The sequence below is a fragment of the Anopheles cruzii genome, chromosome 3, assembly GCF_943734635.1.
Source record: "Anopheles cruzii chromosome 3, idAnoCruzAS_RS32_06, whole genome shotgun sequence".
Lineage (NCBI taxonomy): Eukaryota > Metazoa > Arthropoda > Insecta > Diptera > Culicidae > Anopheles > Anopheles cruzii.
The window spans coordinates 22,514,438-22,583,708 of record NC_069145.1 but is presented as its reverse complement, the minus strand read 5'-3'; the positions used below and the strand labels follow the sequence as shown (position 1 = coordinate 22,583,708).

The 69,271-nt window shown below is 45.8% G+C and overlaps 7 protein-coding genes across 9 annotated transcripts in view; 4 read left to right on the top strand and 3 right to left on the bottom strand.

Annotated features, from left to right (window-relative positions):
* Positions 1 to 16,248, bottom strand: part of LOC128269672 (inhibitory POU protein) — a 26,101-nt gene extending 9,853 nt beyond the window's left edge. Inside the window, exons 1-3 of the mRNA XM_053007055.1 lie at positions 16,120 to 16,248; positions 12,629 to 12,685; positions 5,933 to 6,100 (exon numbers count right to left, since the gene is read on the bottom strand). Coding sequence (XP_052863015.1) covers positions 5,933 to 6,100; positions 12,629 to 12,685; positions 16,120 to 16,248 — 354 coding nt within the window. The remainder of the gene's footprint in view (positions 1 to 5,932; positions 6,101 to 12,628; positions 12,686 to 16,119) is intronic.
* A 19,026-nt stretch (positions 16,249 to 35,274) lies between these two features.
* Positions 35,275 to 38,100, bottom strand: LOC128272205 (nucleolar protein 58). 2 transcript variants are annotated; one of them, XM_053009967.1, is made up of 7 exons: positions 37,964 to 38,100; positions 37,777 to 37,853; positions 37,081 to 37,518; positions 36,838 to 37,007; positions 36,537 to 36,767; positions 35,944 to 36,465; positions 35,275 to 35,863 (listed from the first exon to the last, which is right to left on the bottom strand). In XM_053009967.1, exons 1-7 carry the CDS (start codon positions 38,006 to 38,008, stop codon positions 35,679 to 35,681), a joined length of 1,668 nt encoding a protein of 555 aa, XP_052865927.1. In that variant the 5' UTR covers positions 38,009 to 38,100; the 3' UTR covers positions 35,275 to 35,678. The 2 variants fall into 2 exon arrangements, with proteins under 2 accessions (XP_052865927.1, XP_052865926.1); XM_053009966.1 differs by having other exon boundaries at positions 35,275 to 35,879; positions 35,948 to 36,465.
* A 308-nt stretch (positions 38,101 to 38,408) lies between these two features.
* Positions 38,409 to 39,617, top strand: LOC128274061 (NADH dehydrogenase [ubiquinone] flavoprotein 2, mitochondrial). The gene is made up of 5 exons (XM_053012146.1): positions 38,409 to 38,551; positions 38,652 to 38,777; positions 38,841 to 39,116; positions 39,185 to 39,304; positions 39,377 to 39,617. The coding sequence occupies exons 1-5, from the start codon at positions 38,525 to 38,527 to the stop codon at positions 39,545 to 39,547; spliced, it is 720 nt and encodes a 239-aa protein (XP_052868106.1). The 5' UTR covers positions 38,409 to 38,524; the 3' UTR covers positions 39,548 to 39,617.
* A 225-nt stretch (positions 39,618 to 39,842) lies between these two features.
* LOC128274062 (ubiquitin-conjugating enzyme E2 G2) lies at positions 39,843 to 41,290 on the top strand. Its single transcript, XM_053012147.1, has 6 exons — positions 39,843 to 39,993; positions 40,162 to 40,243; positions 40,319 to 40,437; positions 40,507 to 40,566; positions 40,630 to 40,710; positions 40,880 to 41,290. The coding sequence occupies exons 1-6, from the start codon at positions 39,951 to 39,953 to the stop codon at positions 40,996 to 40,998; spliced, it is 504 nt and encodes a 167-aa protein (XP_052868107.1). The 5' UTR covers positions 39,843 to 39,950; the 3' UTR covers positions 40,999 to 41,290.
* A 2,850-nt stretch (positions 41,291 to 44,140) lies between these two features.
* Positions 44,141 to 45,347, top strand: LOC128273972 (uncharacterized). Its single transcript, XM_053012046.1, has 4 exons — positions 44,141 to 44,219; positions 44,301 to 44,732; positions 44,796 to 45,101; positions 45,178 to 45,347. The coding sequence occupies exons 1-4, from the start codon at positions 44,141 to 44,143 to the stop codon at positions 45,345 to 45,347; spliced, it is 987 nt and encodes a 328-aa protein (XP_052868006.1).
* Positions 45,348 to 45,672: 325 nt separating this feature from the next.
* Positions 45,673 to 47,303, bottom strand: LOC128273007 (LSM12 homolog A-like). The gene is made up of 5 exons (XM_053010909.1): positions 47,092 to 47,303; positions 46,668 to 46,801; positions 46,424 to 46,543; positions 46,195 to 46,320; positions 45,673 to 46,110 (listed from the first exon to the last, which is right to left on the bottom strand). Exons 1-5 carry the CDS (start codon positions 47,213 to 47,215, stop codon positions 46,042 to 46,044), a joined length of 573 nt encoding a protein of 190 aa, XP_052866869.1. The 5' UTR covers positions 47,216 to 47,303; the 3' UTR covers positions 45,673 to 46,041.
* Positions 47,304 to 47,809: 506 nt separating this feature from the next.
* Positions 47,810 to 51,528, top strand: LOC128272161 (KH domain-containing protein akap-1). Of its 2 annotated transcripts, XM_053009918.1 has the most exons (6): positions 47,810 to 47,936; positions 48,087 to 49,307; positions 49,373 to 49,760; positions 49,854 to 49,996; positions 50,771 to 50,878; positions 50,955 to 51,528. In XM_053009918.1, the coding sequence occupies exons 2-5, from the start codon at positions 48,123 to 48,125 to the stop codon at positions 50,828 to 50,830; spliced, it is 1,776 nt and encodes a 591-aa protein (XP_052865878.1). In that variant the 5' UTR covers positions 47,810 to 47,936; positions 48,087 to 48,122; the 3' UTR covers positions 50,831 to 50,878; positions 50,955 to 51,528. The 2 variants fall into 2 exon arrangements, with proteins under 2 accessions (XP_052865878.1, XP_052865876.1); XM_053009916.1 differs by having other exon boundaries at positions 50,771 to 51,528.
* The last annotated feature ends 17,743 nt before the right edge of the window (positions 51,529 to 69,271 follow it).

Genomic DNA, 69,271 nt, shown 5'->3' with positions numbered 1-69,271 from the left:
TCCGTGCGCGCCGGGAACCGATATCGATTTATTTAGACGCACCCGACCGAGCACTGTGCAACTGTGATTGTTGCTGAAAGGGCGGCCCGTAGCTGCATCCTTCTCCGAAAGGGGCCCACAAACCACGGGACTCCCGATTGGTTCGAATGAATATTCCAACGGAACACGCTACGCGGTAACCTCTCTTAATCTCTCTCATCAGTGTCCTTTCCAGGTGCCCTCCTTCACGGCGCAACAGCTTCAAGGAAAAAGGACGCACTACGCGTCGCGGACCCGGATTCGGGTGGTTCATCTTTGAGATTTATTCCTTCTCCAAAAGCCGAGTGGCTATCGATTTTGTGCCCAACTCGGCGTTGGCGTGACGTCGTTGCGTGTTTCATTACTTATTTATGAAGGCTTATGCTTTTCGATAACTGAGGTTACGGCGTCGCGGGGCGGTGAAGGACGCGTTAGTCAGTCAGTTAGCCAGCCAACCAACCAGCCTTTCAATCCGAGGCCGGTAGCTAGTCGCTTTCCGGTGCGTCTTAAAGGTAACGCTTGGTAGTGGTCTCAAGAAGGCGAGATTCCGTTTTTTCCGTTCGCCATTGTGAGATGCAAACAATGCGGGTGTATATTAACTTTCTGTTAACCAAACAAAGAGCAGGACTCGTGTATTGAAGGGTAAATTGCTTACTATTGACATTTGCTTCGAAAGGGTCACCTTTGGTTTGGTTTCCGGTGCATTGCGGATGCGGACAAATGTGTCCAACTTCGCCATTCTAATTCGCCAGTAAAAATAATGTTGTTAATCACATTTAATTGAGCTACTCCGGTTGTGCAATCAATTATTTATGACCCCAGAACCGAACGGAAACGGATCCATTTAAACGTCGCGCAAACAGATGGCAATCGCAACACCGTTTTGTACCAACAACGGTTGCCGATTTGTTCACCGAAGAAGCGAAAAACAACCAACACTAACGTCGAATACCACAAACGATCGTGGCCGGAGCTGAGCGAAAGAAAAAAACTGTCCACCGCCCCGAGCTGGGGTGAAAAGAAATAAAAACAACTATAAAACAATTTCCACCCGGTGGCCCGGTGGCCAAAGTTGTGCCGCGTCTGCACGTTCGCTGCACCTCGAACCGAGCCGGGCCGAGTTTGTTTCTCATTACAGTAATTGATTTCGTTTGTGATCAATTACAAGCAGGACCCGGCCCCGAGTGCACTCTCTTGGATATGCGCAATCATAAATATCAATTGAGGAAACATATCTTTACATAACGGTAACGTGCGTCCGGGGGAACGCTTCCTGCTACGAGGTGTTCGACCGAAACGGACGGACCGGGCGCGGGGATGCGTCACGTGCCGTGTCACGTGGCGGCCGTGCAGAGCACGCGAGCGAATTGAGATGTCGCAAAACACTAGCGAATGACGGCCACTTGAGCGACAAGTGGCACAATTGTTGCCCAAAAACCGGTGCTGCCGGAATCGGACACCGAATTGGTGTTCGGACCGAGGGCGTCGGTTGGCCCAGGGGTCGGTTGGGGGGGGGGCTGTCTATGTGCTGTGCGCCGCTCCGCGTATGCTTATGATAAGCGGGCGCACATTTGAGCATCTTTTATCAACCGGCTTCATTGTTGAACTGTATTATGCATTGAATGGCCCCGGTGGGGAAAGACTGGCCGCCCCCATGGCTACCGACCCACCTCCGCGAACTCCCCGAAGGTAATAATGGGTAAGTTTGGCACGAGATTTCATACAGGCTGGGGCCGTTCGGGGAAATCGGGAAAACAATTCGCGTGCCCAACGGGACCTAGAGCATCTCCTGGGCGATGAGTTTTCTTTCTCCGCTTTCTTATTGTTTGAACCCAACGGTTGCGAACTAGCAAAGGCCGGGCGGGAACTCCGCTCCGGAACGGGGGAGCGAGCAAAAGTGATAAAAAATTACAGGCCAAAATAAAGCAAAATGAAACCATTACGTCGCTCCGGTGGCATTCTTGCTCTTCTATATTTATTGAACGGCAAGAATGGCAGGGCGACGCCCGGTGGAGGGAAGCAGCGGGTGTCCGTAAGGTGTTGGACGTCTTCTTCATGCGAGCTTTAAGGTTTTAAAGAGCTGCGTGGAGCGGAGCATTTTTGTTTCAGCTGATGCCTTCAGGCAGTCGACAAGGTCTTTCCCGCTGATGCGGCATAAACGGAAAAAGTAGCCTCAAAGAGATCCAGAGTCCTGCTTCACTGAATTTCTAATGCCTTAACGCCTTTGCATGCGAACAACATTTGTTATTCACCGAGAAGACAAAGTTGTTTGTTCTCAATTGTTTGCTACTTTGAGACACCAAATGAAGCTTTTAGAATACCCAGTGTCTTAACAATTAGATAAAAATAGAAGCCTTTACAGTATTGCATGTAACGTAAAAATTTACATATTTTCGTGTCAGCTATTTAATATGAAAATGTTGGGAAATTGGTGAAAATAAGAGGAAGGAATGGAAATGTGGACAAATTAACAGGGTGGCTGTCCTGATTCGGCATATTTCCTACAATCAACCTAAAAATATTGCTTGCAATGTGTCCAGCACATTTAGTCTGCTAAATCTTTCAAATATATTTAAGTTTCCGGTAATGAACGATCCATTGGTTTCGATATAAGAAGATTTTGTGAAGAAATAGGGACCAGACATTCCTTCCGATGGCGTTACCAGTTCTGAGGTATGAAACCGCTAGTCAATGGCTCTAGGCGTCAATTTAATCCTCATTATAAAATCGAAATCTCAATCAGGAAAATCCCAATGCTTTGAGTGTGAAAAAATGTGAAGATCAGTTCTTCAATTCCTTCATAAATGTGGCCAAAAGGCTTGAAGAAACAAATCAGAACCGATACACTACCTAACATGTTCTAACACAACGTATTAATATTCCGAATGAATAACGTCTTTGTAAAGGATAATACTTTTTCGAAACAAATGATGTTTGCTTTTATAAAAACGACACAACGATTGGCAGCTCGGAGAGGAACCACTTCCCATTCAACCTCCCTTTAAGTACTTCTAGGTCGCACTTCTTATGCGCAACAACTGTTCCACTTTAAATGGGTTTTCCATCGACGTGCGACTCATTTGGATACCGCAAGCGGCCGCAGGAAAAACCAATAGACGACACGGCACCGGCACCACCAGCACCGTCCACACCGTGCGCTCATCGGCGCTTGCGTCGTCGATTGCCGGCCCTCGGCCTCAACCGCACCACGCACGTGCCGCTGGCAACCGCGCCAAATTAGAATGGGAAAACACACACCACGTTTTCCACGCCGTCGCCGCCGCCGCCGCCACGAAGCCAGGGGCCAAAAATCACATTTGTTACACCATCCGTTCCGGTGGTTGCCGTTGGCTAAACGGTGCAAAGACAAGCTCCTCGCCTTTTGTCGGACCGTCACGGTCGCCGCGTGCGAGGATGCTGGAGGGCGAACGGGCGTGCCGCAGTGTGTGTGTGTGTGTCGGAAGGAGGGTGCAAATCGCTCGGAGGAAATTGAAAATTATTTTAATCCACCCGACAAAAACACGGTACAATAATAAGGGCCAGCGTCGGCTCCGGAGGAACACGATTAGGTTTGATTGTTTAAAATCCAACCTCCGCCCAGCGGCGGCAGTAGCAGCACCAGCTGCAGAGCGGGGATGCCGACGTTGGCCCGGGGACGTTGGCGTAATGGGATAATTGTGAGACGGGGTGCCACGGTGTGCGGTGTTCGGAACGGAATTTCGAGTTTCTAACGACTTTTCAATGATTACGATCGAGCGCCGGCGATCAGAAGCTCTTAATCGCTAGTAATTATTGCAAAAGATTAACGTTAATCTGCACTAAGCCTTATGGAAAATTGTGACCTATGCGCGTCTCTTTTCGCTGCCCGAGCTACTTTGGCTACCATGATAGATGTTCCACGGAGCTCGGTAATCCGATTAATTTGGTGCTATTAAATAGCGCAAAGAACTTTGCGAAACAACTACAAAGTTCAAACCTAGCACAGTGTTTCATGAAGTCAGTGCAAACGGCACGTAACGGGCACCAATCAATCATACAGAGCTTGGCGATCTTCTCAATGCTCTAAATGAGTTTTAAGGAATAGTTTTAAAGTATTAGGTTTCACTATTTAATGAAGCACAATTAGCTTCATGAAAAACATTTTATTATAGTTACTTACAAATTCAAAATAGGTAGAACCTGTTAAATTATGCCTATTATTGGATGTTTTATGGTTTGCACATTATTAAATTAAAATAATTGTAATTCATAAGTGAAGACCAAGGCTGACGACAAGTCAATGGAGACGCCTGGTGTCTCACGGAGATTCGATTCGCATCTCTTTTGACGGAACTTTTCTATTCAATTGTTTACTTTATTACTTAATCAACGTCACAAGCACCGAACGGTCTTGGACTGTAATAGGCTGTGAGATGGTTTGTCTCGCCATCTCAAAGGGGTCCACCACGGTCCCTCTGTCCCTCTCTAAGAAGACTTTGCCGTCGTCTGTCATTCTAATGACATGATTGGCTCACCGAAGCCTGGCGAGGCGTACACGCTACAAGATAGCGACGTCGTCGTACTGTGCGTTGAGCTCACTGTTGCTCGATCCCTATGTAATCCTGAACTACATCGGAGAGCCTCCGACCTATAATGTCTATGTCATCTGGCTGGACTTGAAGCAGAAGGGCCCTGAGATCCCGGATGGCCCGCTCCAGGCGCAATCCCTTGGTGGTAGCGACGTGATTTGAGGGCTTGCCATCCACCTTCACCTGGCTTGTGACGTTGGTCATGGTCATTCTAACAAGTCTGGATAAGTTTGAAGTATTTACATTGCTCGGAAATTTTATTTAAAAAACAAAGTGTACGAGGTTTGTTCAAAAAGTATCGCGACTTTTCAATTTCCGCGGGCTACGTATATCCGATTTTCAAAGTTTTTGTGGCGTTAGGTTGCTACACGTGTCAGTGACTTATGGTAAAAATTTCGGCCATTTTGAGTAATCAGTAAATTTTGGACAGCTGTTTTGCTTGGGCGTGTTTTGACTCATCGTCGACTTTTGTGTACGCCAAAACTCTAATTGACCACGAAGCGGTAATTTAAGTTTTGGAAACAGAAAAAAACAGAAAAAGTCACAGGGGGCCAGATCTGGGGAATAAAGTGGCTTTGGCATCACTAGAGAGTTGTTTTGGCCAAAAATTCGCGCAGAAACAACGATGTGTTAGCAGTGTCGCAAAAGCCAATTTTTGTTTTTCCACAAATCCAGACGTTTGTGGTGGATTGCTTCGCGCAAATTGCACATAATTTTTAGGTAATATTCCTTATTGACCGTTCTACCCTTTGGCAACAACTCGTGATGAAACACGACCCTGCAATCGAAGAAAACTGCAAGCAAAACTGTTCGCAATCGATCAAAGTAGGCTTTTCGACGTTCACATCTTCTCGGCCTACTGAGAAAAATTTGAAACACCGATAAGCAATGCTTTTGGTCTTAAAAGCTTCACCATAAGCCACAATCAACATTTCGATTGCGTCCGAGCACTTAATTTCGTTTTTCATACAAAATTTGATAAAAATTCTTTGCCATCCATTTTTTGGAAGAGACAAAAATCGACGATGGGCCAAGACACGTGCACACTAAAAAAATTGTCAAAAATTGACTGATTTTTAAAAAATTTTCAACTTTTCACCAAAAAATCACTGACATGTGTAGCAATCCAACGCCACAAAAACATCGGAAATCGGATATACGTAGCCCGCGAAAATTGAAAAGTCGCGATACTTTTTGAACAAACCTCGTACATTCCTTATACGTTTGTTGCTGCCGACATAAGTCCCCAGGCAAACAAAATGTAAACAAATCAACGAAAACTGAAAGCTATTTGAAAAGGAATAATGAAATAATAAAGTCATCATTAAGAGGGGCTTGAACCGTACCTGTAGAGGCCTCTGCGGCGGCCCGCCCATCCCGTGATGGTACATGACGTCGTGCTTCAGTTGCGTGGCCATCTGCGGGTGGTTGTTCTGGTGCTTGCCAATATCGACGGCCGCCAGCGCTTCTGCCCTGCTCAAAATTCCATCGCTCATGCCAGAAAATATGTCGCCCTGAAAGTGTAAACGAAACGTGAAACATCAGACCAACGGAAGAAGTGCCAGACGAAAGAGAAAACCACCCAGCCCAGTGCTGTGGATGGCCACAGGGTGGTGCGCAAGTGTTGGGACCCTTTGCATAATGTATGCTCCCTTCCATCGTCCTCGGAACGGGTTACTATCGGTCTTTTCGAGTCTTTTTCGATCTCAGTCAAACGCACACGGAGCTTGGTCCCGGAGCTAAATGAGGAACAAAACGATATTTTCTACGCAATTAAAAATCCACATCCATCCTCATAACAAGGACGATAAATTTCCTCCCAACCGGCAGGCCGGCCGGCCGGCTAACGCTCCAGAATCCCTTGAAACGTTGGTCGCTCTGTCGCTCCGCGGAGCCACACTGGCTTTGACCAGCAACTTTTGCGGCCTCTCTAACGCCTTTCTAATTAACGTCAACATTCCCAGAGGAAACATTTTTGAGTAGCAAAATCAAAGGGTTAATTGTCACTTTCGGTTGATGATGCTGATGGCAATGGATGGTGTGCTGCCGGCCCTGGTGCGGTGGTTCTCCGGGACGGTCGTAAACCTCCGGCCGGCCGGCCGGCCCCTAGCGCATGATGCACGGCTGTGAAGGTAAGCTTATTAGTTGTCTTGTAATAATTTGGTCCCCGGTCCCATACTGCCAGATGTCTCTCGGGCGTGCCCACGGGTACCTGTCACTCTTTCGATTTTACAATCATCGCAAGGGACTGGCTGGCTGGCTGGCCGGTGGTGCCGTGAACCGTGAAGGGTTCGGTTGCGTTGCGATTTGGTTGCGTAATCGAAATGTTCCGCAAACCCCGAAACTCCGGCCGACCGGCAACGGGGCTCGAAATTGAGGGATGAAAACGGGTTCCGGCCAGCACTTGCAACCCAAAGCGGGATTATTGGACAACCGTGATAATGGTTGTAAAATTTTAATGATTTTAAACGATCCCATAATATTGACAGATTGTGGTTTGTAATGCGATCGTTAATGTAAAGTGTTATGGCCTTCGTGGGTTCTTCAATCATAACAGGACAGGCGAGAACAGTTGTCTAACGTGATTGGTTTCAAAAAGAACAGGTCGTACGTCATCCAATGTTGTTAGGATGTTAAGTAACATTACGAAGGGTTCTCTTCAAACAACCCTAGCTTGTGATTACACAAGAATTTACATAATATTATTCGATGCGGAAATGGTTCAGCTGCATATTCAACATAACTTCTCTATCGTCATCATGTCTGACGAGACATATTTTTCGTTAAATGGAGGCGTAAATAAACAAAACGGTCGGCTTTAGGCTACCGAAAACCCTCAATTATTCCAACAGCAACTTCTTTACGACCAAAAAACTACTGTTTGTTGTGGTATTTTCGAGGATACGATCATCGGGCCGTATTTTTCTGAAGACAATGATGGACCTATGCTAACCGTCAATGGTAAGCGGGTTTTGTGATATCAATTGTTCCTCAAAACGACATAGACGATTGCTAGTTCCAACAGCTCAACATACAATCATTATATTGCAATTGGACAACTGATATAAAAAATGACGACTTTAACTGGCTATCGAGATCGCCAGATTTGAAGCCACTAGACATTTATCTGTGGAGTTATTTGAAATCCAAGGTATACGCCAGCAACCCTAGGACTCTAACTGCCTCGAAGACATTATTTGCCAAGAAATTGCCGCCAGCGTTTGAAGCTACAACAAATCGCCTTGGAGCAACATGAAAGAGTTTTCATATGAACAACAACAAAATTAATTGTTTAGTATATTTTTTAAGGAAACAAATGCTTCCACTTCCAATCATATAACTATTCTTCTGTTTACGGTTCCGTAAAATAATAAATAATGATTCAAATGGGTGAAAGACCACCAAAAGCATTCTATGCGCGTCTCCTGACTTTCTAATCAGCAAGAAAATCAACCAAAGCATCCAAAAGGGTCTTCAAGTAAGTCGTCTTCATCCACCCCAGAAATCCGATCCCTAAAGTTTGACGTTCGTGCGTTTGCCTAATAAAATGAGCGACTGCTACAGCGAGAGCCACAATCATTTTCGGGGATCATCCAATTGCTGAGCCAATTTGTCATTCCCGCACCCAACCGGTGCGGTAACCCCAAAAATCCCCCAATTGAGGCATTGATGCCAAGTCGGGGTCCGGGCCGGGAGTCCCATGAACCCGCAGCCGCAAACGCAAGCCAATCACAAATCGTGTATCGAAGCATCGGAAACGGCGTAATCCGAATTTAACGTAAACTTATCCCGAAACACGCTGCACACGCCCTGAAGGCGGTTTGCGGAATCACTTGATCCAATTTGTGAAACGGTGCAGCGAAGAACAAGAAGAAGAAGAAGCAGAAGGTAGTTCCAGTTCTAATTTCCTGGATAACGCTCAGCATGTTTCTGGCGTTTGGCGTTGGTGTTGTGTGTTCGATGGGAACTGGCCACCGATAAACACGTTTTCTTGCGCACACCATATGGTTCGATTTTTGATGAATGATGATGATGACGCGGACGCCGGCGGTGGGGCAAGAAGGAGCGGGAAAAATGCCGCAGTTCGTTAATGCCAACCTGTCGAATCGATCGCGATGGCAGGCTCCGGGGTTGAAGCACGTGACCGGATGTTATTTGTGGCTGTTGGCCCCTTGCGCACCCGAAACGGGCAAACAAGTTGAGTGAACCACACACAGGGAAAGGCGGACCGCAGAAAAATAAAATTAACCCACGGAACATAGAGGGTCCTCGGACGGTCGAACGCGCACCTGTAAGGTCCTGCCTACGAAAAGGGTGGTTGGTAAAAAAAAAGCAACAACACGTTGGTGCTTCATTTGAGTGGGACCACTTTAACGGAGTGGCGCTGGTGTGCGTGATTTTCTTTTCTGGAGTCCCTCCGATCCGGAAGCGTTTATACACCAAGATCGATATCGCAACGGAAGGCGTTGAGTGCGGCAGCTTACCACGCTTGTTGGTTGTCGAATGGTCGATGGGAAATGGGAAGCTTCCGGCCTTGATTTGCTGCACTTCCGGTGGCTGTTGCGCACTACAATCAGTCGTTTCAACATTCTTCAAAAGTAAGGCCTTCCACCAAGAACGGATAATGGTTTTCGCTTCCCATAAACCCTTCATCAAAATCCGTAGTAAGGTCACCGTAAATGCAGGTAACAAGGCAGACCGGGCCACGGTGACCACATCAAGCGCAACAGTGGCGCGCACATCTATCGTGCGAAGTGCTACATAAATTTGTTAATTATCATCCCAAAGCCCCAGGATGGCAATAGCCGCGTCGCACCTCGTTCGCCGCGAAGATGCCTGACGATGCCTTTCCTTAGCACTTCGGTTTAATTTATCGGCACCGGCTCTCCTCAGGACCTCCGTAGGCTCGGGAGATGGCACGGGGAAAGTACAACATAAAACAGCGGAAAGACAAAAGGGGAACGGAAAAGCGAGAAATCATCATCTAGAGGGACAGCCGAGCGCCGAGAATTAAACTCCCCTTCGAGTGGCACGGTGCCATTGATGATGAACCCTCGATAGCCCGATGCGGGACCACCCTTCCATTTCCCGGGATCGCCTCAAAAGAGGGTCCTTACCGTTAACAGCTTCGGACCGGGCCCCGTCCACCAGGCCCCGTGGGCCCTACGCCCTATATCATGGTTTATTTTCCGCCGAGTGAGTTTATTTTATTTTTATTGGAGGACTTCCCAACTGTAACAGGTGTATTTATAGGCTTAGACGGAACAAGCGGCCGAGGGTTTGGTGGGGGAGAACAATTTTTATTTACACTTGCTACCGTTCACATTGGCCCGCTGTGTGGCCTGTGGCGGCTTTGGTACCCCTCATTATTTGAGTACCTTGATTTACTCGGACTCGGACCGCGGTTCGCCGTTTTCTCAAAATTTCTGTCAAAATTGTGTGCGTCATTCACGCGAACGCAAACGCAACGAGCGAACGCAAAAGTGCATCGAAGTGGGCGAGCGTATAATTTGGATAATTGAAACATGTGCCAGCCGTCGGACCCCTGCCAGCCGGCGGCTGAAGTCCTTTTGCGCGTGTCACCCCTTTTTCCGGGTGTTTGCTCGCGGGGTCCTTCGGTGGTGTCTCGCTTTTTCGTGTGCTATCCACGGCCCAACGTCCCCCAAAATACCCGGCGACCTTCTCCATATGGTCCGCGCTCACGCGTTCCGACGGCCCGTGGCGTTTTCCCTTTCCCGAGCCGGAAATAAAAGCAAACGGAAACACGGACACGGAGAAAACACACGTCATAATGTGTGTCCGGTTTATAAATGTCCAGTCCCTGGCCCACTCGTCCACTTTTCCGTGCTGCGGTTGCGGTCAGGCCGAGTAATGGCCGAGCCGAGTGACAGTTATTGTTTCTCTTGTTTTTTCACCACCTGTCCACCTGGAAAACGGGTCCGGCCGAGCAAGATGAGTAATTATATTTACGACATTTATCACGACCGCGTCACACACGGCCCCCCCAACGGCCCGACGTAGTTGCGTCTTTTTTTTCTTTTACTTCTGGACAAATACCGTCATATATCAAATGTTACTTGTAGCACACACACGGCGTGCACTCTTTCAGCACTCAAGTGCCAAAAACAACATAACAACGTTAAGCCACGTCAATGGCCTTTTATTGCCACGTGTCACCGTTGCTGCTGGTCAATCTCGTGAAGGCTCGAAAGTCCGAAATGACCACCGCCACGCTGCCGTGAGTCACGAGCCCGTTGACAGGTGGTGTGTGGCTTGTGCCTGTGGCGGCCGCGGAAACAAAGTTTACTCTTGCCCCTCTGGCCACGGCCACGATAGCATCGAATCAATCTGTCAACTCATGGTTACTTTTTCCGATTTTTTGCTCCATCTGTCAGCAGCCCGAGGCCTACGCGCTGGTGATTGTCACTAAATTTTCTACAATTGGTCTCATTTATTTCACCAACAGTTCGGCGAACGGCGCCCAGTGCTATTGACGTGGCGACAACGTCGATTTTAGTCCATCAGACAGCAAGAACGAGGTACGGAATCCGACCTTATTCATCATCACGGATTCACGATCATTAATGGCGCATTAAAGACGGATTTCGTGGAATGTCTTCAATCGGCAAACACTCACTGGATGTCAATGAATGAAAGGGCCCCTATTGAAATGGGTTTAGTTTTCCGCCGAATAATCGAACTCTGCAAACTGCACCGACAAATTGATTCATTCAGACGTTCATTGAAACAAACAACCGCGTTTTTTGAATCGACCGACTGCTTCTTATTTCATCAATATTTATTTAGTAGTTTAGTATTTAGCATTTTGCTTTAATCAAGTATTGATTTCAAGTTAGCATTGCGTTCTCCTTGTGAATTTGGTGACGTTTGATGTCCACAGCATAACCGGATACCGTTACACACCGACCACCGACGGAAAAGGGCGTAGGATGTTTATGGCCCACGTGACGTCGGTGTCCCGGACCCGGAAGACACAGGAACGAACTTAGCATTTGCCCGACCCGACCATCCACGTAAAATGTCAACTCTCAGCCCCTCGGCCGGGAGCGACGGCCGTACAATCAACCGGCACTTAAAACGTTACAGCAATCAATAAAAAAGCCCACCAATGAAGCGCAAGAAGAAGAAAACCCACACAAAAAAGGAACAAAATAAAACTTCCGACCGACGGATCAATCCGCTGGCGGAGAGAAATAAAACAGGACATCAAGCGCCGTCAGGACGAGACGCGATGATAAAATCGAGCAAAAAAGAACACACACGAACGGCGAACAGCGATGGTTGCTATGACGAGAGCATCACAGCAAACCTTTCCCGTACGTATACGTAGCAGTGTGTAGCTGGGAGAGTGTGAGTGTGTGTGAGTGTGTGTTTGAGGGCATGTACGCCGAGAGTACGATCGATATTCTAGCCAGCGTGTGGAATGTAAACACCGAGGGCCTACGAGAGGCCCGTGAGGACATCCAAAGTTTGCCTTCGCGAGCGCAAAGAGCAAGGCAACGCCGCCCGCGTGGTGAATGGGGCACGGCAGAGAAACGGAAAACGGGGACATTGAAAGCACAGGATAAAGTTGCTGAGTAAATTTAGGCGCACGAGTTTCTCGGCCCGGACCGGCCCGGTACACGGTCCGAACTTTGGTCCCCGGGTCCCGAGCTTCAAAACAAAACCGCAACATTTTCAAGGACTGTTACATCCACACACCGGCGGCTCTCGGAAGGGCGGCGCTTGTTGCCCAAACCGCAACACGCACCTTTAGTCTCGCAAAAAGAAAAACACAGGCCCGAACCAAGCAAGGGCCTTGAGGAAGTGGATCTCCAGCGAGTCGGTTTCGGAGCGTAGTGCCGACGGCGGCAACCGCAGTAAAGTTTTTATATCCCCCTTTAACTTCACTAACTACATTTTTATGTAGTTTTATTCATTTAATTTCCCAACCATTTCCGGTCTCCGATTCCGCCGCTACGCACGGCAAATGTCCGTTTCTGCAAATGCAGACGCTAGAAGCTGTTGAAATTGGTACTCACATTGTGCCTCGGTGACCAGGAATTGCACATCAGGGATGCGTCCTCCAGAAATCGACTCTGAAAGTAGAGGAAGAGAGTGGAAACATGCAAGCGGTTAGTGGCGTTTGTGTTTGCTAACGGAGGCAGTGGTTCCGATTTTCAATTTCGTTTGATGTCCATTCTGGATACGATGTTCTAGGTTGTTCAAACTAGGGCACTAAGTACGAAATTCCAAAAGTTCTGTCAAGTGCCGCCATTTTTGGGTAAGCTCAAGATATGAAGTACATTTTGCATACAACAACTTCAAAATTTGCAGCTCTTCAAGTATCAACTGAAAAATGTACGCGTGCCCTATTAGACAGTTCCTGGAGTATTAAAGTTCTTGGACAATCGATCAAAAGTTATCAAAGTTCTTTAACAAAATAAGAATTGTTACTGTGTAGAGTTACTGTCTGGAGCATGTAATGGATGAACAGCTGTACTTTTCCTTATTTCTCTTATTCCGGTAAAAAAAGGATGTTGGAACTCGGCACCGAATGAACTCTCCGAATGTTTGGATTGGTCTATGTCACAATAGAAATCGCCGTTAGAAGCCGTGCAAATTTATTACTTCAGCAGCCAGTGGATTGGTGAGTTATTACCGATTATTAGCTATGAGACAAATAAGGAAAACAAATGGTCTAAGTAACAATGATTATTAGCAATGGCCCTTATCATCAAAAATCATAAAAAACTGCTAAGGATTGATGTCGGAAAATCTTCAAACATGCTGGTTGATGTGCGTGTTTTGCGGCAATTCTACACAACAACATGTAGCAGAACTCTACACAAAATTACAGGTCTCAAAATCACGAACCATCATAGTAGTCTCTGTATAAAATGTGAAAATTGCACGGTTCACAAAAAGCATGATAGATTGTATTGATACCTCGCAGACATGTGGAGATTATTTTATTTAGAAGAATATAGATTTACATAGACACAAATTTAGAAGAATAAAGAAAGAGTTGTCGAGTCATTCGAAGTCGAATTCCCGATATGTTTTAACCTCAGTAGTAGGTTTACGAATTACTACTACTTATTTCAGCTCATGTAAGTATGGCCGATTTTCAAAATAAAGTCAATTAGGATGGCACACGATTCAATTCGTCAACCATTCTCCAGCTTTCGATAAATCATAATGCGAGAACTGCAATAAAATTCCAAATTATTGTTGATTTTTCATATATTTATTCCTTTTCCTGTTCTTAAATATGTGTTTTTAGAAAAAATGGTGTCTTTCCCCGAATGTTACCAAGAAAAGAGAAGCAAACTTGTACAAACAACACATAATTGAATAACAAACCTTAAAATTAAGAATTATTCCTCAAGCACGAACCATTGGGGACCGGGTAAAATATGGCCCATTCTCAGAAAGCGGGCTCCAGCCTTACGTAGCGACAATCGGTTTAACGATTTGCATGTCCCGCTATCAATGTTACGGTTCGCCACACCAATCACGTCCGCTGACCATTCTGCCCGCGCTGCAGCACCGGACTACTAGCAACGGCCCATTCGATCGTAAAGACAGCGGCCGCGAGCCAGCACCACGTACCGACCATCAAAAGTGGGTCCGCAAAAATTAAGCCCAAGAATATCAATTTAGTGGACAGTAAATTCTGCGGCCAGCAGCCTCAACGGCAGCGCCGGTTCGCGGCCGACAACCTGATTACGCGTACGTGTACTGCAACCGGGTGGATGGACCTACAAGGGGTGAGTTGGTGCGCAGGAAAAAAAACGCCAAGAAAAACCCGGGAAGTTAACATAAAACGGCGGGGAAATCAAACTAAATTGCCGGCATTGCCGATCGTTTGCGTTTGGCTGATTGGACGGAAATTGTTTCACCTGTCGATAATTTTTCCTGCTACGCGCCCCACACAAACCGGCCTCGGCCGTCCGTTTTCCATCGGCCCTAAGGTAGGTGGGGTTGCAGAAACAGATTTGTATCTGCCACAGCGCGGCCACTTTCTTTTCAACGCAAACGCAAAGGAGCGATCGATTTATGGGCCAGTGTTGGGCCACCCTAAAACTGCTAGTTAGTGAGCCCACCGTTTGGCCCGGCCCACAACGGTATTGGTTTGCCATTTTTCCCAACACGGAACCGGTGCCTCGGACCACGGACAGACCATCGTCCGTCCGTCCGTTCCGATCACTGTCGGCGATTGTGGGACGAAGATTGACGCAACCGGAGACATTGATTAATTTTGTTAATTTTGCTAATGAAGCGAGAAACCCAGCGGGCTCGCCGACCTGACCGGACTCCCCGAACTAATTGCGATGGCCGTGGTCCTGCGGGTTGCGCCCTCTGGTGTGTGGGGCCACTCAATGTGATATTTATCTCACTTTAGCGCTACCATAAGCCGGCCAACGACCGTTTGCTTATTCATTGCTATTTCATCACCGCGATTTGGGCCAAACGTCAGCGTGTGTGTCGTGTGACAGCGGGGCCCTTCGGCGCCGCGCCGAGCGAGGACGACGACGGCAATTGGCCATCATTATCCTCAACACTCAACTCAAAAGGTGGCGGGAAAAAGGATGCGTTTGGGGATGGTGCGGCCTTAGACAATTGCACTTAGCGCTTACGTAAGGACCCGGAGGACCCCGGACCAGGTATGAAGTGGATTTTATGAAAATTTGATCTTCCCATCACGGGGTTAGGGCACACACAGACAAATGACAAATTGCAGTAGCATCCGCCTAGCGGGGCGCCAGTAGTGCGTGCGTTGCCTGCACTGACACAGTGGCCCACCGAACGGGTTGCCCGCGATAATGGAATTAGTTTTCCATTTAATCGACGCCAATTTGGTGCGCCAATGTTGCAAAATTGTACAAAAAATTTGGCATACTTTTTTACGTGCTAGCTTTTCCTGAAGCTACGAAAGTCCTCACAGTCCTTTTTGTAGGTGGATCACACACACACACACACACACCAGGCTGTGTAAAAATTATTCGTCGCTGTTTTGCTTATTAATATTTCACATTCCGGCCCTGGCAAGGTTAGTATGGGCAAGGTTAACATGGTTGCAGTTACTTTAACCCACGGCGTGTGCCGTTTTTCTCGTAGAAGATGCTTGCTTAAAGCACCGAACTTTCGTGGCCGTTACGCGAACGATTTGGGAATAGATTTTTGGCACAGAAATAGACATAAGCGACGAACCCCGACTAAGCAGAGCGCCACGTGGAGCGTGATCTGTATCTAAAATCTACGAACCCTAGGTAAACCACAGTTGAGATGAAAAATAATACGTAAAACACGAGAATTAAACTTCGTATTCTCTGCCAGTGATATCTATTAAAGTAACAGTGCACTAGCAGATGAGAATAAGGATATAAAACGACAATACCTACTCATGCTCATCGTGATCCAAATCACGAAAAGTGAAGGAATTGGCAAAACGTAATTGTAATAATTGTAAATATTTTGTATCGTAGCAGCATAAAAGCACTCCACACTCCACTCGAGCGATACTCACCGAAGGGTTGGCCATACACCGTCGCATCTGCTCGGGCCCCCTGTAGTTGGGGCTGTATCGGCCGGGAAAGCAGCTCGGAGTACTCATTTTCATTTTATCGACTGATGACGGGTAAACGGGCATAGTCATGCCGGAGAACTCGTCCTCCAGCTTTAACGCCTTAGAGGCGTCTAAAGGCGTCGGTGAATAAATTTTGACGTCGTTGTAATGCACTGCGGACACGGCACGAACACTGATTTACGGTTTGTGACGCCTCTTTCGCCCTTTTTACGTTCGCCGCGCGCACTACACGGTCGTTCTGCGCACGATCCGTTCCGTGACACTCGTTTTTGCTTTCGCTTTTGCCGTAGCTAATGATATTCGTGGAGCGCCAATCAAGGTGATTCTGGAAAATCCTACTCCGTTTAGCATGCAACGAACGTGGGACAGCGTCGAACCCGGCACTCGCTATGGTCGCTACGGTTTGCAGGAGTTCATTTTCTGAAAGAAAAAGAAAACGGGACTATAATTAAGACGGTAGCGATTATCGCGGATTTTGGTTTTAAATTTTCATGTGCAAAGTTTAGGTGGCTTTCGTTCAAGGCTGCCATCAATGCCGTGAGAAAGAAAGTGGAAACATGTTTGGCTGAAACAAAGAAAAGATCTATCTGAAACTCATTTTAAGATTTTACATTCTTGTGGATACCGAATCTCGAGGTTTAAGCCATCGTTTCAGGTGAAATAATGTTATTTGCGTTCTTGAATACTAACATTATTCTATTTCCGAAAGTAAAGACACAGATGCCCTGAAGAAGAGGTTAACCAAAAGCGTTGGCGCAGTCAAAGAGATACGATGTTTCGAAATCATTTAGTAAGCATTTCATTTTCACTCAAATACCTTTTGATTATCCAATAATCGATGCTTCTTTTAATAAAATCCCGCTAAAGGGTAATGCAAGTTAATTGATTGCACCAAAAAGGCCCATTGTCCCATACGGCCCCGGTACGCTACCCTGTACGTCGCGTCAGTCCGCAGCGTTGAACATAATTTAATTTTACAGCAATGCGGCCATGTTCTTTTAGGACCCAATTCGCTGTGCATGTCCGTCGTGCACAGTACCATTGTCACCCAACCGATCCCGTAGGTGCAATATTCGTGCAACAATAAAAAGAATATCAGACCGCCCCAAATGCACCGCATTCCGGGCACTCGGTCTGCCCGGAATGCAGTTTTCCGTTTACATGAACGCATGCAACCGTCGTCCACAGCGAACCGCCGGATCACACCGGTGAGTTTGGACGACGGTGTTCAAAAAATTGGCCGCCATGTTGGGCGAACATTTTTACTACACACGCCCGCTCGCTCGGCCTACAACAACTTTCGGTTCGTGCACGGACTTTGCCGTATGTTTTCGATCTACGCCTTAGGCCTGGGCCAGCTCGGCCCCGGCCATTTGCCAGCCGTCAGCACATCGCCGAACGCCAAACAGATTAATTATTGATGCATTTGATTAGGTCATGATTATATTAACCGTGTTGTGGTCATTTACGGGTGGACGTGCTGTAAACAACTCGGAACGGGCGACGGAAGCCGAAGCGCGGAGTGTCGAAAACAAAGCGGCGGAGCCGGAGCTGGTGGTGCGAAGTGTCGGAGTGGCCACAGCCCGTCCGCCCTGCTACGCCCTGAATGTCGCCCGATGGTGAAGTTTTTCGGTTGGCTACAATTTAGTTTCTGTTTGCGTACCACCGCCATCACCACCAGCCCGGCCTGGTGCGAGGAACACTTTAAGGCTCGAAACTTGGCGGCCAACGAGAAAGTATCAAAACAAGTGATGCGAACGGATGGAGGCGCCTAATCAAAGTTTCTGATGGTTTGGACACGTCTTTCTGGCGAGAATTAGTAAGTAATTTCCCTCGATCGGCCAGTCGTTAACGCTCCACAGTCAATCAACGGCACAATCTTATCGAGAGTTTGATAACATCGGTTCAGAGAAGTTTGGAACTACCTTGGAACAAAAGGAAATTGGTATATCCCTATTTGCCATTGTTTAATGATATTATTTTACTCAATGTCGGTAACGAAATATTCATAATATTGTTGGTGTTTGTGAAGACAATGGACTTTCGTGTTAGTGTCTTTTCCAATTAACGAACTTATTTCAAAAAGATTTTGATAAAAGTGTTCACTTTTGTTCATGTTTTTCTCGCTTTACTTTAACAATTATTTCATTGTCACAAAAAGATCGAAGAGTGAATGTAGTAAATGAAAACGTAAAACAAAGCAAAAGTATACAGCATTCGATACATAAAATTTAATAGAAACAAAGAAACATAATAGCAAAAAACAACAACTGGAAAAGTTTTATTATATTGAACTTCATTGAACGGGCGCTCTATTCGTTCATCTTCCCATAACCGTGTCGTGAACCTTTCGGAGCCAACGAACACGCCCGGGAGGCTTCCTTTGCCTTCTCTAAGCGTCGCACCGTTTGCAACCTTCCGGGCATGCTCATTCCGGGCATGAATACGAAAGCAGTACCTTTCGTCGGCAAAAGCATAGTGGAAAAAAAACCGTCGAGAAAACCGAAATGGCCACCGACTCTGGTGATACAGCCGAGAGATGTGCAGCGCCATTCCGAGTGTGATTGTTCGCGAAACGTTCCGTTTCGATTTACGGTCACACGGATTCTATATTTTATACATTTTATTTCAACACAGTTTTTTCAGTTTCCCAATCCGGCGCCCGGAGCTCGACTTCTGCCATCGATCAGCCTGGGTTGGCCTGGGTCGTACAGCGAAGCATCTAAGAATTGCATTTTGCTCCTGCACTCGAATAAAAGCAAACTTGCCGAGTGAACGTGAAATGGGAGAACCCTTCCAGATGAAACGGAATAGTGTGGCGCACAGGACAGTACGCATGCTTCCACGGCGAAATTGTTCATGTTTTGCACCGGAAGCCCAGACCGGTGTTGTGGCACACGAGAGGGTATGTTGCGTATTTATACTCGCATCGCCCGCACAACGCACAGTGCATCATCAATCATCGGAAACGGTCCACCGGTCGGCAACATTGCCAAAGTTTTGCACGAATCTAACAACCCTTTCGGGAAACTCTTTTTTTTTTTGTGTGCCCGAATAGGACACATCCCCGAGTGCGGTTCAGCGTTGGGAGCGAAACATTTGTTTGACCTGACCGCTCAGTCCGTTGCATGGGACGGGAATGAAATTAAAGATGAAGAACCGGGCCGGACAAAGGCACCGAGAGTGGTGAGAAGGACAGGCATCCGCGTATGCTGGTTTAGAATTTCCGAACCCAAATCAGAACCTAGGCCAATTTTTTCAATCAAAGTGCTTCAAAATTAAAGTGCAATAAAGAGTACATAGTTTGGGGAAAAGCGTTATTATTCGCATTACAAACTAGCAATAGAAACAAAGTAGAAATACACTCTTACTACTCTATCGTTTAACCATACAAAATTGGTTGCGTTATGTATTTTGTGCTTTCAAAAGTCCTTTTTACTGCGTTTCGTTCGTTGATGTACTCTGCTGTGCCATAAACAACAGAAGCTAGCAGCGTGGCCTTAAAATCCATTAAAGTAAATTTGAAAAATTCATTATCGATGATGTTGCTCCAAAGTTCCTTCCCACACGTCGAGCATTGGACCATTTGGCACGATGGAAGCAAATTTCGTTGCACAATGGTGTACCGGTGAAGATGTAATAAAAAAAACGCTGGCAGCGTACAAAAGTAAGACAATTCTCTACATCGGAAGTACTTTCCATCCGGTTGTGCATTTTTCCATCACTTTCCCGATTATCCGATTGGGCTCCGGGCCTGGCCCAGCCCGCGTTCGCTCCGGCTTCGTACGCTCTTTCGGAGGAACTGCATTTATCATTTTACAGTTCCACCGCCGATTTTTTTCGCACCACCCGGCGGCTGCAGAAATGGTAACATTGAAATATGTTTATGGCCGCTACATTCGGTTCACGTGTGGCCATAAATTTGTGCTTTTATGTAGTGTATTGTTTGGCCTGGCGCTGGTTGGGTGCTGGCGAGGCCTTCCCGGGGGCCAAATGGTTGGCAGTTGTTTGCTACAAAGGATACAACTTCCGCAAGCGTTCCGTCTTAGCAGCCGACGCCCGTAAGACCCGGAACAAGTGAAAGAAAATGCTTTAATGTAATTTCCCGGTACGCATTACGGGAAATTTACGGTACAGATTTAATTCTATAAATCTCCCGATCCTTCCACCTTACCTTCAGGGAGGTTGGCCAAGAGTACGACTAGAGACTTGAGAATTACAAATGGGTGTTCAGCACCTTCCAAAAGAACGGTTATGCGGCACGGTTAGGTTTCTAATATCTGGCGAGAGCAGGGATTTCCGAGCAATTACAAACTAAGGGCAATTGTTATAAAGTTAGCTCACAAATCTCGCAACTTCGGGCGTTCTTGAGGTTAGCCTTTTAAAATGGTGTTATGGATTTTCAAAGTATAGCAAGACTTGGGCTCTGCATTGAACTTGGTCACGTGCCTATTTTTCCAGTAGGTTAACTGTTTGCGTTTTGGCAAAGTTTTCATGTTTAGAATGGCTTCTGATAACCTTATCAAAACCTAGATACTCTAAATTGTACCATTTTCCCACTCATACATGTTACATGTTTACTTGTATTACTACGCAAATGACGGCAGTTTCGCAAACGCTTTCCGCTCATCATCTCATCAACACTAAATTGCTGCGTAATTGAACAAATATCAATAGTACGTAATTAACTTTAAGCTTTCCCTAAATTCAACATCCCGCTAACGGAAGCAAACAAAAACCAACTTGCACATGATCGCTTTCCTAATATCGTTCGAATTGTTTGACAAACAAAAACCTTTCGAAAGTAGCCACGGTTCCAAAGCTTGACGTGGATCCATGTTGCAATCGCATACAAACAGATTCGCAAAAGTGTTTACCGACGGGCAGCAAAATCACGCTGACTGACTCACTGTGGTGCACCGCGGAGCCTTCTGTCGGTAACCGAGCGAAAGTAATGGCACTTTGCAGTGATAAAATGTGACATTTTCGTTAAACATAAAAACAGAACACGCATCGAAAAAGCACTCATCAAGTGCCAATCAATTGGATGCAGTGGAAATGCATCGCTTATTTGCGCAAACTCAGTGTACTCAGAAAGTGGGCCCCGAAATGGGGGCTCCGATTTTTTTTTTTCATTAACTCTGAAATTGCTGCCTGTCATTCGAATGCAGCCCAAACGAGCTCCGCCTCTGCCAGCCGACCACAAACATGTCGCACTTCGCGAAATGGGTTCCCTCAAAAAAAAAAAAAAGGAAACACATCCCATGACATCCGTACCGAGTACCACTCGCAAATATTAGCTCATTAGCGAAATGTTCAATCGGTTACGTAAAGTTTCCGCGTGTTTTTTTTTTAAGCTCTCTCCAATCTCCGCTGTGGCCCGCGCGGAGAGACACCATAGGACCTCCCTTCCTGTGCCAACCCTCGCTAATAGTGGAGCGGAAATTTAAAATACCATCATCAGCCACAGAACAAAGCACAGTTTGGGGTGGAAAAATTATTTACATTACCATTTTGAGCAGACCCCAGCAATTGTAGGGTAACACGAAAAAAAAAGTGAAATTCCACACAGGAAATTGAGCCCATGTCCTGCGACACTAGGGGGCGCGGGGAAAGGCTTGTGGGATTCCCGACCCGCCCCCGGGGAGTGGCCGGGAGCGTCACACGGGGATCGGGCGTCCCGTTTGCCGACGCCATGTATAAATGAGCAGATGTAAGCGGTAAACCCGGTGTGTCCTCCTGTCCCCCTGACACTGCCGCGTCTATCGGCAGCGCGCATTTGTCGCACGTTCAGAAATGCATAAATTATCGCCAAAAAATCTCGCCAACCTCGCGCGCGTCTTGTGGTGCCGATACGATACGCGATCTGGAGCGCGGATTGGCCGCATGCTCTACTAACGGCGCGGTGCCGCTGCCACTCCGCGATGGGGTCGCGCCTTTAAGCGGGACGCCAACCGCCGAGCCCACGCGGCAGCGCCAAAGGAAAACGGTTTGAATTAAATATTTACGGCCAGCGTCAGGATCCATCTTAAAGTAAAGTGCGGCGTTCGCACACACACACACACACACACACACGATCGGTCGTCCTGACATCGGAGGCCCTGGCGTCGTCAGGTTGAAGGATCCCATCAGCGGCGCAATCGGTAAAGATTTTTTCGTTAAATTTAACATCAGCACCGCGAGACAAGCCCCGCACACCCGCGTACCGAAAAGTATCCGCTCCGTCTACGGCCGATTTTGGATTGTGTCGAGCACCATCTCATTTCATAAATGGGACGCGTTACGTAAACGCGACCGTCTACCGTCGGCGCACATTCGCGGTATTGTTTCGACTTCGCCTGCCGGCAGTATTGGCCACTATTTTATGCTTTCGAATCACACAACTTAATGCGACACTGTCCCACGGAATGGACGCGGATGATTATGAAATTGCTAGTGCGTGAAAAAACGTGAAGAAATCTGTAGTTTCTATTTTTGTTCAACCGCAATTCAACCCATCAACAGGATTCAGAGTCGGAACACTATGCAGCCTAACATCAACTATGCTAATGCTGTTTGAAAAAAGTTGGTTATATTAAAAAGTAAAACTTAAGTAGAGCTCAATACCGCTCTATAGTAAAGCTGGAAAGAGGATCAACGTGAGTGGTCTAGGCCCTTCTTTTATTCCAAATTCCTAGGCCCTTTCGTGATTGTATTCCAAGTATTCGTCTTGTTGAAAAATTAAAAAGGTGCTAAAATATGAGGTATGTGGAAGGTCATCTTGAATTGTCGCCCTCAAGATTCATATACCACGTACGATAGTGGTCACTACTCTAGTATTTCAGTTAGCAAAAACAAGGATTTGGAAAGAGTTAATAAACAGGAGAAAAACAGACTCAGTTGCCATACATTTATTGAACTATTCTGAATAGTATTCGATGAAGATTAGTATACGTTACATGGTAATAGTTCGTGTTAGTAACGTTGTGAGTAGACTCCTTCTGATAATGTAAATTACTTCTCTACGAGTTGTCGCAAGTAGAATGGCTTCAGCAAATATTAGAAACGAAACTGTGCACGTTAATTAGTAAATGTCCGAAACGATTCATCATCTTCCCGTAGTTACCCACCAAATGTGGAGTGCACCGTTCATTAGATTACAGTCATCGCTTGACCCAAAGCCATATTATGCGTAATTTACATCTCTATTACGCTCGGTTCGAGTGTCCCGGATAGCAACCTCACTCGGGGCCGCCCCGAGACGAGTGCAATCAATTAAAAATATTACCCCTGTTCAGTAGTTTCATTACGCAGATAGCATTACTGAATATTTATTACATTACTCCATCCGGAGCGACATCCTTCCGGGCACTGGGCTAGCTCTCCCGGGGAGCGTGTGACAAATGATGCTAGCAAAACAGCCAACATTTTGAAACCCGTCCAGCTGTCAATCGAATTAGAACCGGACCAGAATGGGCTCGCAGCAAACATTGGCATTGCTGCCAACGTGATAATTTGTCGAAACTCGGGCCGGGCACACCGATCGATCGGTCCAACAACCGGACGCGGTCCTGCATCCTCGAGCTCCCCGGGGAGGACAGCGCCGGGCACCGGAGTGGCCACCATCGGTGCAATCGTAAGTACGTCGCAAGTTAGCACCGGCGAGCGGGATCTAATAAATGAACTGCTTCGGTCTCCGGTAATTGGACAATGCTCGTAATAATAATCATCGTCCCATCAAGCACCCCCCGGAAGCTCCAAGAAGCTCCACGTCCAACCACGCATAATGGCCCAACCGGAGCCCCATATGCGGACCTATTTTGCAAGCCCAGGCCTTATGTGCCACCCCTCCTCGGGCGGACCTGGGGATCCATTTTCCATACGTTCTGCGGCGTTTCGGCAGGCAACGAGCTGATGGCTGCGGGAACTGAGCCAACTGTAAAGTACCCACCGCATACATACCAACATTAGAGCTAGTAATTATCCGTAGCGAGCAGCATATCGTCAGCAGTGGCCACAATGGACACAGCGGAAGTATCGATCATCGGTGGCCGCGCCGCGTCCCACAGACGGGCTGTGGCCGTGATGCGCATGTCCGGAACATGTGCACGGACAAGATATGATGACATTCGCCGTTTCATCCGCGTCTGGACGGGGCCGTCGGTCGAAGCTGGAACCCGGGGGGCAGCAGCACGAGGACACCCCGTTCGGTTGGCGGAACCCGGGGAGGGTTGGAAAATTTGCGGGTGGAAAACCCGTGCGCGAGTTGAAATATGTCGATGAAGCGGCAGCGGAAAATGCCGTATTAATTATGTTCAGGTGCCCACGGCTAGGTCTTTTACGAGGCAGTTTACCCCGTTATTCACCGCCAGCCCTCGGTTCTCTACGGAACGCCACGCCGCTTGCCCATTGTTACGCTGTCCACTTCCGCCGTCCGCTGTGCTGGCTACCCTTTCGAAGCCGTTAAGCACTTCGAAGTTATATCGATTTTTCCGGAATTTTATGATAAAGCACCAACACAGATCCGAAGAAAGCCGGAAATTAGGCTTTTTCTCATAATATGGTCCCACTTCGTCATTAAAACGAAGTTTTCTAAAGTGCTTAATGTTGTCTGAAAAGTGCCTATTTTAAACAACATTCTTTTTCATGAATAAACTCCTGAAAGTAGTGAAATTAGCCTTCACCGAAAATCGCTTCAGGTTAACTAATACACTTAATCATGCTACGAATGAGTCCTTCGACTTGCTAATGTCTTCTAACATTCTATGAGCTTTGCCCATTTATTACTTCAGATCCAAAATAAATACGGTTCTACGGCGCCGGCATCTCTAGAGATGAAAAACATAATTAAACAAATTTAATTCCGATAAAAGAGAATAAATATTCAAATAGATTTGAAATATTTACCTTTTATAAACGTATTAATTTATTACTTCACAATACTGGGAATACGAACTAGATTGTTTACCTTATTCTGTATTTATCTCTTCTGTGACATGTTGCTAATATTTCAACCCTAAAAACTAAATAAACTTCAACGTAATTAATCACTCCCAATTGATCGAGTCATGTAAAACGAAACATTTACCTAATTTGGCTCACAGTACTTTAACGTTGGAAAATACGTTTACCTAAGCCACTATCGTTTTGCGGTACTCCGCTCATCGGTGCAATTGCGGACATCCTTTCACCACAGCACCAAGTGCTGCGTTTAGAAAATGGAACCGTAATTTTTAAACTCTAATCACACCGAAAAGAGCAAATGAAAAGAGCACAAAAAACGCCCACCAACTCCACACATACATACACGCCTAACCCTGAAGTCATCGTACTAAACCTGTTGCCACCGATCATCGATTGGCAGAAATGATTAAACATTTATCATTCATTCATCATTCAGCGAACATTTATTGAAGGTTTTTGCGGTTCCGACGGGCTGCGTTCCACTCGGCTCAGGTCAGCCTGCTGATCGAGTTTAGAAGGCTCACACGCGGGGCAAGGATTAAGCGCCGGAGGATTTGGTGTGTGCGGTGAAAAATAGACCCATGGTTATTTAATTAGATTTAAAACTACCAGCTACCCTGTTCAGGGTCACCGGGTTTGAATTGTGTAGAAAAAAACCCTCGAAAACAGCTGTAACGACGGACCGGTAATGATATGTATCGTTTAGATCGCAGCACTTCCTCAATTATGCTGAGACCGCATGATTTCTGTTAACCGATAATTGTCGCTCCAGCACCAGTGGGGCATACGAAGACGAGAATAATCTCTTGCGGTGCAAATATTGTACTTTTTTCACACGATTCCCGCCAGGTCTACGAGCTTAGCTCTACGAGGGAAGTGAGAAGAAAACTACAATCAAACCATTCGAAAGAAGATACTACATCAAAATTGGATAAAATGCCAATATTTTTTTATTAACCTTCAAGATAACTGACAAACTAAAAACCTGAAGCAAGAACCGCCTTTTTACTCTTTTCGATGCAATAAGGCCTAACATTCCCTCTACACGAAGAAACTAAGTAACTACAAAGTGTACCCCACACCCGGCAGATGGCCGGTGGTAAAAAGTTGTTTGAAAATCATTATGTAAAACAAAACGGGCTAAAACGATGCCTCTCCTAACAATTACATCAAAGCGAAGCAAACAAATTTAATGCAACATTACGTTCGATAACGATCTATAAACAGTTAAGTACGGAGTTACGCGCGGCCGTCGTCGGTTTGTTTGCTCCTTGCACTGGCCGTGACATGACATGACGAGCTAACAGGCTTGTTTGGATTTCTCCGGTCATTCTCTAAACAAAGTACAATTCTTATGTCCATTTTTTCATGCGCTCAGCAAATACGAAAAGGACACGAAACGAAATTGAGATAACATGAACATAGTTCTCGGTGTGAGTAAATAGCTGACTACTGCTTCGAAAATAACCAAATTTTACCTTTGATATGCTTCAAATGAAATGTTTATCCTACTCTATCCCGTATATTTTTTTCTTTTAAATATTCTTTCATGAAAGACTATTGTCATCACCATAAAAGTATTATACTTAAAATAATAATCATTACCGTTCCGTACATTATCCTTCTAATCTATATAGATTAATAAGTTCCTATTTGAAGGACGTCAGCTTAAAGCCTGTAGACAGACAGAGTATCAAGATAAATACACGAGGATTTTAGTTGATGATTATTCGACTCTGTCGGTTCTAATAAATAAAAATGGGGTTTCTTGGCAATCTTTAAAAAAACTACATTGCTAATTGAAGTACGCCTTCTGATCTACTTTTCCTATTGTTTAATTTTGCCATTTTCATGTCTTTGCTTTCATTGTAATTTTTATCAGGTGTACAAATAGAAAACCGCCGTTTTTTCTCATGATTTGAGGCTTTATTGTAAAAAACTCCTTACAAACTCAGTCTTCAAAGTAATTGCTATTGTTAGCCACAACTTTTTCCCACATTTTGGGCAGCTTTTTAATACCTCGTCGGAAAAATTTTTCATCTTTCGACGTGATCCATTAATCGATCCGATTTTTGATGTCCTCGAAAGAACGGAAGCGCTACTCGGCCAGATCATGGGTCATCAATCGGAATAAATAGTAGTCTGACGGGGCGATGTCTGGAGAGTAGAGCGGGGTGGTAGTTTGTGTCATTTTAATGTTTCCAGGTATATTTTCACGACTTTGGAAACATGTGGTCGAGCGTTGTCGTGAAGAAGAATAACTTTGTCGTGTCTTTCTGAATATTGACGCCGTTTTTCCTTCAACGCTCGACTCAGCCGCATTAGTTGTGTGCGATACATGGCTCCTGTAATGGTTTCGCCTGGTTGCAATAGACAACGCCGAGCTGGTCCCACCAAATACAGAGCATCAGCTTCGAGCCATGAATGTTCGGTTTAGCTGTAGATGTTGATGCATGGCCGGGAAGCCCCCACGATTTTTTACGTTTTGGGTTATCATAGTGTATCCACTTTTCATCCCCGGTCACGATGCGATGTAAAAACCTTTTCTTTTTTGCCGTTCAAGGAGTTGCTCGCAAATGCAAAGGCGCCGTTCGATGTCCTTCGGCTTCAACTCGTGTGGCACCCAGTATCCTAGTTTCTGGATCATTCCTAGGGCTTTTAGCCGATGCGATATTGCTTGTTGCGTCACGCCCAATAAGTCTGCAAGTGCCTGTTGCGTTCGACAAGCATTTTCTTCCAGCAAAGTTTTCAATTCGGCATGTTCGAACTTTTTCACCGGTCCGGGACGCTCCTTGTCTTGCACGTCATAATCGGCGTTTTTGAACTTGCAAAACCACTCCCGACACGTTCTTTCACTAATGCAGGCTTCACCATAAACTTCTACTATCATTCATCCATTTTTTTTAGCATGAAACGCAAAAAGCAACACTTCCCGCAAATGGCTCTTGTTCGGCTCAAATTGCGCCATGTTCGCACATGAATAACACAAAGCAGAGTGAAAATAAATAAACGAGATTTTGTGGAGTTGTTGACAGATGCCTCATCTGTCATTGCCAGGGGTTTGCATATTTTTATCGTTTAATTTGCAGCTGCTAGCACCGCCTATGGGAAAACGGCGGTTTTCTATTTGTACACCTGATACATTTGTTACAAATAGTGTTTAACAATTACATTTGATATGGTTGTAATGTTTTCAAGAATCTTTAAGTTAAAAATAACAAGAAACAAATGTGTTTAATCTTTTGTGACTCTCAAGCACACTTAAAAATACTAAATACAGAAAAGCTGTCGCATAACAAATTGTGCTATAAATGTTTGTGTAACAAATCTGCGAAAAGCGTTGCTTCAGAAGACACAGGAAGATTTATGTTTGATGTATGCTGATTTTTGTGTATCGAGAAATACAGGAAAATGGCATGTTTATGCTAATGTTAGTGATTGCCCCAGTCAGTCGCCGGCTCGGAAGAATAAATACAAATGAGTGCTGTTGTGTACATGGCCTGCATACGAAATAAGGCCATACGGAAACGGGTGTTGAGAGTACAAAGACGTTTGACGATCCAGCCCCACAAAATGGCTGCTGTTTCTCGTTTGTACTTGATGCGGTGGAGCCTTTCGATTCCATTGTCCATTAGTGTGCAGCAACGGTAAAGAAGAATAGGCCATTCTACGTACATTTATCACTGGTACTGGTGCTGGCGATCGATATGCGTGCGATCACTACGTATCCTTTTGGCGCGCCTTTTGATTTGAAGAGAACGGACACATCGCTGCGTCCACCAAGGGCAACACATTCAACACGGTTCCGATTGTAATTTCGTCTGCGCACTGTGGAGCAGTGTTTTACTCGCTTCCAACAATAATCACACCAAATCCACAACAATTGTTTCGCACCGTGCTCTCTCGTTGAGTCACTTGCTTGCGGTGCAGATGTTCAGGTTTCGACTTGTGCACGCGTGTGATTTGATTAGAGAAGGTAGTAACTTCTTCCCTTCACAAGTGTCAGGATCCGCGCCAAACGTCAACCAGGCGGTTCCGGTGACGATCGATAAGTTTTCGCGATTCAACATCTGCACACGGGGCCACAAGAAAACAGCGCAAAACATGCACAAAAACACACACTCTCACCCGCGCACATATGGAGTATTATGGCTCACGGCAACGGCGGCGTCAGTATGGAGCGACAACACACACAATCGCGGCGACAAGTGCACGCACGCGCACCATCCTAAGTGCTACTTCGAACGACTTTTTCCTAACCTCACATACTTGTCCCGTCTGTCCCGGTTCACTACGCCAAGCTGTCAAAACGTTCTGCCCGCTGTATTCGGCAGCGCTCACTGAGATGCTTTTTGTGTGCGCTTTGAGTTATTGCTTTTCGTCGTTGTTGGCGTGGTGTTACGAGAGGCCAAGGCGGCAGCGAAGAACGGTTTCTTGGTACGAGAGCTCCGTCGGGCACAAGCGCACCGTAAATGCGGCTGTTGACAAACGAACCGAACCGGAGGAGGCTCACAGGGCAAGGAGTCTGTCACGTCACAACGTCACGTCACGAGGGCTGCAGCATAAGGGTTCGCGGCGGAATGGGAACGCCAGTGTGCGAACAGCAGTGTGGCCAAATTCAATCCAAACCCGATAGCACGATTGTTGCGACTGAGCGTCGGAATCGGGCGCACACCGTGCCGCAGCATGGCAGCATAAAAACATGCCCCCCGAGGAGGGTGCCGCGGGACGGGACAGCCACGGGAAGCCAAAACACAGATCCCGACGGTGCAGGGGATCTACGCACGCACGCGGTCCGTGAGGGGCGCCCCTGACCGCCGTGGAAGGAAGGGCTTTGGCCAAACAGGTGACACGATGGTGCGCCTGGTGCGAAAGAGACGATCTGATTCACCGTGCGCAGCACACACGCACACTCGCAGCACAACATTGTAGTTGGCGGGTGGAAAAAGGACGAAAAAAAGGACACCATCACACACACAGTGAAGGCTAAAAATACACACTCCTCTCTCGGTCACCTCGGCCACCTCGGCGGCGGACAACAATAGAAGCCCGCCGCCGGAGCGTGGAACTTTCGAATTAATCGTGGCCATCCTAAGGAGCGTGTGGGGGGACCTGGTGGAGCCGGCCCCGGCCTAGCGCGCGGATTTAGAAGAGGACTCTTTATAGAGGCGCGTCTTCCGTCTCGTTCGCGGCGGAGGGCCGTACCGGTACCGTTTCCGGTCCGGTGTCGCCGCGTGATTTTACTCCACCGTGTTGGAAAAGTCCCCCCGCGGACCCGGATGGGCGCCACGGTCGATTGGCGTTGGTGTGGAAATATTTATAAGTGGGCGTCACCGTCCACCGGTCACCGTGGCACGGATTGCGGCAGCTAGCGGACCCCGTTCCTCCCGGGCCGTACGAAAGAGAGCGCCGATCGAGAAGAACAATGCACGACACGGTGTCCTTCGGTGGGAATGGACCAATCGGGAGCACCGGTGCAGGGGTAACCCGAACACAGGATGCGTCGATGCGCCTGCGCCGACCCGAACCGTGGGGATTCCGTCACGCTTCCGGTCCTGTCACGGGATTCCACCGTCTGGTGCCCGTGTCCCTTGCACGACTTGGCAGGACACACAGGACTGGGCTCGCTTCTCTCTTTCTCTCTCTCTCGTGAGACAAAATGAAAAACAACGTCCAACGGACCATTCAGTCCACGGCAATGGCGCCAACCTTTCCCCGAAAAGGGCTGCTATCCGCTTTGTTCCCGGCACACATTCCGCCGGCCGGGGGAAAGGGTGGCGGCGGTATTTCCCCCCAGCAAGGCCTGCGTGTGTGTGCCAGCTCCGTGGCCGCGCGCGAAGTTCAATCGCGCGAAACGCCGTCAAACGTCAAAAGATGCGGGAAAAAATAAAAAGACATATAAAACGACACTCCAACGGAAGGCCGGGCACTGCGGGATGGAAATCTGGTTCGAATGTTGCTCGTCCCCGCGACCCGGCCCCACGCCGTGACCCGGGAGAGGAAGTGGAAATGAAATGAGATGACAAAATGATTGGTCGGAATGCATATTTCAAATCTTATGCTAATGAAAAATAAAATCGTGAAATCTATACACGGCCGGCCGGCCGCCGCCGTCGCCGGTGGTTGTGGTGCGGGTCGGGCAAGAGCGGGGACGTTGAGCGAAACCTATCGGACCCTGAACCCTGATTATGCCGTGTTGTGTCGACACACATACACACACTCCTCACGCGCGGCGAAGACATAAAACGGCGGATGGCGCGGAAAATGCGAACGAGTGAAAATTGAATGCGAAAGGTGGAGGCGGCCATCACCGGTCCCACGACCAGGATCGATTCCGATCCTGGTGACTGCTGCCCATTTCGATTTCCACCGTTTCGATTTCGGCTCCACCTTTCGGTTCAGCCGTTCAGCCCGTCGGAAAATGCTAAATTTTCCACCTCCGAGTCGTTTAAACCGATGGCGCATGATGCTCAGCAGGAAATGAGAGCCGCGCTTTGGGAGGCGGATTTGCTTTGCCGGGTTTTCCCGGGTTATTATCCCGCCTTCTGCTTATCAATGCGGCCATAGAAGACTCCGTCGAGACGGAGCAGCCGAACAAATGTTTATCCATTGTGTGGCCGCCGTATAGTTATTTACCATTCAAACTCGTTGAGCATAGTGATTGATCCGTGCATCATAAATAGGAACCAGCTGCGAATTGCATTGCGCAGATTTCCCTGAACGCGTTAAGGAGTTTCCTTACGATGGCGTAAACTCAAATAAAAATTGAGAATGAAAAAAATTGATAAGAATTCAAACTATAATTGAGTTTGCGATAGCATGCCACCTGTAAAAAGGCCTTTAATGCAACATTTTTATTGATGCTTTATTCTAACAGAACATTAACAAAACACAGATATATTGGCTTTTTAATGAGGTTTTAATTTGTCATGATTTACGCGTTTTACTGTCGGTTCCGAAGTTTACAACATTACACATTTCAATGATCATAAGCCATTTATGAAATGGATTTCTAACTAAATGTATTTTTATTAGTTTTTGATACATCCCAATGCCACTGATTGCTAGAATTTTGTTTTCATCTATCTATGAAGAGGTTTACAAGATTTAGATGGATGAGCCATGTCTTTTGTAAGATTCCACAAGTAGTGACGAGAATGCTACAAACGAAGAATGTAATGTTACACTCGTTTAATTATGTTTGCTCTACATAAATTATTTAATGCTTATTAAAACATTGTAATGCTTTCTTTAGAAATTCATATTAAATTGTTGAGATTATGCCAGGATCTGTCAAACTTTGTTAAAATTGAAGCACAATCAAACGTGGAAAGGACGACCACGTCCTGTCCTGCAACACATAATCTCATCCTTTGAAGTCTTCGAAAGCATCGCAAATCAAACCCGAACCGTGCGGAAACCACAAAACAGATTCAAACATGCGAAAAAGACTCCGAAAACCGAGTAATCAGTCCATTTGGCACAACGCAGGTGTGCGAGGGGAGTTCGAAAACACGAGATAGAGAGAGAGATAAAAAAATACAAGAAAACCGAAAGACATGGCCCACCCGAGCACGGGTCCGACGAGCGTTTATAAGGTACCAAGAAAAATGCCTCCTAACACGACTAGAAACGTTTTTCGGAGTCGTAAATTTTCATATTTCATGTCCCGGTTTGTCGCTTGCGGTTAAACGGTTGATGACACCGACACCGTTGGTCGGATGATAGTTTGGCCTTCCTGCCTTTCGCTCGGCGGGCTCTCACGTTTTTCTAAGACCCTAGGAGAAGCGGAAATCAACAGGGAAAAAAACCGAAACACCCGGCCAAATCTATGCATCCTGTGCCCATGTAGCTGTGGAAGCCGGGGCCGTGTCGTGCACGGAAGGAGCAGCGTGCAGAGCATGCAGAGCGGAATGTGTCAGCAGAGGACGGACAAGCTGGCCAGCGAAGTAGGAAAAATGGTATCCTGATGGTAAGGATGTCTTCGGTCCCGTTCGTGCTGGCTGACACCGAAGCGCACTGTAGTCGAGTTGCGTGGTCGTCACCGTCGCTGTCGCCATTGCCCTGATTTAAGCTACGGCCTGAAGATGGTTCTTTAAACACCCGAAAAGGTGCTTTAACGCTAACTTCTGCTTCCGCTGCAGCACTTTTCAGTTCCGGAGTGAAGTCGAGTGAAATTAGTATTCTCAAACTTGGGACAACTTTGAATCTCTCGGCAGATAAAGATTGGTAACAATCACCCATTAGTGTCCACGCAAGTCTTTAGCATGCTGTCATGAGTTTGAACACCGAATTATGTAGAAATGCAGGATTCGTATAGAAAAACGTGGCCTAGAACGTACAAAATCATGATTTTGGCGAAACAGTTCTTGTTTTTGCGAACGAACTGAAAATCTTTGTAATTTATACAATAACCAGCAAAGTTTAAATAGTTGGTGAAAATGTTTGTAGCCAACAAATATCATCAACTCATGAAGCTTTTGACAACTCAAGTATAGTTAAATCAGTTTGACAATAATATTAAAAAGGTATGTCGAATTAAGTTGATTTTATTATGTTAACCGATTTCATAAGGAATGGGTAAATGCAACATATTTTCTTATATTAAAAATAATTCAGTTTAATCATAAGTTCCTTTAGAAACCCACCGCATGTTAGTGAAAATTATGCAAACAGCTCTCCAGCTCAGGGGCCACCATACGCTGAGTTAAGACAATGTCCTCAAGCAAAGCATCGGCGGAAGAAGGATGGGACCGCATAAATTGCTGCGACGAAGTAATTAGTTGTATCCCGGCCCGTTCACGGGCTCGTTTCCGCTTACCACCCACCTCCACTTAGCCACAGTTCCGCCGGCACGTTCAAGACGCGCCTTGCCAGTATTCGGTGCTCAGCACCGTCAGCACCGTAACTATTGTTCCGGTGGCACTTCCTCACGGTCCGCCTGGCACGAGCGAAACTTGTTCCATCACAGATAATGTTCGATCATTTGCCGCTTCTGAGCGCCGATAAGGCCACAAGCATCACTCAACTGGGAAATTACGCGCACAACCGGTTTCCACAGCGCCCGTTCTGGAGAAAATCGTTGAATTTTTAATCAGTTTGTGCAGTTGGTAGGCGAATTTCGTGGGAACGCTGTCGTTCGGTTGTTATTATTGTTGCCGCCGTTACCGGTGTGCTCGGAAGGATTGGAGCTACATAGTAGACGCTTTGCTTTTCGATCCTAGAAAGTGCCGTTACGGGTTCCGAAAACCATTCACCGTTGTCACCGTTGATGCTCGTTTTCGCGAAAAGCCCACGGAAGTGTAAATTTTCCAACTTTCACTTGTGTTTTAATGAACCAAGATTTTCACTGAGCTTCCATACACCCACCACCTAAGACTTTTCACTGAACGATGGAAATATGCAAACTGTGATAGGATACTAAGACAATATCGGTGCCCTGGATTTCGGGCACTCGACAAACCACCATAAACGGTAACGTTGTGTTCGTACGGAGGGGAAATCGCTCCAGTCGGGCCGTTTGTTGAGATTTATCGATTTTCGTTCTATCAAGCTTGCGGGAGACTCGAGTGAATTCACCGGGGAATCCGTGTCGGCATCGGCATATCCTTTTCTAGCACATATTTTCGTGCCAGAACTTATGACTACAGCACACAGCAATCTGTGAGTTAGCAGCCTGAACAACAATTCATACATCCCTTTTGCATTACCCTTCGACAGTCAGTAACTGTTTCTATTCAAATGTAGTTGTGTTCCCCAAACAGTGCGCTACAAAAAAGAGCAAGAGCATGTCACTAAGCACTCTAAACTTTGAATGCTTTTGAGGTGCTACTAATTTTATGAAATTAGCGGTGCTTTTGACCAGAAAGTGTTTAATAGGTTTTAATTAATAAAAAAAATTGTATTAAGTACAACTGTTTACGCACGAAAAACCTTTGCACCTATTTATTTTTTTAGATCAACAGCATTGCGAAATTCAAGAATGCGTGAGAAACTCATAGCCAATATGAGCGTCAAATCAAAAGAACATTAGAAAACAAAATCAAAATATTTCGGATAAATTCTGAATTTCGATTGATTTCGGAAGCAATAAAATTAACAACACATTCTATTGAAGTTCTAAATAATTTTTCATCATCCTTATCATACTACAGTAACGTTACAATCTATAAGTTTATAAAAATAAAAGGAAATCAAAATAAAGCCCAAGGGATTATTGTTAAGTTCATAATATTTCCTTTGCGCCACGAAAGGCCTCTAATTATGATTTGATTGTGTAAAAAATAACGTTCTACTGATTTTACAGTGCGATATTTTGCCTTCCTTTTCGAGGCAAACTTTCTTCTGGAAACCAACTGTTTTGAATCTATAATACATTGTACCATAGCTCTGTACCAACGGGATGTGTACCCGGCGAAAAAATAGGGCGACCCAAACGCAAGTTGTATGTTACAAATGTCTAGTTTGCATCGGGCGATTAAACTCTGCACTGCACTGCAACGCCGAGTTAACGATCGACCTAATGTCAGAGAAAGTAAAATAGTAACTTCTGCTTCTCATTCATCATCTTCTGATTGTTTCTTTTTCTTCTTCTTTTTATCCTTTTTATCTGAGGCCGGAGCTTCGGTTACACTTTCTTCAAGGACACTTTCGTCCACTTCTTGCTCTTGCTTCATCTTCTTTTTCTTTTTCTTCGATGAACCTTCTTCCGCCACGTCTGTCATTTCGACGGTTTGTTGCTCTTCTTCGACAGGTTCCTGCAAAAAAACAGCGAAATCGTAGATCAGAGTGGCCACTTGGATGGTCAGCTCTTCAGAGAACTTACCTCCTTTACGTCCTTCTTCTTCTTCTTCTTTTTATTGGGTGTTTGCATTTCTGGTTCTTCTGGAGACGCAGATGCGTCTTCTTCCTCAGCATCCTTCTCGATCTTGACCTTCTTTAGCGAGGGGGCATTTTCGGCTTCATGCTCCATTTTTACTTTCTTCGACGTGGACGGCAATGTGCTATCGGTGGCCACCTTAAACGTTTTAACTTCGCTAACGGCATGGAACTTTTGCAGCTTTGCCTTTGCCTTGACGCCAGACAACTTTGTGTTGATGCCTTCCTCCAGCATACGCAACCGTGTTTCAAGCTTCGCCCGATGGCCGATACCGAGCTCCATGGTGACGTCGTCACCGAAAGCGTCCACACGCGTAGCCAACGATGCTTTGGCGGCCAAAGAACGCGAAATACGCCCCTTATTCTTCGTACTGGCTGAACCCACCATACTGGCGTGGTAAATGAGACCGTACTTCGGTGTATCCTTCTTGGTCTTCAGAGCACGGAACAGCGCTTTCTCGGAACCTAATAGGTGATCGCAAAAAAAACATGATTAGAATTGGACCACAAAACAAATAATACTGTACAACACATACCTAAGATTTGGACCGTTGAGGCCGGATGTTTCGCAAGATTAACCAATGAACCGGCGTGTGCAATAAGTCGAGCTCCGACTGTTTCGCCGACGAGTACGGTCAGATTCGGTGCCATGGCCATCATTCGAGTTTTAAGATACTCGCTTAAATGTGCACGATACTCGTTGATGGCCAAAATCTCATCGCAAAGGTTCTGTATGTTGATGATGTCCTCTTCAGAAATTTCCGTTCCTGCAAAAGATGCCACAAGTTAACAAGCATTCGCCAAGTAACATCTCCAGATAGTGTCAGTCATGCATACCCATAGAAATTTCGGCCGCTTCTTTTACTTTCTGCTCGAGCTCTTCCATCAAAATATCGGACAGATCCGTATCAGCCATATTGTCTCTCGTGCCAACGATTTTAATAGTTTTAATGTACGCCACGTTGTCTGTAAGAATTTTTCCCAGCTCCGGGAAATGCCAACCGTACCTATTAGAGGGGAAAATCACAAAAAATTAACGTTGATAATGGTTGCTATCACCGGAGGCAAACCGGCTCTTACCACTCGCGCACTCGCATCATGTAGTTGTTTAACTCCTTATCCAGATCGTCTAGCAGGCTTTGGGCCTGCACAATCATCGTGTCAATCTTATCCGGGGAGAACTTTAGTTTGTAGCGAGACAGAGAGTGAGCCAACCCAAGCGACATAGCCGTCATTTCTTTTTTCGGCAAACCAGACAATAAATTTTCCGACTGGTTACGAATGCAGCGCATCAGTTCCTGGACCGATGTGTTGGAAACGCACTGGAGCGACAGCTTGTCCTTAATCGCGTTACCCAGTTTGGCGTCCGCCACCAGCAGCTGGTTCTGAACATCTTCTACCACGAGCTTCTTCAACGCTTTCTTTAGAGTTTTAGATACCTTGCCCTCAACGGCGGCCGTGGCCGCCGAAAGGGCCTCGGTCGTGTCAGCAAACTTTTCAAAGTGCTTTAATTTAACGCTAAAAGGAGAAGAAAAACACGGAGGAACCGTCAAACATGCACACTGATCTCGATGTCGATTCACTGATCTTATAGTAGAGGTGTACATAAAAGCAAAATTTACGTGACATCTTGGACCTTTTAGATCGTAAGGTGAAATTTTATGTTCTGTTTTCTGTTCGACGCATAAGAAAATTCAATCGCCCGGCTTTTGCGATGGAACGGAACATGGCGTCGGCAGGGTAGGCAAATGGCAACATCGGTTTTGTGTTACTTACATTTTTCCGGCTTGCTCTGGAGATTCAAATTCTAGATAGAGATTATCAATCTCCTTCAATTTGGTGTCATCCAAAAGCTGAAAAAGCAAACGGTAAGCAAGCAATTGTATTTTATAACCTGTGATTTGTACAGAAGCCGAAGAAGCCAAACGAAACACCCGGTAACCTAAGATGTACTTAAACTGACCTTAAAAATGGCATATCCAGCCGGTGTTTCGTATAAAACAAACATATTCACTTCCTTTACAAACCAGTGCGGTTTGTAGAGTGAATAGAATACTTTAAAAAATTGAAAATCAGAAAATGCACACCAAACTTAATACGTGCTCCGCGTGCGTACCCGAAAACCAATTCAACAACGTGCTCTTCACTGACAGCTAGAGGCCGCTCGACCATTTGACAATTTTCACTCGAGTGTTTACAGCGTAAAATTTGGTTCTCCAAATAAGGTTTAGGTTATCTACGGCAATTTATTTGTTTTGATTAAATATGTTCTATTTTAATTATTCTTAGTAATAAATTTTTGGAAACATTTTCATAGTAATTGAGAAACATGTTTCTTACGACTTCAGCATCTTCAAACGTAATCTTCCACACGAACAGAAAGTTAGTCAGGTGTCTATTTTCAGTGAAAACACAACATTGAATAAAACGGGCATCTGTCAATTGCGACGATTTCTCGATTTTCTGGTTGTTGGGCTCGTAGAAATTTTCTTCGTCCTGAAAGATCGGCCCCACGGCAATAACAATGCTGCGCTTGTTCGCCAACACTATGGTAAGCAGGTCAAAGTATTCTCCAGCGATACTTCTGAATTGCACCGGTTGCAGCCCTGGGAGGATAATGTATTACATAAGTTTCCCTGGTGCTATTGCAGAAGCTCGGAGCTTCCCGGCCTCTGAGCACGTCAGCTGTGAAGCTGAGCGACAACTTGTTCGTTCATCGTGATACTCCCGAGGACAACCCTTCCATCCCATTTGAGTTTACCGCTGACAATAAAAAGGCAAGTTAACGGTTATGTCGGAGAGACAAGAGGCCGCTCTAATGAGGCGTTTTCATTCGACAGCGAGCAGAAGCAATCCTGAACATCTACCCTGAAGGACACAAACGCGGTGCCATGATTCCGCTGCTTGATCTCGCCCAGCGACAGCATGGTTGGTTACCTATCTCGGCCATGCACAAGGTGGCCGACATTTTAGGATTGCCGCATATGCGAGTGTACGAGGTGGCAACGTTTTACACGATGTTTATGCGCAAACCTACTGGAAAGTACCACATTCAGGTGTGCACCACCACTCCGTGCTGGCTCTGCGGCTCGGATGAGGTCCTAGCGGCTTGTAAGGTACAGAGCGCCAGAATATGGTATGCGTTTGATGCATTCAATCACCATAAGTTTACGTCTAATTGTAGAAAAACCTGGGAATCGGTGTAGGCGAGACCACCAAAGACGGCAAGTTCACAATCTCCGAGGTGGAGTGTTTGGGTGCTTGCGTCAATGCGCCGATGATAGCCGTTAATGATGATTACTATGTTAGTGCCTGTTGCGAATTTCCTCGCCGTTCTGCGTTAAAAGCCTATTGAATTGTTTTTTCGAATTCACAGGAAGATTTAAGCGTGGCGGATACGGAAGAAATTTTAAACACCTTAAAGCAAGGCAAACAACCTCGCCCTGGACCCCGTAACGGGCGTTTTGCTTCGGAACCAGTCGGTGGACTTACGTCGCTTATAGAAGAACCCAAGGGACCAGGATTCGGGCTTCAAGCAGGACTGTAAACCGATCAAGCAGCAACTACCGCGTGATAGTTAAAGGAATAAAAACGCCGAAACGTTATGCAAAATTGTATTTGCTACATTGTAAATTAAATGTTTTGAAAATGCGTTTTTCAAACGCAATTCTCGAATCTAATTCCGATTTGGACCAATATTTGAAAACTCAAATCACTGCGAACAATGTTTTCTTCCATCATATCAACGACATGTACGCGTGTGTGTGTGTGTTTATGTCCAAAGGTGCCCTGCCGTTCATGACGACGTAAACAAACATGCGCTGTCAAAATCGTAATAAAATGTCAAAGTGAATCCCCATTTGTTTGCGTACCCGAAAGAGAAACTTTGTCCCTTGGTAAACTGTTTCGTTAGTCGTCCGCCAAGATTACGAACCGTACCCGACCTGACGATGGCAGGCTCTGCCTTACGACGATTGATGGCCGAATACAAGCGTAAGTGTGTTTTGTTCTGCACCGACCCAGGAAGACTGGTCCCTGGTGTTCCTGCCGACTACGTTGCCAGTAGTTCCGCAATATTATTGTTGAATTATTGGATTATTGAATTGTGTATTTCAATTTACTCTCCTCAACCCACGTAAAACGTGGCGTTCTGTGTGACAGAACTAACATTGAACCCTCCGGAAGGCATCATTGCGGGACCGATCAGTGAGGAAAACTTTTTCGAATGGGAAGCGCTAATTACGTGAGTTGCTCGTTTGTTACTTTGCCATCAGTCTGTTGTAGTATAACGACACGTCGTTTAATTGGTTCATTCCAGTGGACCAGAAGGTACCTGCTTTGAAGGGGGTATATTCACAGCGAAACTAATCTTTCCTCCTGACTATCCGTTGAGTCCACCGAAGATGAAGTTTACGTGCGAGATGTTCCATCCAAACAGTAAGCCCAAAACTCCCGTCTTAGATTGTTATTTGATAGTTTCTTACTTATCTTTCCCTTTCATTACAGTCTTTACCGATGGCCGAGTTTGCATATCCATTTTGCATGCTCCGGGGGATGATCCGCTAGGTGACTTTTCATATAAAACTAATGGTGAATTTCATATATACTAAAATCAATGTTTGGCTTCAGGTTATGAACTGTCTGCGGAGCGCTGGAGTCCTGTACAGAGCGTGGAAAAGATTTTATTAAGCGTTGTCAGCATGCTGGCAGGTAAGGTTGTTTAAAATAAGTCGATTCACGGCGAAACACATTTCTTTTTACGGATATTTTTTTATCTTGCTAGTCATAGGCTTGTTTGTAGCAGATCAGCCTATTCAGAAAACGCAAAACTATGCAAATTAAAGAGTATTTGTTTCTGCTACTCCTTGTTCTTTTCCAGAACCGAATGACGAATCCGGGGCTAACGTCGATGCGGCTATCATGTGGCGCGAAAATAGGGAAGAATTTAACAAAATTGCCAAACGCATTGTTCGCAAAACGTTGGGACTTTCATCGTAAGACGCGAGGGCATGGCGCGAGAACAATATCGCGTAATGGGCCAGTGGTAGTTTTGTTTTGTTGTTTATGCTATGATTCTATTGGATGTAATACATAGATGGATCAAAAGTTTATGTACTATCACAAAAAAAGGAAATGGTGGAGTTTCAAGGTGCTTTTGTTTGTTTTGCGTTTCCATTAGAATAAATCGATGTGTTAGCACTGCTTTCCTACAGAAGCAGCTCTATGAATTTTAGTTCGTAAAGTGTTATGAATGGAATATAATAAAATCAAATCCTATCCTGCTTCATATCGAAAATGTTGTGTATGGTCATCTATTAATCCGAATGAAGAGACGATAACTACAGGGTGGCAGTGAAGGTGCATTTTTCGACGCGTTGGCATACTGCATTGTAATTAGCATTAACGGCATGGAAATCGATATGGAAAGTGATATCAGGGGTCGCTAGCACGATCCAGTGTCATTCACGCCTGTGCCCAAAAGTAGAACCAGCCTTTCGCTAGTGAAAGCTTCCCGAAACTGTCCCCGGACAAAGCATGGAACGTGAAGTTGACACATTTTCCTGCTGCTTGCGATTTGTTGTCGATCTTCAACCAATGCATAAGCAAATTATAGGTCAAAAAATGAATAAAATTTTAAAATCCTTTTTTTCTCATCAATTGAGATAAGAATGAGTGAAACAGTGTGACAATAATGTGGGACGGCAATGTTAAGATTTGAATGGTCTTTAATCAATGCGAAATAAATATAATATTTGCAAATTGTTGTGCAAAAACTCATAATGAAAGCATTTTAATCAATCTTTTTCTATAACGACTCATCGTGCAGTGCAGTTCATGATGCATCAAACAATGCACATTCTACCGCGCAGCGATATCCCACGTTCGGCAGACCGAAAAAAGCACCCAAGATAATAACATTCTGGCCACCTGCTTTGCCGTTGGTCTCCCGTTTCTCATGTAATCCAACAAGAGCTTCGCCGCTGGAAACGCGAAGATTTGGCATGCTGCGCGAGAAGCATGCCGGTTCATGTCGATCATGGCCATTTGGAAAAGATAGAGAGAGATAAGGAACACCGTTAGAATCACCATCGCGAACCGCGTGAAGTAACGAACATAACCAACGGGTCGTGCGAACGAACGAACAGAGAATCCCAAACCTAGCACGATGACCAACTACGGCCGATGCCATCGATTCGAACCCACAGCGGAACGGGCCAGCAAAAATTGTGTCATGGGCCGCTTTCTTCCGATCGTCCGCACAGTCGATCGCAAGGCATCGAGGAGAAAGGTACGTTTTCGAGACTTTTTGCCAGTTGTGGGACGGCTCTGGTACGGTTTTGTGTAAATATCGGACGTCTGGTTTGAATGCTGTTAGTGAAGGTTACTATGGATTTCAAATTGTTCAGTTCATTCGATATTTGATTTTTTTAAGTCATGTGAAAAATTATCAATAAACCGCATTTTTTTTTATTCGAGGCCTACAAATTGAGTGTGTATTTTGAATCAGTCGTTGAGGCGCAAATAATTCCTGTGAACGTTAACCCTGTGTTGGCAATTCCTTCTAATGCTGTGCCTTTGTGTTGCTGGGAGTGTTATCAAGCACAAGATCACCATTAGATAGTAACGGTGAAAAGCAGAATTAACCATTTTAACGGTAATTAGAAAAACCCATCAGCGACGCGAGCAGCAGGTTTTCTACGGTGAGATAATATCACGAGCAACGGTAAAGAAGATTCTTCGGCGAATCGCCGCCGTCACGTTATGGACTGCCATGGCCAAGGGTAATGTAAATTGATTAGTTGTTTCAAGTGAAACTGAAGTACCCAAGAGTATTAAAAAACGAAAGACTTCAACGATTGAACGGCAGGGAACTGATCAATCTTATTCCTTCATAACCACACAAAGAAATCGGAAAGCATGTTTACTCTCCATGCTGCGTAACGATTTGTTTGTGTTTCCATTGTATTTTTTATAAACTAGTTTGCAAAGAAAAAGTGATTAGGTAAAAGTAAGCTGTTATTCGGTTAGAATAGCTTGGGTTATCTACACTAGAACTAAAAGCTGTTGAGTTACTTAGTTTTCAAAGTAATTTTTTTTGTCATACTGTAACACTAAATTGCTAACGTACTTTTTGTCATACTGTGTGGAAGTAATTTGATTTTCACAAAAACCATAGACACCCTGCAAATACGTACCAATTTACATTATATATTCCATATGCAAACAATGAGTTGGCGATAAAACATGGAGACATTTTTTTACTATATAACCCAACTAAATATACTAATAGTTGCGGTGTTTGACTACTTGTAGTACCCCGCATCCTTATTGCTTACTCGTAGCGGTAGATGTTTTGAAATGCTTAATGTACCAAACAAATTAGCACACAAATTAATCGAACAACGGTTCCATAATAATTGATAACTTTGTTGCCCTTGCCCGTTAGTCGTTCCACTGTGTGAGACACGCTTCTTAATCGGTTAATTTAGTTTTCTAGCTATGGTTTTGGCTATGCTTCGGTAACGGTACACTGGCCGTTTTCGACGGGGTGGCCCTACTGTGTGCCTCCTCTTGTAGAACTTCGATCGTTCACAGATTGGAGCACTTTAGTTGCTCCAGTTAGCGGTACTTAACCGTCGATTAGCGGTTACCGGTCCAATTGGGATCAGCTGTTAATTGCCCGGCAAAGGCACGAAAGTTTCGAGCGAGAACGGTTTGCAACGAATTGGGCAGGTTCATTGGGCGGGAAGTGGAAAAGGATTTTAATTTCTTCTTCTTCTTTAATGAAGATCGAGTAGCGCAACTCCAGCGCGTAAAGAGCACCATTCTGAGGGCGAAATTTGTTTAAAAAACGAAATCAGCCTCGCCGGATTGGTGTGGGATACGAAATTTTCGTGAAAGTTTCCGAGAAAACATTATGCGTAAATGTGACCTCCTTTTCGGTGGACGCCGGGCGGCAAACACAAACACGCGGCTGTCGCCAGAATCGAACGCGCATCGGAATGTGACCGTTTCTTGCGTGCTTTCTTTCACGTTCGGAGACCTGATCACGATAGTGGGTGTTTGAATGCATAATTTTTCCTGAATTCATTCTTTCGTTATTTTTTTCACTGCCAGCTAATTGTACGTTACAAACAACATGCGGCTCACTTTGGCACTGTGGTGTGTGGGGGTGCTGTGTGCGGTTCTGACCTTGTCAAGCGCCCGGAAACTGGAAAGTAAGTGTAACCCGAACGTAGGACTATTATTTTAAATTGAACAATCTCTCCGATCAACATCAGCACCGTTTCCGGTGAAAGGCATTTCTTCCAACATTATCGTCGGAAGCAACAAGATCGGCCAGGAGAAGCAGAACGTGGACACGTACGAAGACGTTTCTTCGTCCAACCAGCAGGATATTGGCAGCGAAGCCGTTCCGGAGAGTACCGAAACCAACGAGATTGATGATGAGGTGGCCAGCCAGGAAGTGGTAAACGAGGTGCTGGAGGAATCGAACGTGGTACCGCAGGAAACGGTCAGCGAGGCGACGGTGGTCAACACGGACGATTCGAGCGTCATCAATCGGTACTGTCGATGCACGGCCTACGAGTGTAACTGCTGTCGGGACATCGACGTGCCGCTCTTCCCGATTAAAGGTCCCGGGTGTGCCGTGGTCCAGTATCTGGACGGCGATCGGATGTCTGTGGGGGTTAAATTTGCCGACCGCATGATCGTGAACCGTGTGATCTCTGGTAAGCGCAGGCGGAAGATTTAAATGCAAGCAGTTTTTGATTGGTTCCTTCTTGCGATTACAGCGAGGAGAGCGACACCGGTTTGTCTGCCACTGCCCGGTGGGTATAACCGATTCTGTGGCCGCATTTACGGTATCTCGCGAAAAGCAAACGAAGGCTTCAAGGCCTGTTTGGGCCTTGAGCTGCGTGCGGACGACGAGATCGAAGCGGTGCTGCGCGTTTCGTGCTTCAAATTCGGACCGCGTGGACTATCGGTGATGGAGGCGGAACCGCTACCGCCCGTTGACGATATTGATGTGGCCGATGAAGAAGAAGACGAAGACGACGAGAGTGACGAAGAAGATGATCTGGATTTCGGCATTTCGCTGGGTAATTTTGACCACCTCTCCCAGATGAGAGTTATTAAAATCGGCTTAATTTGCATAACTTTCTTTGCGTTCGCTAGACGAGGATGACGACGGCGATGACGATGACGATGACGAAGGCGGTGCAGACAGCGGCAGTGTGCAGGAAAACGAAACTGAGCAGAGCGAGTCACCGGACTACGGAGGATTCAGTTTTCTCGATCGAGACCTGATGGGAAGCTTATTTGGTGTGAAAAAGTTTTTCGGTTAAGCGTGCAGGCGGATAACAACGGATCAACGACACAGAAATGGATGCAATCGAAAAAACTAGTGCTTCCCTTAGGTCATTGAAATTATTTTAAAACGCAAGTTACACAGCCGAGACAGTGCGCATAGGATTCCCAACATGAATGTAAATAGTTAAGAAGCGAATTATTTATAAAGCGCAACAAGTATTATTTATCTACGCCACAACGAGTACGTTATGATGCAGAATTCCTAATGAAGTAAGGCTTATAGCACAAATAGATTAAGGTTGTAATTTATGGTGCTCAACGAAGGCAACGATTTAAGAAGGCTCAAAATATAAGACTCAAAAACCTGCACCCTTGATGTAAGATTGAATTTAGTTGAGGAGTTTAGATCGTTTGCGCAAAATGATTTCCCGTTAAACACATGCCTCCCAGGTGGTTGCGTCGCTCACAAATACAAATTTTGGATACTTCGGACCCGTCAATAAAGATAATGGACGTATGTTTAGCTCACTTTTCCATTTTTTGTGGTTTTACTCAATCTATTCTGCTCTATCCACATAACCATATCCAGATCCTAGCAACGCATCGTACATCATCCCCATCGCCCGCAGCCGCTTCTCCCACGGATTGGAACCTACACGTACGCAGGCCATCCAAGTCCACGGGACAGCACACTGTTCCTTTCTACCGTGATTTCGCAACCCGGGAAAATCAGTTCGCCGCTATGTCCGCTGATGTGCTTTGATTTATGTTGGCTTGGTCGTTCACATGTTTTTCAACCTGCAATGGTCGCCAAAAAGAGCCAGATTAGTTAAAGAAACGGTACGCTTGACCCAACGCAACCGACTGATAAACGATGCTTACGATTTTCTTCACGTAGCTCAGCTTCCGCTGGTCCGACGGACAGTTTGTGTGCACGTTATCGATTTTGTATGGAGGTGATATCATAACTTCGTTGAAAACTACTATTTTGGGTCCGGCCCAGGTCACCTGCAAGCGAGATTGGCATTAACCCACGCAGTTCTTGTTCCGGCAGTAACGAGCTTTAGCAATGCCAGCTCTTCGGTGTCTTGCCGGTGCATACGCCACTTACCTGCTCGATAGTGCGTGCAATTGCCATGAAAAGGTTCTGGCCCTCTGGACTGACACCGGCAGCAAGCGCGGTAAGCTGACGCTTTTTCTGTTCCACCTGATTCCGGGCCCGGGTGCTCAGCTAAAGGGAGCGAAAGGTCGAGCAAATCAGCAACAGCCGCCAACGGGCGAACACGCAAGCAAAAGCTGTGGCAACCGGCGGCAAGTGCTGGTGCTCGCGTAAGAAGCGGAACGGCAGTACTTACGCGCTGCAGGTTTAACGACAGTGGCTGCTCCGGCACTATACAGACTTCCTTTTTCACCTGCACATCGCTGCACATCGCCAGATTGACTATGTAGACGTCGTTCAGCTTGGCGGACTTACTTGCCGATGGACATTCTGAGCGGGGAGAATCTAAGTCAAGGAATCTCACAAAATGTAGGTATGCATGAAAAGACAACAACGCAAGACTAAGCACGCTGCGAACCGCTTGGTCCACTGTCATTCAATTGTGAAAAGCACATCGAAACAACCGTGCTCCCGCTATTGACTCTCGGTCCATCCCGGTTCCGTTTCCCAATGTTGGTTACACCTTGGAGCGGTTGGCGGGCAACTTGCAATCTGCCTTTCTTTCGTCCCCCGGCCAATTCCTGGAAAATGAAACTTTCACGCCACTTGGAAAAGGATACTGAGTATGAGCATTTTCGTTTGCTGATCGAACGCCAGCACTTCGCCCTCGATGTTCGCATTGTAGCAGGTCGTGCACACTACCGTGCTGCCGATCGAGAAACACTCTTGGACGATAGCAGCCATTACCGCGACTGGTGTTGTTATTTTGCGATCGGGTGCTCCTGCTTTTGCTTTCCACTGCCGTCCACTGCTCGGCTTTGCTTTCTCGACTCGATTTATTATTATCAAAGTGTCAGATTCACCGTTTTCTCCACAAACATGACGTTTTCGTTGTGGAGACTGCGGGACCAAGCAACAAAACGGCCGTAGCCGAGACCAGAATCAACTGGGGAGCGGTTTTTGCGACCCTCAATTTGGCTTGTTTTAGCAACGGTTTCGTTGCACATACATCGCCAATTATATTTCTGCCCTCAAATTGTAGTGGAAAATATCCTGCAATGATTTTTTTCTATGAATTCAAAGCAAAACACATGAATCGAGACGCAGCTGTACTAACCGAAATCGGATTTTGTACTAAAATGGGGTAGCAATCGTTCTCGAATGTGAGCGGCAACCGTTTATACTGCCACATCGACGGGTTTCAGGGTACATTTGCGAGGTCACGAGCCCGCGAGAAATGGGTACGTAAACGAGCATTTTTGACAGACCAAGAGTGCCGCACGGAAAAGAAAATGTGTGCTGGGGCAGCCTTTCCAAAGAGCCGGTATCATTGGATCGCCATGTTTGTATTAGCCAACATAAACCTTGAATACACGTGTGCGTCGCTAACGCTTTGAAAGTGAAAAATATCGAGTAATTTCATTGATTTTCAACCCAAATCGCGTCCCTAAGGATACCACCCACGGTAAGTTAGGTCTGGAGGCTGTAATTAACGCTGGTTTGCGTTTATTTTCGCTGTTTTTGGCCGAAAATTGCGAGACAGGCCGCCCGGGTATATTTTTGTGAGCGACAGCCACATGTATAGCGCTTTCTTCGGAACTTCGCATCATTTCAGCCCGCGCAGCAAAGTAGCGAGAAAATAGTACGCAAAATGATTGCCGGACGTCCATTACTGTTTCTATCACTGCCTGGTCTCGCGCTGATCGTGGGCCTCGTGTGGTATCGGCGCAAGTTTAAGCCGGATAGAAACGACACGGGCGGAGAGAAAGGTAAAGAATGTGAAAGTACAGCGGCTGGTGGCGCAGCAAACCGCACCGTCGAGCTGGAGCCGGATGTGAGACAAAGTTCCTCACTTCCGATACAATCGGCGGTGCCGGCTAGCGGAGCGGAGAGCTGGGACAATTGTTCCGGTTCCGGCCACTCGTCGGCCGGATCATCCCGTTCGGCGCCGATCGACATCGTGCCGAACAAGAGCCCGTCGAAGGGAGGTGAGGTGGCGAACTGCGACCTTCTCGGTCGTTCGCGGCTCGGCGCTGACGATTCGGAGGAGTTTAGCTTCAGCCCATCCATTGACCTGCCCGACTCGGTAGCCCGCTATAAGCCGAACTTGATGAAGTTTAATCGAATGATGGATGGAAAAGCGAAGGAACCCGTAGTCATTCGTCCCACGAAGCCGGCGTCGATACAGAGCTGCCAATTCAAAGTGGCCGATGCAAACGGAAATGAAGAACCGCAAAAGCAGACCCCTTCACCACAACCACAACCGCCACAGCCACAGCAACAGTCACCACAGCCACAGCAACAGCAACAGCAGAAGCAACAGCAGCCACAGCCACAGTCGCAAAACACGGCGAGTGATCACAGCAACAACAATGTCACCGAAAGTCGTGCCGCATTTGTTGATAACCACCACCCGGAAGCGTTCGATGAACGCACCGAGCAAACCGGCAGTCCTCCGCTCAGTATCTGTAGCGTTCGCTCGGAGGACTCGGGTAACGGCTCGAGCCCGCCGCATTCCGTGGGCCAGGCGGTGACCATGTACGAGTTTCTGGTGCCAGCCTTTCTCGTGTCCAGCATCCTCGGTAAAGAGGGAGCATTCGTAAAGCAAATCAAACAGAAGACAGGAGTAAATGTAATCATTAAGCGCAATCCGGACACGCATACGAGCAAAATCTGCACACTGGAGGGCGCCACGGACGATATCCAAACCGCACTGAAGATCATTCGCCAGAGGTTCCCCCAGAAGCGGTATCCGGCGCTTAGTCTGAAACGCATTGAAATTAGTCACGTTGAGGCGGTCATTCCGCTTTCGCTGATGAACGACACTTGCAAAAGCGTAAGTTGTTGATTGCTCAAAATTTGCGGATACCGGAATCCAATTTGCGTACCTTCCTTCTTTAGCTCCCACTCGTAGAGGGCATCAACAATGACGTCGCTGTAAGCTGCATCGTATCCGTAGGCCATCTGTTCTTGTACCAGCCGCTACACCCGACCCATCTGCAGCTGGGCAGTATGCAGCAGTCGCTGAACAAAGGCTACTCGATCAGCGAAGCACCGAAGCTTGCGAACATTGTCCCGAACGCGGTGTGTGTAGCGTTCGTCGGTGGCACCTGGTACCGGGCGGAGATTATGCAGCACGACGCGGAAACCAATCAGGTGCTGGTCAAGTACCTCGATTACGGTGGCTACTCGACCCTGCCCCTGCACAGTCTGCGTCAGATTAGAAAAGATTTCATTAGCGTGCCGTTTCAATCGATCGAGTGCGTGCTCTCCAATATTCAACCGATCGGTATGTTTTCGCACCATAAGTTGTTGATATGCTTTGTTTTCGCTCTCACTGCTCAATGTCCGTCTTTCGGTTTGTTTTTTCGTTGTTCTCCAGATGAAAGCCAAAACAGCTGGTCCACCGATGCCACCGAACTGTTCCGTAGGTTAACGAACGGTGTCATCATGCAGGCACAGGTAGCCGGCTACACTGCCGAGGGTCTGCCGGAGATTTATCTGTTCTCTTCAATAGCAAAAGATGTGAGTAGAACTTTGTGTGTCGATGTCAAAATTTTCCATAAACCCAAAGCCCCTGCTCTGCCCAACCTTGACATAGAAAAAGGCCACGGGCGACTAATAACCGCCGTGGAGCCAAGATCGTCAAGTTGTTATCAAATTCGATTTGAACATAGTGTGCGCAACGTTTCACAGTTTGCGCCTTATCTCGTGGACAGGGCCGGCTGAGTTTGTTTCGTTTTTTTTTTTTCGTTGGAAAGAACCAAGCAGAGGCCGCCCCACACGGGAGATTTGGTTTGTTGTGATTAGCACAGCACGAGCCGCGGTGGCTGGAATAGTTTCTACGGAAGTGCCATGGTCACCGTAAACTAGTTGCGGTCGTCACTGATTATCGTTCGTGTTTGTGTTTGGCATCTAGCTTGTAGTTTCCCGTTTCTAAACTACAGAACTTTAAAGTGGCCTAATTTTTCACAATAAGCGTTTGCTGCTGGCGCCGGTTGCCAGTGATAAGCGATCGTAGTCGATTGTTGGTACATTTATGTGGCCTGGAAAACCCGGAAGATAGCGCACTGAACAGACTCGATTGAAATTTGATAAGATATTTCTGCAAACTGAAAACCTTACAAATGAAGGCCGAATCGAATGCCTTATTGTACCAGCTTGCCAGTAGTTGATCGATTAATGGGGGGTCCCTGAAAAGAATCTAATGTATTTGTGGGTAAGAGCCGTTTGATCTTTAATTCTACTAACAATTTCTGACATATACCTGCTTGTTTCGCTTTTGTTGTCTACTTTCAGAACGTAGTTTTCATAAATAAGGAATTAGTGGCCCGTGGGTTCGCCAGATGGGTCGACTGAGAGCAGATCGCGGAAGTAGGGCGAATGCAGAATGAACATTACTATTAGGTGAACAAATTGATAACAAATTTAAAGATACAAAAACAAATGGCAAGCGCTTAATCGGTAAGCAACACTTGATCAGTGAGATTTAGGAGAGGCAGGGAGACAGGAGAAAGGCATCATCAAGCAATGGCTGGAGGAGAAGATCGCCGGACTGGAAGAGATCGACCGATGCAAGCCGAACCTCGTCACCTCAGCACCGTCGCTCGGAAGAAAATGTCACTGGAAGACGCGTGCACGGACACTACAGGCCACAACAACAGGTGCTGCCAAGTGGCGAGAGCACTGGAAAAAGAAGCAATCATCGATGGTGTTTGGAACGTGCAAAACTCAAAGCAGATCGTGGATGCTGCGTGCGTGTGCTTGATTGCGTACGATTAAACCAATTCACCTCCTCCATTCGCCATCCTAGGCACACCTCCGCTTTCCCTTTCCCAAGCCCCCAAAAATGAACACTTCCTTGTACACCTTCCTCGTTACTGTTACTGCTATAAAAAAACGGAAAGTGAACACATTGTGAATACTGCGTTAAAATAAGCATAATACGACTGTCGTTCAAGTTTTTTTCTTGGCTTATGAATTGCAGCTAACGCAATTACTTATTTTATAGTTATTTTGTATAAGGGTATTTATGAAATAAATTCAAACTAATTGATCTTAAACCATTGCGGCAACTGGCGGTTGGAAAAAAGTGTTGGAAAAGAATATGCGGCCACGCCGGGCTGGTAAACGGTGCGTCGCCTGCATACTTTTCTGGTGAGTTGTATGCTGCGCGGCACGGTGCGCCGTACGTGGCCGAAAGTGGTGGTTCTAAATTTAGTGTCTGGTGTCTGCTGTTAATTGGGGCAAATTCAAGTATACGCCTTCCGAGCGTGCGTGCGTAAATGCGGATGCGCACAGGGACAACGCATACGGCTTGCGTGAAAGACTGCGAATCTTTGTGTAATTTGTTTATCAGACCAGTGTGTATTGCTTCACACGCCACGCATCTCGATCGTATCGTTATCCTTCTTCCATGCCGTTGGTTTGCTTCGTTGGCCAGCTCGAATCCACCAACGTGTCACCCGACGCCCCGGGGGTATTCGAACTTTCGCAAAGCGCGTTTGACGTTGACTTTCAAATCTTTCTTTTCTACTGTTGCGGCTGCTGCTGCGGATGCCACGTGATCGAAGACAACTTTCCAAAATATTGCGCATGCATGACCGAACCGCGTGCAGTCGCTCCGTATGCTGTAGCGGAGCTTTGTCCGACGACCGGTTTTGCGCGGGGATTATTTGCCGCGTTGTTTGCTGTTTCTCGATTGTAGACCGTTGCTAATAATGGGTCACGGCACAAGGTGGCAACACGAGAGTGATGCGAACGTTTCGGATTGTAGGCAAGTGAACGGAAGTGGCTGCAGTATTATGATCTACGTGTGCGTTCGATGCGGACCGTTTCCTTTTCAGCGACGAAGATGGTGTTCCTCTTTGGCCACGTAGACGAGCAGATCGTGATTGTTGTTTCGCATAGTACGGTTTCGAAAGGACGTATGGCTGTGCGTCGCCACTATCGCTTCGGCCTGACTTAAACGAAGGAGCGTTATCGGTGGTAGCTCGGAATCGGCTCCCAAAAAGGGGCCACGAAGTTCAGGATTTAACTTAATTCAATTAAAATTTAGTGGTCGTAGTTGAAGATCCAAAAAAATCCCAAGAAATAAGATATCTGATTAGACGATAAACTATATTTTGTATTTAGGACCAATTAGAATATTATGCCACGCTCTGGTCAAATATCAGTGGCTGACGGACATTGAACAATGCGATTTCTATCGAGAGGTTTTTCATAAAGGGTCTAATAGGAACTATACTTTATTTTTATAACAATATAACGTCGTGTGATAATAATTTATCATACACATCATTATAAACCATTCCAAACCACCTTCGTCTTCCACCGACTTCACTCCCGCTCCGATGAGCTATCTTTTGTCCCTATGTAATCAGTTCGCGGTTAAACTTTATGTAAAATTGTACAATACACGAGCAATATTTCCGAAAATCGGGTGTCGAAGGCATTTGTCAAAAAGCTTCCCCGGAAAAGGAAAACCGAATAAAACCGCCAAAAAACGAGCACTATTTTCATCACATGTACACCACTTTTTTTCTCATTCCCAACACACAAACTCGTCACACATTCGAACATACATAATTTCGCATGTGTTGTGCCCGGGTCATTTATGTGGGGCTCCATAAAACATATAAAGTATTTGCGTGCGGCCTAACCAAACATAATCTACGCCTACCGAACGCGAGCGGCCGCGGCTGAGCGGAGTCTGTTCCCCGAGCCAACCGCGAGCCTGTAGCCTCGCGATCCCTGGGCACCTCCTGGGACGGGCCGAAAACCAAGAACCAATCCGAAGGCTGTGCAGTAGTGCAGTAAAATAATAAGAATTAATTATCACCGAAACAACAAAGCCCAAAATAATTATGCACCTCGGCCGAAAAACGAAAAACAGCAAAACACTCGACGCACACAGAATAACGAGATAAATTATCCGGCAACCAACAAACAAGGTAAAAATGTAGCGACAAAGGAAGAAAAAAGGTCCGGGAAAAAGCGGAAAATCCTGTCACACACGTAGACCGGTGCCCGATGGCATTCAATTATTTCGCAGCCCGGGTTAGGCAGAGGGCGGTGGTATTACATGTAAGCTGCGTGTAGTAAATAGTTGGCGTAAATACAATTATTTTGGGCTATTGTCACCGAAAAATGTTGACACCGCGAACGCAGGGGGTTGCCGATCATAAGCGGGGTGCTACAGCGCACACTTAGATGAGAGGGAAGACACCGGCGACCCGTAAGAGCCGAGACGGGCTGAGAAGGTAGAGGGTAGTGCCAGCGATCGACTGATTTCGGGCCGAATTATGTGCACGATGCTGCGATGGTGGCAGCAAGACTATGTTTGTATTTTTTCGGCCACCACGTCGGATTGGAATGCATTATCTCATGCTAAATTAATGCGCCGCTCGCATAAAAACCGCCCAACCATGCTGCTCGCATCGCTCGCACGCTCTCGCTCACTCATTTTGGTGGCATTAAACGGTGAAATGATGAAATCAGCAAAAATGATCAAACCCCGTAGCAAGCAAGTATACAATCCTCATCCTTAAGCGGGTATATAGACAACAAGGAGGAAAAAAATGTCACGGATTTTCAGCAAAATAAAACCAAATCGTAATATTAATCATAAAAAAAGGACCAACGAAACAAAAAAATGAATATAATCATGAAAAATAATACCATCCTTCCCACTTACCATTTCCGGCGGCCAAAGTGCGCCCTTTTGATCGTCCTACTCGATGACGTGATAAATTCCATAAAACCGTACATAAAAAAAAACGCTGCACGCGAACCATGGGCCTTCGAATGTATTGATTTTAGAGTGGTTTGAGCGCCACAGGAAAGATAAAAAATCAATCTCTCTGCAATTGACAATACTTGTCATTTTCGATAACTCCACTTTGTGTACACTCTATTGGCTCCGGCGCCGGGGCTAGGGTTTGCTGCTTGCGAATGAATGATTGGTTCGGGAAGGTTCGATCCGGAAAGTGGCCACACTTAGTAACAGCGACTTAAACGGCTTTGGCGTCTTCGAGCTTCGGCCGCATGTTGGTGTCAGATAATTAACAATGAAGAACTTTATTTCACTTCTTTAATCGGTTCGATGCGATGCATATCGAAGCTATCGAAAGCTCCTGAACAATGGGCAAACAAACACCATATGAATTGATTGAAAGACAGCATAAGAACGTAAGCAAGTATATGTGAAGAGCTGGTTATCGGATGCAATAGAAAAGTCGCTTCCCGGAATCGAATCGTGTCTCGAGATAAAAAGGGAATTGATTTTAAGACTACTTTATGCAAAAGATCTTCTGTTTAGCTCATCAAATTGACCAGTATTAGTTGCAACGTGGCTCACTCACTGGACTTGATTCTACCAGTTTGCCTCGATTATGATCAAGTCTATTGCGACTTTACTGCAAGCCTAACGTGAACACCTCCTAGCAAGATCGCCATGAAATTTTTAAACTTTTGCACTCTTTTCTTTCTTTTACTTTCACTGGTATTTATTGTTTGTTTATATGTTCGTATTCGTATTCACTGTTGTTAGTACCCTCGAAGGGCCGCTGCTCTCCGAGGCGGGAAACTATTGCTACTTATGTATGTTACCTAATGAACAAACTATTGGGCGTTATGCGAAGATTATGACCTCTCGCATCCGTGTCTGGAATGATATTAATCTTATGGCCCTTTTTACTGGGCTCAACATAAATGATCCTCGCCCGGGTGGTGGCGCGATCCCGTTTATGCTGAGTCCAATGTTCATGCTACTGCTGCTTGGCACGTTTTACCCAGAAGATGCAGTTCGGATGCAAATGCGTTTGCGCTGCTACATTGTTGCACGAGTCTGCCTTCTTCACAGATACATTGCCGCTCTTAACTTAAACTGTGGCTGCATCAAAAGAAAGCTGGTATGATATTCTTATCAGCATTATAAAGTCTAACATTTTAACACAAATTAGAGTAGTTATTGAAAGGTGAAATCTATCCTCTTCTATGGTGACAACTGTTCATCGTTATTTGATTTATCTATTCTATTTATCCATTCTATTATCTATTCGTTCATAAGTTACATTTGGAAAAACGAATGGAACAAGACTTTCATAAACTTTAGATTTCGACATTCAAGCTAGTCCTATGTCTGATTCATAACTTCATTTCACTAGAAATTATGGTATTACAGTTCATATAGCTTTTAAATGCTACAAATTAAATTCTAAATGTAGGTAGCATTCTTTGTCCCATACGGGATATGTACAAGCTGTAATCCTTTTACGGCCTCTTGCTCTATCATTATTTCATAATTACACTACATACGCTTCTGTGGAGATTCGAGTCGTCATTCAACCGAACCTTTGTCCTTCTTTTCTGTAGAATAACAGCAATAATTTTACGTGCTCCAAGCACATTACAATTTATTCTATTCTATATTTCATCGCTCCATAATCCCATGTCATAACATCTTAATCTGTGTTAAAACCAGAGCCTCAGTACGATAGAAACGATTACTTCATCGGACCAACACGAAATTTACTCCTATTCTCTGAAAAAACCTTTAAGTGCGGTTTAAATACAAACATCTCCAGCTTGTGATGTGCTTGATGAATACAGAAAAGAAGTCATTCATTCTTAATCGCATTTCAATAACTCATTTTACGAATAACATGTTGTCCTTATAGGCTAGAAACATAAGTGAAGGAAAAAAGCTGTCGCATCCTTTCGCTAATGGGGTGCGGCCTATTCACTGCCACCAGAGCCCCAGCCAAGGCTCGGATTGCTGGAGCTAATCGAAACCGTCAAAACGCTCGCTCTCGTGTGTGTGCACGTGCGTGCGTGTGTTTAGCTCGAGAGGGGCAGGCTCACGGGCTACTACGATGCCCTAGGACTAGCCCAAAAGCTCGAGAACTTCAATGCCGTAAAAGCGGCGAGAAGCTTTCGTCGAAAATGTGTTTCATTCGGATTGGTTGAGCAAATTGTTTCCTATTGCTCACTGAAACTGTCACAATTGGTGCCGTAATTAAAAGGGATTAAGGTTTATGGTCGAAAAAGCCATTAATCCTGGATTGTTAACAAATTTAAAATGCTTTTTGGGCGTCCCGGTTTGTGGCAAGACCGTGAAAACATGCAAAAGCGGAATGTCTTCTCCACTACCAAAGGAGGAAGCTATCGCACCGCGCTACACTTTTGAACTCTGCCGAATCTCCGGAATCTCCACCATCCGGGTGCCACCAGTACCACCACGGTCCTCATCATCGTCAGCATCAGCAGCAGCATCATCGTCTTGCCCGATTCCGGGCTTAAAGCTACTTACCGACAGCCCATGAACCCACACCCGACCGCGGTTCCTGCGGTTCCTGCAGCCGATCCTTACTTTGGTTTCTCCAACCCCCATTTCGGCGCACAAGCGGGCCCCTCCGGAAAAAGGGATAGCAAAATAATGGTTGCCAAATAAATTAAAAGAATGCATTTAAAAAAGCTCAACACAACAGTAAAAGCTAACCGAGAAAGAGACAAAGAGAGAGAGAGATATAGAGAGAAAGAAAGATAAGGAGAGGGAGCGTTGAAAAGAGAAAAACGGAAATCGAAACATTAACGAAAAATAATGCACTGATCCCCACCCGAGCAGGACGGTTCGCGAGCGTCTGTGTGTGTGTATGCAGGTAATGCAGGTCGCGGGGTGGCCAGTTGGTTCGCGGGGCCAGCAAGCTCGTGGGCCGCCATGTGCTAGAGGTCCCTCCCCGGTTACGGCTTTCGCGGTCCAGAGATTTTGAGGAATAGTTAAAATTTTATTTTCGACATTTGATGCCCACTCTATGGCTGTGTGTATGTATCAGAGAGAGAGAGAGAGAGAGAGATCGATCGATCGACAGGCGAGAGAAAACGAGACGCCGTGAGTGAGAAGGAAAGAGAGATTAACACCGTGCAGGGATAGGTGTTTCATTATTATTAACGTTATTATTATTTTTATGTTCGTCTTTTTTGTTATTGCTCCGCTCATTTCCTTTTCACCGATAACCCGTACTGCCGTCTCACTCGCGGCACCGCTGGGTGGTGGTGGTGTCCAAAAGGGTGGCCCCCGAAAAAAGGATGTTCGAAAATAAAACTTTCAAAGTTCATCCCGCCCCGCTGCCGGCGATTCTCCCGGACTCTTCGCAGGGGCCGGATGATGTTTGTCGATTCCTGCACCCGGTGGTCCCCTGGGGGGAGGCCTGGTCTACTAGCGCCGGGAGGGTGTACATAATATGAAATTTATAATTAGTTACTCCACAACGTGTGTGTGTGATATGTGGCCTCGATGGCAGCGAAGGACCTGTAATGATCCATCTCCGAATGGTGCCATCGGTCATCGTGCACCGGTTTTGATTTGACGCCACGACCACCACCGGCGTGTCCCCGTGGCCGGCGTCGCCCCGCTGCACACACTTTTTGATAAATTGTGGTCCGCAGACTGGGTTGGGTTCGCTTCCCGTTTCTGTTTTTCCCGGGCCCGGGATATAATTATCCCCGAGAGGTACGTGCCCAACGAGACAGCGAGTATCGTGCACCTAACCACCGCGCAGTACTGGAGCTTTTCGGGGGCCGACCACCCGACACCACCCTGTCCCATTCCGCAAGCGATCGGGAAAATTGAAAAAAATTAACGACAAAATACGTGGCCTCAAAGTAAAACTACCAACCCCCAAGGTACATACAACAAAACTCCCAACCGAAAATGTACCCCAAAAAAAAACCGAATGATGGTGGCTCGCGTGGGTACGTAAATAAATGTGGGCTGCCCGTTTGACAATGGAACGGACACACACACACACTCGCACGCACTTCTATCGCCTCCAGCAAATGCCACCCAAATGGCACTGGGTGGCATTGGGAAGCAAAAACAAGTAAAATAGAAACAAAATCCCGGCAGAAAACCTCCCAATTAGTTGCGCTGCGCCTGTGACTGGCCCCTTTTTGGGACTCATTTTTCCATTCCCTTAATAATCAGATTAAAAGCTCTCTGTCTCTCTCTCTCTCTCCCTCACACACACACACACGTGCGGGTGCAGTGTGCCATGTGTTTTTTGGGGCCATGTCCGGGCCTTAATTTGTGTGTTTTTTTTTCATCATGCGTATGTTATCCTTTTTTGTCAATTACTGACCCTCGTCTGACTCGCACATCCCGTGTCGCATCCGAGTGGGGCTTGTGTAACATAAATCACACGCAGCCCCAAAACTTTTGTGGGCCGTTCCTGGTGCGATAATGAGAGTGCGATACTCGAATTAACGGCCCCACAATCGGCTCCACCCTAATGCGGCAAACGAAAAAACGGTTCCAAATCAATGGCATGAAGTGAAGCCGGAACCGGAAGCGAAGCGCAAAACGGGCGAAGGTTCTCACTGACGGTCGTCGGTGTAAAAAAAAAAGAAAAGTTGCAACATCCGCCAGCCAGCAATCAGTTAATCGGCCGACTGAAGGTCCCCCTGAATAGTGGCGCGCGAAAGCGAAAGGTGTGCATCGCAGTCCCCAGCCCGACGAAAGACCAAATGGCCTTTGGACCGAAGGCAGAAAGGCATCGGGCATGGGACTAGGCATCGGGGCAACATTCACAGCGCATAATGCCAACAAAAACGGGTCCAAAGAGAAGGAAAAGCCACCAAATTTGCGTGCACGATTTGGTGATCGCTGCACCGAAATGCACCACACTGACCGAGAAAGAGAGAGAGAGAGTGAGGCAAATTGGTCAACCATAAAAAAGTCGTCCTCCACACATTATTCGTGTCCGTGTACTATTCGGTTGTCCGCTGGTTGCCTAATTTTCCGTTCTGTTCCGTCCTTTCTTTTTCTCCTTTTCCGGGTTTTTTTTCGTTGCGTCGCCCATTTTGTGGTGTTTCTTTTTCTTTCATTTCCTTTTCTCCTGTCCCTTTTACGGCACTTTTGCGAGGTAGATTTGTTAGCTTTCCAGCTTCGGTTCTCATCAACGGCAACCCCCGGGGTGGGGACCCAAGGACCAGCTTTCCACCTTCAACCTGCCGTGCTGGTTTCTTTACGAATTGTGGTTTTCTTCGGCCGGTTAACAATTTTCCACCCAAAAAGCGACTGTAAAACGGTGGAAACGGGATGAAGGTAGATCAGTCATCCCCCCCTGGGGGGTAGTCGGTCCCGGTGCCCCGGGTGACCGGAATTGGTTTCGGGCCGCACGTGGGGCCGAGCGATGAGCGAGCGAGCCCAAAAGCTGTTGCGGGTGCGGCCGCACGTGTGCAGTGTGTTGCACTCGTCTTGCACCACCAACGAATGGGGCGGAACGGTCCGATTCCGGCGCCACGACTGGCTCGCCATCGAAACGGAGCGAGCTACGCCGCGAGTGAGTGAGAAAAAACGATAACATGCTGTGGCCGGGGTGGGAAAAAACGGTGTTTTTCCAAATTTATATCATATCCCCTCCCCCCACACGCGCGTCGGTGGCCACCCGGTGTCCGTAATGCTCAAAATGGATTTAAACACGTCCACCCGGCGGCACCCGGCACCGGGCAGGTAGCGGGAAAACTCCGGCCGACCGGCCGGCCCGGGCTTTTCATCCATCGATTCGCGGCGCGGATGCAATTTCCACCCAAAAAATATTATGTGATGCACACCCCACCCATGTGAGGGGCTTCCCAACTTTTGTGCATATGCAATTTTCCGGGGCTGCTGCTGCTGCCGCTACTGCTGTTGTTGCTATTGTTCCGGGCGGCCGACCGCACCAACCCGGCCGGGTCCCCGGCTCCGCGATTGGGCTGATTATATTCTTTTTTCCTCATTTCTATCTACTTTTTGTGCTCTCCGCGCCCTTCGGTTTGATTTTTTCCACTATTTTGCTCTTATTTTGGCTCATTTTATGTTATGTCCAGCTGGTGGGCTGTGTGTTTGTGTTGTTTTTTTTGTTTGACCGCGTGTGTGTGTGTTATTTTCCTTTTTGCGCCCGAGTTTCGGGGCAATCGGTGCGGCCGTCGGTAGCGTTTTATGGTTTCGGTTGGTGTTTTTTTTGCATTTCGGTATTCAATTTGTTTTGTTTGTTTTGAAGCGGTCCCCCCTCCTCCCGGGGTGGGGCGGGAGGCCAATATTTGACCATCCTTTTTTATGATGGGTGGCACATATGTATCACATTTACTGCATAACGGGCCCCAAACGCCACCAGTTCTCGTTCTCGGTCTCGCCTCCAAATCGCACTATTTGCCCACCGGTCAGCAGCGGGAGAAACGGGAAGGCAGCAACCGGTGGGTGGGTGGAAATGATCTCATTTCGGCCAGCCCAGAGGAAAAAATCCCTCACGCATTACTGCCGACGCACATCTAGCGCATAATCATGCACTCCGCAGCCGAAGTGCGCGCCGGAGCTACGCAAAAGCGCACTTCGGTAGCGCGTTTACACAGAATTGTGCAAATAAAAGTAAATCCATCTGTCTACTGCACGGGAGTTGCGCTTCCCGCTGCGTTGGCCATTCTTATCAATCCGCACCGCATCAACGCACCCGATGCTTCTCCGGTACCTTGCCTTGGTCATGAGAAACGAATTATGAAATATTGTTATGCTACTGATTTATAACAAAACATAAACAGCTAAGCAGTGGACTTTGGGCGGTTTGTTCGGTGGCCACGCAACCGTTCTTTTGTGAGACTCCATTTGAAGACGAATTTCATACTGACCGGCTTCATCGGGACTTCGAAAGCATTCTCGATTCAGTCAAGTGTAACCGCAGAGCGTACCAAACGCGAAGATGAATATGTTTTAACTTTCAAATAATCCCTACTCTAGACAATACATCATTGTCCACATTTGTTCCAATTTTCCCAACGGTACGAAAAGTTCTTTTTCGGAACAGCCTTCAAACACATTCTTCGCCTAAGTCTTAGTCTCGACTATTGACTGCAAAAGGTGTCTACGTGGTAAGTCCGGCGACTGCGACGGTTGACGAACGTTTTAGTAATTTTTTTCGGAATGAACCAAAACTTTCATTAGTCTGCAGTGTTCTAGTTCGAGCAGCAAACAATACTCCTTGGTTTGGAATCTTAAACCAATATTTGATGTCTCCAATTTTCGTTGAAGTGATCCATGTCAACTACACTGAATGCAACGTGGGTTCATAATTGTTAAACAAAATTATTATTTCCAATCTTCCACTGCTTAAAACCATCTGCACCAAACTTTTTCATCAGTCATTGACAATTATGATATTAATGTTTTGAAGTAATGCTCTCTTTATCGTAAATCTTTATCTTCAACGAATGCCCTCTTTTAACTGCAAACTCCTATTCTATGGACTATATTGTATTTATTGTTTCAAATGATATTTTATTTCTTTGTTTGTGTTTCTATCTTTCTTCGCCGGACATATCTTTAATAACAGGTAATTTTTCCTAACCCTGTGACCGAGAGCCTAGCTCATGGTTCTCACTAATGTGTGATTAGGTTTGCAATTTTGAGCTATATTTAAAATTTATTGAGGGCCTTATTAAGCATCTTCTTCAATTTTACACCAAGGCAATACAAGCTGAGTGTTTTGTGTATGTTAAAAGAATCCCGTGAAGTTACTGCTTTTGAGCATGTTTGGTATCTCCGATGCTCTATTCTATATTGCTGAAGCACTATATACGTTTATCGTAAGTTACATAAATCAATAAACTGTTCCTTTCAGTTAACTAATTGAACTTCTTTTTGAAAAATTTCACTGTGCGCGACGGGCCATAGAAAGGAGGCGAACGATTGATGCTGAAGCTGGACTTTAGGTTGAATAAGAACATAACATAAGAACATCCCATCCAAGGCCCATGTATTTTTGGGAATTCGTTATCAATATAATGTGTGTCGCCCGCCTTTGCTCTGGCCATCTCTTGCCGAGTTCTCAAAGTACTCATTGTTATACAATTCGCAACAAATGATTGTTTAAACAATGTTCAGTTCCTGGTATACCGAACTTTTGGTCATTTGGCTTGAGTTTTCCCCATTTTAGAAGAGTAAATAGTAGGATGTATGCACTAAAGTAACTACAGGCGTGTGTGGCCTTGCATTGTCTTGATGAAACACAACACTTCTTCTGTTGGCCAATTTGCTAGACTATTTTGGTCAATCGCTACCTTCAAACAATCCAGTTCTTGACAGTAGAGATCTGAATCCAGTGTTCGACCATACGGAAGCACCACGTTAAAACCAAGATCGTTTTCACACAGTATTGTCGTATGTATCTCATTTCTTTTCTCCAGTACCCATCCGTTTAAGAAATTGGTTGATTTCTTTCCGTTTGGCTAAAGCTTCACAGATGGAAATTCGATCCATCTCGTTTTTTGTGTTATTTGGTATGGCACCCAAACATTGAGCTTCTTTGTGAATCCAGCTTTGCGTAAATGGCTTAAAACTGTTTGATGATTGATCTGTAGCTCCTGGAGGATGCTACGACTACTAGCATACCGATCAGCTTTGATTATTTCTGTGTTTTTATTGACATTTTCGACAACGTGTCTGCCTGTGCGAGGTGCATCTTTAACATAAAAAATAACCGAAACGGGTCGATGAAACCAAAGCTACACGTAACTAGCTATGAAAAAGTTTCAAAATTAAATTATATATTATATTTATTCATTAACTGAAATGTAAGACGGAAGCTTCTACATGAAACGTTAATTTACAATAACTTGAAGGCAAATAATGAAGTTTGCAAAATAAAGATTCTGTCCAATGTTAATGCATGTGGAATAAACACATCATTTAGAAATTGGTCTAGCATAAACTGCAAGTTCTTTTTTAGCTAATGTTTTAACAAACTGAAAGTTAATGCTTTCACTCAGTTTCGAATAAAATGTTTTTCTTAATTCACCGGCTTATTTTAAAATGAATTGTGAAAGATTTTTTTACATAGTTTATTTGGAAACCCTATCTTTGTGTAGGTCCATTGAACGAGGCACCAGGAGCCTCCATTGGTCATGATCGTGGTACTTGGTCAAACTAAAAATTGGATTAAACAAATATGTTCTGTTCGATAAGCACAATCACGAAGCTGCCTTACAGAGAGATTGCTTCAGTATTAGTGTCATATGATCGTGTATCGTTATCATTACCGTGATTAATTATAACATAATCTTTCTTTCTATCAATATTAATTTTTTCGTTTCTTATGAAATAATTATTAATATTCGCTTGTCAAAATGAGATTATGCGAATCTATTGTGTTTTATCTGGTCGATTTAATGCTTATTTTAAAGAAAAGGTTACTAACGTTCCATTTGCTTAACTCGAGCTCATTCTCGACTCAGCTAAAGTTGCAATTCTCAGCCAAAGGTTCTCTAAGAGTTTATCCAATATTTTCTTTTATCTCTTATTTTACTTTTCTTCTTTGTCCGCATTTTCTACTTTACCGAAAACTGATCTTATCAAAAATTAAGCCTTTGAAACTATCTTTTCAAAACCATAATTGTTAAAACGATGATTCTCTAGTTAGTTCATAATTGTTAAAACGATGATCGATGATGACACCTCATGACACGACGTTAAGATCGTTTATTCTCTTGTAAAAAAATCTGTGTTGGTGTAAAAGTGATTCGAGTGACAACTCTCCATATTTTGTTACATTTGGTCAAAATGATTAGGATTTAAACAGATAGGTAACACGAAAAGAAACACCTTGTATATGTAAAGTTACTAAACAACTTAGGCAAATATGAAACAAATATCGGAAAATTTGTATTTATTAGTTGATTTAATTTGCACAATATGTAAAATAAAATGATTTGCTAATTAGTTACACGTAACATAACATTCAATACTTACATTTTGTATAATTGCTGGATGGATTGCTAGAATGGATTTCAAATTATTACGATGTCATTACATTGCATTACATCGTTAAATGTTACTATCGAATGAGAAAATTTAAAAAAAACTAGAGGAACAATAGCATCGACATAAGAAATTGAAGATTGGGGAAGGGTTTTTAATTTCCTCTAATTGATAGCAGTTCTCACTCTCAAGCAGATAAAAATACAGACCATCAAAACTCATGCCATCTTTTTCATAACAAGTTCCGATTGCGGTTCCAACAATCAAAAAACGTGATGAGTTTTCTATTCGCCTCATCATCTCAAGCAGACCTCAAGAAAGTGCTTGATAGCCAATTTTTCTTCCCCCAAAAAGGCGTCCACACAGTTCAATGCACCGCAATTTGGAACGGGTTAAGGAATTGGCATGCACCAACACTCGCGCAAACCTTGTGGTATGCGTTATGTGGTGGCTTCGAAGATGGTAAAATTCTAATTCCTCCAGCCATCTAGCCTCTCACGTCGCATCTCTCCACTTGCTGGACGATCCCTGTGTTTGTGTGTGTGCGTGACTGTGCGAAAAGTTCATTTAGGAAGGTAGGAGCCGAACCAGAAGAATGCAAGCCTTCATGCATTTCTGCATTCTACGCACACCATCGCGCAGAAAAGGTCAGTACACAACTAGGAGCTACCGAGCGGCCGGGAACGGTGCGCAAAAGTAAGTCATAAGCGCCGATTTTTTCTGCCATTCGTTTTCTGCTATGTTCGCCTGCCTCTTTTCGGCACTCTTCTAGAAACAAGTTCCATTCTGATGGTATCCATCGTTACGTTTCCGTTTCGTACCGATGCAATTAGGAACAGTGCTTGTGTCTACTTTTTGCGTTTGGTTTTCGTCTTCGTTCTCCTGTTTATTGCCATGTTCAGTCTCTTTACGACGTTAGATACCTTCCAGTCGCAATGGAACTCTTTTGCTTGATGATAAAATAACATTCTTTTCTGCTCTCATTGTTATATCATTTTAAATACTGTTTGTTTTCAAAGGAGTCGCTTTTTCTTTCTGTGTTTGTCTTTTCTCGTTTGTTCCGCTTCAATCATCCGTTTCACTTATTTTAGCTTTGCTGTTAATCATAGAACAAGAGTCACATTTTTACTGCACGACAGCACGTCTTTTAGCTGCCAAAATGTCTTGAACGGTTGAACTGGCGGCTGGCATTTAAGGCTAGCGCCATCGAATTTGGCCAGAGGAAACTCGTTTTTCGGTTCGAATGTTGAAAGCAGAAAAACGCGAAGCTACAAAACTACAAACCCTCCGAAACCCGCGGCCCGGCTTGTGAGCGGGCCTAGATCGAGGCGAAATTAGCGAATAAATTATCATTATAATTTGAAAAGAAGGGGCCAAACTAGCGAAAGACAGACAGAAAACCGGTGCATTGCGTTATATGCGTTTGGAACTGCATTCGGCACACACAGACAGACACGTACAAGAGGAGGTGCGTGTATGTGAGGAGCAGCACCGAAAGCATATTACATGCAGTGGAACAATGTGCACGAAATTGGCGGCCAAAGCGGGACGGAGGATAGCAAAATGTGTAATAAAAAGTGAATAAAAACGAAATACATCAACCTCTATCGGTTTCGGGTCTTTTTTCGGGCTTGTCCGGCCTCCGGTATGCAGTACAGGTTTTGGTCATAAGTTTTTCGGCGTGTATGTGCGCATTTCGCGTTACGCGCCAATCCGCGGCCGAGCCATAGTCGACAAAGTCGTCGTCAAACTCTGTAGCCGAAAACACCCTTGCGCAAGAACTACTCTCCCGTCCAGCTGGTCGATTGGGGCCGACACTTAACCGAAAGTCCACCACGCGGCAAACACAGTGCGGTGCCATTGTTGGCCACCAATGGTTGAATTTCGTTTCAGTTGTTGTAGTTTAAATATGGCTTCTACATGGCTTATTGCGAAATTATAAGTAAAATCGTTTATTCATGAAGAGTTCTTTTTTTGCTCTATTATCAACTTAACCAGCAATGATTGGATCGGGGTTCGGGATTATGAATAGTAAAGCTTCCGATATATTATTAAGTGATTAAAACGTTGAGTGTATGAGCGAAACAGAGTGACATCCTTCAACCCAAATCAATACACTAGATGCCGGGGATCAGTAGATTGGTCCCACAGGCACAGCTGTCACCAAAAACGGACCCGCACTGTAGGTCAGCCTCGCCCGAAATGATGTGAGGCTCCCACCAAATGTTCAGCCCCTCGTCACCGTTACCGTCATCATCATCATCCTAGCAAGCATTGTCGAGAGCGCCAGATCGCTGATTAACTTCCCCCCCTCCCATCCCTTCACCCCCAGACATTCTGCGACACTTCCTCTCGACCGTCTCTTTCCCACACCTCGACTGCTGTATTATACCATCATCCGAACGATTGATTTCGCGAAAAAAAAAACAAATAGCAGCTAAAACAAAATAAAAACAACATACACACATCGTTCGTAGGCTGTGCCAGTCCCCCATCCAGTTTTCCACCACATACACACACACGAGCGCCTATAAAGTGATCCCGGGCTGATGCTGATTATCATCTCTCGCTCCACACAAAGTAGGCTTCACACGAAATACATTACTGTTCAGCGCTAGGCGCCCGCTAGTCGTACTGGTGGTGGTGGAGATTGTTGCGGTGTGCGTTACTGCATCACTGCATCGCCCAACACACACAAGCACGCACGCACACCGACAGCATTAATTTTTGGCACTCCTCCCGACGTCCCGACGCGCTCGGGGTGGTGAGAAAAAAGTTCGGAAAAATGCATTACCACCCCAAAAGGCACCTCGCCGCAGCTGCCACGTAGGCAGCCCCAGGGGAGGTGGGAGGCACAGGATGGCAGAAATTGGTGGCGGCCAGCGGGCGATCAAAACCCACGATGATCAGAGAGAGAGAGCAAAGGACACACGATGATGGTGTTCATAAAGAAAACCGCAGAAAAGGCGAACATTAAGGGTGGCGATGAATAGAAGTGCAGCCCCAAAAAGGCGTGGGGTGATTAAAGGAGTGTAGTGTGCGGTGATGATGGTGGGCGGACGGCCTTCCACTTGATGTCGGCTCGCAAAGATCCGATCGGCCACGCAGCAGAAGCCATTCCAGCACACTTTCACGAAATAGATCGTCCCGGGAAGACTCTCGAATCGAGGCAGCATCAGGTAAATTTTGTCTTTTTTTAATGGCCGAGCGTTGAGCGTCAAACCATCAGAAGATATCCAATAATTCATCATCGAACCATGAGATAGTTTGAAGTCATTGCAACAGTTGTATGTTTGTTAATCGAAAAACTTCCAACAATCCATTATTAAGTTCGCAATAGGCCAATAAAAAGGCCCATTATTTGTTGCTGAAATCTTTGTATTAAAAGCAGTGACTGACTTTCAATTGTTGTGGTGGTCCACAAAGAGCAGTTCCAAAGCGACATGGAAAAGATTTTCACAAAAAAAATATTAAAAGGACCGATAAAAGGACCAAAGTTTAACTGTAATTTATTTACATTAATAACATATTACGTATTAGAGAGAGATTTAAGCGTTAGGGAGGCCCACTGTCGCCTAACACAGCGAGATGGGTCAAAGTTGGGCGATTGGGGCAAAATATTGATTGAACGGTGAGCTGGCATCGGGCGGATGCACATTAATGTTGAGCCGCGCGGACCGGACCCGGGGATAGTGACAACGAGCGAAACATAAAAGTGCAGCGCCATCCACGCATGCTGCCGCACACGCTGCCATGGCAACGGGATGGGGATGTGATGGGATGCAATTGATTTTTTAACCAACGAAATTTTTATAATGATGTGCGTATGTGTTTGGGTATTTTCCTTCGTTCCTGTTTTGTTGTTTTTTTTTCGCTGATGACCGATGACCGCGCAAAGGTGTGCATTATTTTTAGAGGACCAATCCAAAACATGCAACACAACACATACAGTGGAGGCAGCATAGAGCATGGCGTGAGCGAGAGGGCATGCACTGCAGAAAGAGAGAGAGAAGGAGCTGGAGCAAGAGTGGGAGCGAAAAAATTGGCCTCGGGAGCCCCAAAAAAGGACGAAAAAAGTGGCCACAGTGGGAAAACGGGACAGGGACAGAATTAGCGAAAAGGAGAGAGAGCGAGCGAGCGAGAGAGAGAAATGGCCAAAATAAAAATAAACACAGTGAGCAAACAAAAAAAACCGTGTAACCGTTGCACCGGTGAGAAAGGAAACATGCTTCGTATGTTGGGGGCAGTGCGTGAGCGAAAAAAGGATAGTGTGTGGGTGCACGCGAAAAAAAAACCCGGATAAGTTTGATCTATTGTGACGAAGAGGGAGGTTGGGGGCGGCGGCGTGAAGGACAGGGGGTCAATCTATATAATAATATATAATATCCGAAAAATTATAACGTCCGCACGGTGCCCGGTGCCAAACGATGCACAAAACATAACAATGCAATAAACCTGGATTGCATTATGCAGCCTGCACTTGTTTTTTTGTTCTCCTTTTTTTTTTGGTTGCACTATTTGTTGTTGCCCTGCACCGCTTTCCACCGTGTCACAGGCCTGGGTCCTGCCGTGCGCCACGCGGAAAAGTGAAAAAGGGTTAGCGTGTCTCGTTTTTTCCTCTCTCCTTCCCGGTTTGCGTCCATCTCATTCGGGCGTTGATGAGGCTGTTTTAATTTGTGCATCAAGCCAACTTCTATCTCGTTCCCTCCCGCTAGCTCTCTCTCTTTTTCCGTAAATTTGATGGTCCTCATTTGGTTTTTATATATTTTCCCCATTTTTTTTGCCCGTTTTTTTTGCTCCGTTTCATTTTTGTTAGCTGATTTTCCCTGCATGCGTGTGTGTGTGTGTAGGTTTTTTGTTTTATTGTTTGTGCACTTTTTTTGGTTTCCATTTCGGCGCGTTAGTCTCTCGCGTTCGTGGGGTTTTCTATGAACCGTTCCCCCCCCCCCCCCCCTTTCCATCCCATTCGCTCACTCTCTCTCTCTCTCGCACACTTTTTCCCCTTTTTGGCC

Bases quoted from the DNA above. Each gene is read 5' to 3' on its own strand.
- LOC128274062 (XM_053012147.1), top strand. From the start codon at position 39,951: ATGGCAGGCTCTGCCTTACGACGATTGATGGCCGAATACAAGC. The intron at 40,244-40,318 runs GTGAGTTGCTCG...GGTTCATTCCAG, and splicing joins GAATGGGAAGCGCTAATTAC to TGGACCAGAAGGTACCTGCT. The intron at 40,438-40,506 runs GTAAGCCCAAAA...CTTTCATTACAG, and splicing joins CGAGATGTTCCATCCAAACA to TCTTTACCGATGGCCGAGTT.
- LOC128272161 (XM_053009918.1), top strand. From the start codon at position 48,123: ATGATTGCCGGACGTCCATTACTGTTTCTATCACTGCCTGGTCTCGCG. The intron at 49,761-49,853 runs GTATGTTTTCGC...GTTGTTCTCCAG, and splicing joins CTCCAATATTCAACCGATCG to ATGAAAGCCAAAACAGCTGG. The intron at 49,997-50,770 runs GTGAGTAGAACT...GTCTACTTTCAG, and splicing joins TCTCTTCAATAGCAAAAGAT to AACGTAGTTTTCATAAATAA.
- LOC128274061 (XM_053012146.1), top strand. From the start codon at position 38,525: ATGCTGCGCTTGTTCGCCAACACTATG. The intron at 38,552-38,651 runs GTAAGCAGGTCA...GTGCTATTGCAG, and splicing joins GCTTGTTCGCCAACACTATG to AAGCTCGGAGCTTCCCGGCC. The intron at 39,117-39,184 runs GTACAGAGCGCC...GTCTAATTGTAG, and splicing joins AGGTCCTAGCGGCTTGTAAG to AAAAACCTGGGAATCGGTGT.
- LOC128273007 (XM_053010909.1), bottom strand. From the start codon at position 47,215: ATGGCTGCTATCGTCCAAGAGTGTTTCTCGATCGGCAGCACGGTAGTG. The intron at 46,321-46,423 runs GTAAGTGGCGTA...TCTCGCTTGCAG, and splicing joins TTGCACGCACTATCGAGCAG to GTGACCTGGGCCGGACCCAA. The intron at 46,111-46,194 runs GTAAGCATCGTT...CGACCATTGCAG, and splicing joins TGAGCTACGTGAAGAAAATC to GTTGAAAAACATGTGAACGA.
- LOC128273972 (XM_053012046.1), top strand. From the start codon at position 44,141: ATGCGGCTCACTTTGGCACTGTGGTGTGTGGGGGTGCTGTGTGCGGTT. The intron at 44,220-44,300 runs GTAAGTGTAACC...TTCCGGTGAAAG, and splicing joins AAGCGCCCGGAAACTGGAAA to GCATTTCTTCCAACATTATC. The intron at 44,733-44,795 runs GTAAGCGCAGGC...TTGCGATTACAG, and splicing joins CGTGAACCGTGTGATCTCTG to CGAGGAGAGCGACACCGGTT.
- LOC128272205 (XM_053009966.1), bottom strand. From the start codon at position 38,008: ATGTTTGTTTTATACGAAACACCGGCTGGATATGCCATTTTTAAG. The intron at 37,008-37,080 runs GTAAGAGCCGGT...CCCCTCTAATAG, and splicing joins ATGATGCGAGTGCGCGAGTG to GTACGGTTGGCATTTCCCGG. The intron at 35,880-35,947 runs GTAAGTTCTCTG...GTTTTTTTGCAG, and splicing joins AGAAGAAGGACGTAAAGGAG to GAACCTGTCGAAGAAGAGCA.